The sequence below is a fragment of the Nelumbo lutea genome, chromosome 2 (assembly GCF_056320005.1).
Source record: "Nelumbo lutea isolate HS-2025 chromosome 2, American lotus-T2T, whole genome shotgun sequence".
NCBI classification, from domain to species: domain Eukaryota; kingdom Viridiplantae; phylum Streptophyta; class Magnoliopsida; order Proteales; family Nelumbonaceae; genus Nelumbo; species Nelumbo lutea.
The window spans coordinates 10,991,153-11,062,781 of NC_142685.1; the positions used below are offsets into that span (position 1 = coordinate 10,991,153).

Here is a 71,629-nt window from a genome sequence, read left to right on the forward strand (position 1 = left end):
TAAAATCCAAAAAAAGAGCACCCCCTATGTGTAATAAGCCTAACAAAGTTAGCTCCAACTGAGGTCCACCATAGCCCAGCCCCAGGTTCTGAACCCCCAATCCTAACCCTAATCCTGATCCAGTCCAATCCAAACTCTAAGCCCAATCTAAAATTTAAAATCATGAAATCAAACTAGTAAGACATAAAATTATGAAATGAAAATTATCAATGGAAATTTGTCAGTAGAGTTGGGGCTTCAGAGTTGAGACAAATGGATTATGATAATATGTAGTGGGATTATAATACATATATACAATAGCAAAGAATTGAACTCGGTTGTATCAAATTACCAAAAGGGTCCAATCATAACCCAACCTAAAATGAGCAGATTGGCCAAAGCCAACCTTAATCTTAACACAATTGTCAACCCAATCTGAAGGATTAGGGTTTATTCCAGCTAACCCAGCCCAAGTTGCATCCCAACTATATAATACTCCTGGGAAATAACACAGGAATTTTCTTTCTTGTTTTTTTTTGAAATATAAGTAAAAAACGGTAATTATCCATAATTTTTCTTTATTAAAATGATCATATGTTACTGCTACTATGTTCACATTTGTCATATTTTATTATTTGTTTGGACTTTGGAGAACAAATGTGTAAGAATTTACTAAATTCATGCTCCTGTGTTAGTTTTTGAACTTACGCGTAGAAGAACAAAGAAAAGTTCCCAACCCATACAGCTTAGTTTGGGAAAGAAATCAATCCCCAATGAAACAAGGGTTGGCAAACAACATCAAGGCCTTGTTCATTTTGCAGTAAATGACTTATTTAGGTAAATGCACTTATCTAGGCAAATAATTCTTGAGAAATATTTATCTGGATAAGAACACTTTTTAATATTCTTTTATTCAAGATGTATAATGACTGATTTATCAAAAAAAAAAAAAGCATTATTGAAGGGATAATATTGTCCTATCAAGTATTAGTGATTTTTGGTGCCCATGGATAAATAATTTATCTAAATCCGAGGAAAGTATTACTTCCCCAGCTAAATGAACTGCTCAAGAATTGTTATTTTCTGTGAGACCCACTAATACTGGAAAACAAACACGGATGTAGATTTATTTCTTTTCCAAGAGAACTATCAACTTATCCGCCCCCACTTCTCAGAAAACAAACGAGGTCAAAATAAAATACAGAGGAAAAGGAAAGTCTTGTATATATATATATATATAAACTACATAAGTATACATGACATACATATAAATATGCATACCAAGACCATGCCTTCTCATCTTGCCAAGTTTAAGTCAGATTCTTTGAACATGTGTCGGATTCCAACTCCTGCATCCATATCCATGCAATACTGCTATATGGTTCTCATGGTTTACCAACAATTTCAAATAAAATGTCTAAAATTTATCATTTTACAGGTGATAAGAATAAGATATATAAGATATTTTGAGGAGAGAACAAAAATAGACAACTTTATTGTCAAATAACCAGTCTAAAGGCCATTCAGTCAAAATCTAGGGTCGTTTCCGAGTCTATTATACTCACGGACCCTATAGGCCATAATGTTGTGGTGGGAGCTGGGTTGGGGTGTTTTCTTATTGGTTTCGGGCCATCTGGCCAGGTCTACCTGATTCGTCCCAGATCTGCTCCATTGACAGCCCTTATTGAAAATTCATGTTAGAGATGGATAAAACAAGGTCAAATGCACAAATGGCAAAAACAAGTGTTGCTCAAACTTGCATTAGCCTGTATTTTTAAGAAGACATCCAAGTCCTTTTCCCATCTTACTGAATCAAAGACTTCACGGATGCATCGGATTTGATTCCTTTACTCCGCATCCATGCAATGCCGACTAAAATGGAAGTCAATTAAAGTGCATAAGCATAAACCAGTATTAGTCCAACACTACCGATTGAATAGTAGGATTATCCGGCATTACGGAGTTCAGAATACTCCATGTCCTGACAAGTCAGCTCCAAGGAAGATCATCCTGAAAGTGGGAAAAGAATACAACAGAGATTGTTGCTATTCAGCCTACCTGGAAAAAAAAAAGAAAAAGGAAAAGCACTGAAAAGGGTAAATGTCAAATTGGAAGCCCTTCAAAGAGAAAGACAATATATACTTGTATCAGAAGTAATGCAGTTTTTTTTCTTTTTTCTTTTTTATTTTTTTTTACATTTATATTACATGAGCAACACATGATGTGTTCAAGTACATGACTCGGCATCTTATTACATACTAAAAATACAGTACGAAAGGTTTAACTTGTGTTTAACCAATCAAGGTGGAATGAGCCAAATATGTGAAGCCGACTTTCAGTCGGTCTGTGAACCACGATTCACAAAGGTGAGATGAAAAGGCCGAGTAAGTACTTTACAGCTCTATCATTTCCAACTGAATATGCGTGCCTCTTAACTTGTACTTCCAGAACCAGCTTCCGCAATCCATCATATCCTTCTCTATAGGGTCTAACCTAACTGAGAAACCTGAATTGTGAATTGCAATTACAAAGGAATAATGTGCTTAGCTCATTCAAGCAGGAAATTTTATGGTTAAAATATAACTGAAAATAAAACAGTGGACACGTTTACAATAAAAGATAAAAATTCAAGGCAATGCCTGAGGTAAACGACCAGAAAGATCTCCTACAAGGAAATAAGTAGGTATGTTAATGGTAGCACTACAGTGATAAAGCATTTTTTTAGTTTCGAGTAAAAATACCCTAATGTTTAACATTTTTTTTTTAATTTAACAGTGGAAATATTTCAATGTAGAAATTGTCCAGTATAATAGAATTGATTAAAATGCAACAGTGGTAGTCTCTTTGAAGAATAACTTTCACATGAATTAATCCCAAATACCACCAGCAAAAAACTTATCAAACCTAAAACTAGTCATAACTAAAACCATCTTTTATCATAATTAAATATTTTTTTGTCATTTTGACAGGTTAGTATTCAGAATTGTATCGATTCAAAAAATACATAAAATGAGATATATAGATACATGCACATCCTTCTATACAACAAGGGTTGAACCATATAAGATTTGTGCTGATATAATTTAAAATAATAAATCTTCTAAGTTCTATTTGAAATTCATGCAAAACATCATTGGAGAAGATTTTTGAATAATCAATTCAAATAGTTAAGGTAACCCCATAAGGCTTATATGAGGATAATGATTTGTATAATCAATTCGAGGTCAAAATCTTTTCATACCATAACTAGAAATGAGGGCCACCAGGAGTAGTAAATAAAATGATGAGTTGCCGATGCTTTTAAGAAATATTAAACTTCAAATGCCCCATCTGTTTCACCATATAATAGGTAGAAAATTTCTGCCTCTTTGTACAGCTAAACTTTGTTTTCTGCCCCTTCTATATAGAAATAGATGTAGTCAAATGGGAAAAGGTCAGAAAGAAACAAACAAAAAATTGTGGAATCTTGAAACTTGATTTCGAGATCAGATCCCCTCAGCCAAATGAGACAAGATACATGTGACTAAATAGTCAAAAATTGTCTCAAAACTCTTTCAAAGAGAAAAACTCAGCAAAATAAAGCACATAAAGAATAAAGTATAAGAGATCAACACAGTGGAATATAAGAAAACATATAGAAGTCTACCAAAGCTCAGCAACAGATGGGTGTCAGCTATGTCTTCCTACAGATATCATCAATATAAATCCAAGGCTTTTCCGAGTGTTAAGTCTAACAAAGCTTGCTCTTGTTAAGTAATAAAAAGAGTGATAAAATGTTTGTATGTAATGACAATTAAAATGCTCATAAACCAACATGCATATGTGAAACCAAATATTACTTGAGAGTTGTTGATGGTGAAACTCAAAAGTCATAGATTGCACTAAAACATTATGCCGCATAGTTGAAGGGAAGTTAGATTTAAGCACCTGAATTTCCTGCTGTAATTTGCATTTTGTATCCATTTGGAACTTCAAATACATGATTTCCCTGGAATAGGTAAAATAGATGAAAGAAGTTTTACTAACTTATTACTTTAGGCAAAGATAAAAGGTCATTGATAATGAAGTATTATAAACAATTATTTCCATTTACAAATTATAACTAGATTATAATGAAATGGTGCATTAGAAGATCTGGTTCCTTGTTCTACAGATCCAAGCTGGGATATCTCCTAATCAAATATCAACCTGATTGGATAATTGCAATAATTCAATTTATAAGCATTACATTGTTCCCCAGACTATAAGAGTGTCAGTGACTGGACAGTAAAAATCATTGAATCCAGTGAATCTTTAGGTAAGGTATATTAAGATGTTGGGATTAACTTTTCCATGTTCGTCCTCATCATGTTACCAGATATTCCTTAGGCTGCGTTTGGAAATGATGCAAATATGCAGAGTGTAAAACGGTTTATATAAATTGCAAAATTGGGTTAGTTTTGCACTGACAAATTTACCTTCTTACCAAACAGACTTTTAGCTGTAATGGATGCAAACATGAATTCCAATAAAGCATATGCTTTTTTTATCAAAAGCCCACTTGAATGCAAAATTACTTCTTTTTTATTGATGTACTTTTACATCTTATTATCAATGTAAATATGCATTGGTCTGTCATTTGTCAATGCATAAATGTAATGTTGCCAAACACAGGAAAAAGTGAACCAGAGTGCAAATTTACCCTGAACCAGGATTTGCATTGCATCATTTCCAAATGCAGCCTTATATGCATAGCAGTGCCTCCAATACATGGAACTTATAACTTAGGTACTTGAATGATTAAGATAACCCACTTGAATTTGATATCTTTGATCCAAAGAAATATCCTGTGCATGTTCTGATGATGCCCCCAATACCTCTCATGTTCACAATGTTTCCAGACATTCCATGCAAAAGTGATGGTTCTTTTGGTATGCTTACCTGTAGAACTACATCTTTGGCCTCAAATTCAGCATTGCCATGCAGTATGACCTTTAATGCTTCAAAGCGCTGAACATCAAGCTTCCAGTAAATATTCTCACTGGAGCTCCAGTCAATTCCCCTATTTAATACTTTGACATTCTGTAATTTGCATCTTCCACACCTAATACCAAACATCATATATTCCTTATCTTCAGATAATCAACTCCCAAATGCCATTGTTATTGAAAATGAAAAGTAGAGGGAAGATTCTATTACCTGTGCCCATAAATTAGTATGGGTTCACCAGCTTCATCTATCCTAGTTGAGCCCATAATGTTTTCAGCAACAACAATTAAGCTTCCATCCAGCTGATGAGGAAAAACAATCAAGCTTATATAGAAAAATGTAGAGATTAGGTATGCCTCAACAAAGTCTACTTGACATTAACTACCTGAACATCTCTCCACAAGAATTCAGCAACCTCGATTTGTAACTCAGATCCATCAGAAATGGAACCTCTATAAAACTGAAATTACAGACAGTCAAAGCAAGTCCATGGGTTTCTCCCAGTGGTACGTAAAGTATATGGTTTTGAAAATAATTGTCAGAGAAAATAGGCTAAAGACAAATTACAGAAAGCTGTTCTTAAGGGCATGGGTATGACTAATATAATTGAAAGCAAAATTCTTTAGTGCTCTTGCATTTGACAGATTACTTATATATACATGCACAAACACATACGTACCGAGAAAGATTTTGCATTATCTAATTTTAGAATGAACTGATAAATTGCATGCTTACCTTTTGTCTGGTGACCTCCCAAAGTGGACCCAATGCAGGATGGAGAAGAATGAGAAATGGTGGTCCAGAATGGAAATATTTACCATTATCTTTGATCTGACAAACATTAAGAGGAAAAAACATGTAAGAATCTTACAAGAAAAAAAGAAAAAAAACTAAGAGAAGAATAAATAGACAAGAAATTGATAACAGAGCCAAAGAAAGAAAATTTGGATATAATTTTTACAGCACCATGTTACACATAAACCGGAAGAGGCTAAAAACAACAATGCAGGTCTTATTCCAGTTTCCAGAGACTACACCTCAGGCACTTCTATGTCACAGTGGGAAAGAAGATCAGCTGCATTGCGTATAATATCCAACAGTGAGCCATCTGGGGTCTGCACAACATTTCCAAATTGAAAATGTTAGCATTGGAGGAACACTTACAGGATATGTATCTCTGCATATATATATACACTGGAAATTCTCAGATGTTTGATATTACAAAAAGAGTGAGACATACGGATTTAAAGGGTTTTTGGTCCCAGAGACATGACAAATACCACCTATTATTGAGGGGCAAACCACGAACTGACATGACAGTCAAGAGGATATGGTTAATACCCACTGCAGGGATTAAAGTAGAAGGTGAATGTTTTTCCATCAGAACCTTGGACTAAGGATAATTTCTACAATGATAAGAAATAGCAATTTGGTATATTTTAAACCAAGAGTTTAGAAGCAGGGGTAAGAGTAACAATGGAATTCTGACATCATGGTGTTATTCTAAGGATAATGACTATCTTAGAAATTCGTGGGGGTTAGATTTACCACAAAAAAGAAAGGATATTAAACAAAGACTATGTTACTGAACTGTTGAAGCATATGAAATAAATAGATACCATCTATCTTTGCACATGAGCAGCACTTTTCTTGGAAAATCCATTGTGAAGAACAAAATGATGTCAATCAAATGGATCAAACTGCAAAGATTTCTTTGTTGAAGATGGAGTGTTGGTGCGTCTTTTAGGTCTTCCCTTTCACTTGTGGAAGCAAGAAACTGCTGAAGCCATTGCTTTGATGTGTGGAGGATCACTAGGAGGTGCCTTTTGGGGAGACCTTCGTTCAGCTTCCATTTTATTGAATGGAGTAAAACCTGAGGAGATTCCTCGGAAGATAGAGGTGCTAGTCGAAGGGCATTGCTACTCAGTGTGGCTGGCTTCATCCACTGAATCGATGCTCTGGAAAGAGGCTCTTAGGGAGGGAGATGAGAAGGTTGAAGAAGAAGAGCTGCATGGCAAGAAAGGGTTGGAGGATTCAAACGAGAAAAGCACTTTCACTAAAATGAAAAAACATTTGCTGGAGAAACAAAAGGGTAGCAGGCAGGGGGTGGGATTTTTGCGTGTGGAAGCAGTGAACAGTCTGGAGGGTGGCAGGTCCTTTGCACAGGTTGTAACTGGCACCAAGACTTTTTTGAACAAGGAAAAGGGGCTGGTCTAAGGAAGAACCGAACATAGACCTGTTAAAACCAAACCGGAGCCGGGGTTGGACGAGCGTGACCTTCTTAAAAGTCACGTGAGCTCGCGTGTGTTTAAGAATGGGCCAAAGCAAAAGCCCATGTGGGCTGCTAATGGTATTTTTAAAGGCCCAAACAGGTCAGCGGGCCCGACCAAGCTTGTTAAAAAGGCGCGTGAGCCTCTAATGAAACACGTGACTGGGGTTTCGACTATGATAGACATCAGTTACGGTCTATCATCGTCCCCAGCCGCAAACCAAAGGGGGGAATGCAAGCAGCGCCGAAAACCAGAAAAGAAGAGGGCGTTACAGTGGGTCTCCCGACGAAGTTTGAAGGAGCCTAGCCCCGTGCAAGGTTTCTCAGAGAGGCCGAAGCCAAGTTTCACTAGGGGAAGAACTGAAGAGAAGAAAGAGAAGTTTGAAGGATGGGTGCAGTGCGGTGAAGGCGATGATGAATCGAAGGACCTTTCTGTTGATGGCTCTAGTGTGGGCAGTGTAAACGATGAAGGCAACTGTGCTGGAGGTGATATGGAAGGGTGGAATATTTCAAGATTATTCCTGGGTGAAGACTGCAATCGGCTTATCTCACTCCCAAGACCACAGAGTGCGCAAGGTTTATTAGAAGGGGAAAACTGGGAGACCGGAAGCAGAGCAGGAATACGCCATCTAGAGGTGACCCAGATGTAGGGGTGGAGAACAGGAGAATGATGGAAAGAAGCTTTAATATAGAAGAGATCAAGGAGGCTGTGTTTTCTATGGATAGAACAAAAGCTCCAGGGCCAGATGGGTTTACAATGGCTTTTTATCAGGATTGTTGGGATATCTTGAAAGATGATCTCTTGCTGGTGTTTGAGGAGTTTTTCAGGAGAGGAATTGTCAATCTAGGTGTGAACTCTACATTTATAGTCTTAATTCCAAAAAAGAAATATGCATCCCACCCGAAGGACTTTAGGCCAATAAGCTTGGTTAATAGCTTGTATAAGATCATTGCAAAAGTGTTGTCTTTGAGGCTGAAGAAGGTACTGCCAGATATCATTGCACACTATCAAGGAGCTTTTGTGAGTGGAAGACAAATTACAGACCAGATTTTAATTGCTAATGAGAGTGTGGAGAACTTTAAGAGGGATAAGAAGAAGGGAGTGGTCTATAAGCTGGACTTGGAAAAGGCTTGTGACTTGGTGGACTGGGAGTTCTTGAGGAAAGTTTTAACTAAATTTGGGTTTGGGGCTAGATGGTGTAAGTGGATCATGGGTTGTGTCCGGAATTGTCATTATTCAGTGCTAGTGAATGGGACAGTGGTGGATTTCTTTCCAACCAGTAGGGGTATAAGACAAGGAGACCCCCTTTCTCCTTTCTTGTTCATTTTAATTGTGGAGGTTTTGGGGAAATTGATTCACAGAGCAGATTCTAGGGGGCTCATTAGAGGCTGGAAGGTTGGGAGGGTGGAAGCCCCCCTCACTCACTTACAGTTTGAAGGTTAACCTTGGGAAATTTAAAGTTGGTTGGGAGGTTGGAGGGTTGTCATTATTCTGTTTTGTGAAGGTGGTAATGTGAGGTTTATCAAGAACTTAAAGTCGGTGATACAACTGTTTGAGCAAATGTCCAATTTGAAGGTTAACCTTGGGAAAAGCTATGTAGTGGGGGTGAATTTGGAGGAGGGAGAGATCAGGGAGAGTGCTGAAGTGTTGGGGTGTGAAGTTTCGGGGTGGCCTCTGAACTACTTAGGATTACCATTAGGTGATAATCCCAAGAGAGAGTTTCTACAACCCGGTAATGGAAAGGTTTGAAGAAAGATTGGTATCCTGGAAAAAGAACTATCTCTCTCTTGGTGGGAGAATTACACTAATTAAGGCCACGCTTGCTAACTTACCCGTCTTTTTCATGTCGGTGTTTAAAATCCCAGTGAAGATTGCTAACAGATTAGAGAAGATAATGAGAGATTTCCTGTGGGAGCCGGGAGAAGAGAAGAGGGATCATAGAGTTAGCTGGGAAATAGTGTGTAGGAGTTAGTCGTGTGGTGGTTTGGGGCTTGGGAGTATTAGGAGAAGGAATATGACTCTGCTGAGGAAGTGGTTGTGGAGGTTTCCTATGGAGAAGGAGAAGCTATGGGCTAGAATAGTGGCAAGTATTCATGGGCTGGAGCACAATGGATGGGACGCTGGAATCAGAGCTAAGATCACAAGCAATTCTCCTTGGAAAGCCATTCATGACCTGCTACCAGTTTTCATTCCTAATATCATGTATGACTTGAATTCCGGTAACTCCATAAAATTTTGGGAACAAACCTACGTGGGGAGCGCCCCTCTAAAGGATCAATTTCCGTCTTTGTATGCTCTTTCTGATTTGAAAAATGAGCCGATCTCGTCTTTCACCACCCATAAAATACAGACTTCAACTGTATTTCGAGCCTTCTTGCACTTCTTGATAACGTTGTCTTAGACCCACTAGGGCGGATTCTAGAATTTGGACACCTACCCCCAATGGCATTTTCTCTTGTGCTTCGTTCTTCAAAGTCTTCAGTCAATCCACCAGTCCTACCTTGTCCCCTTTCCCTGTTGGTGAGGTTTGGTGTAGAGCTATACCTCCTAGGGTTGGTAGTTTTTGTTGGGAAGCCTATCTGGAAAGAATCAACACTGGTGATCTACTCCAAAAGAAGAGACCCAATACTTGCCTGTCACCTCAGTGGTGTGTTCTGTGTAAAGCAGATGGGGAGATTGGTTTTCACCTAATGGTATCTTGCCACTTCGCAAGGTCATTGTGGGATTGGGCTTTCTCCTTATTTGGATGCAGCTGGAATCCCCCATCAGACATGCAAGACCTTTTCTCACCTTCCTTTTTCAGGTGGCGGTTAAAAAGGGGAAGGACAATGTGGACTAAGGGCTGCAGTATGTTGAACACTGTGGGAAGAAAGAAACTCCAGGATATTCTCAGAAACTCAGAGAGGAACAGCAGATCTGAGGGCTATCATACATTTTAGGGTGGTACAACGGCTGAAATCTTTGGAAATATTCACAGATTACACTGTGGATGACATGTTGAGGAAGTGGGGTGAAATTGCAAATTGCATGCAGACCAAGTCAATAATGAGTGTGGCTTGGACCCCCCCCCCCCCCTAGTGGATTCTTGAAATTAAACTTTGATGGATGCAGTAGGGGAAACCCGGGAAAATCAGGGATCGGGGGTGTTTTTAGAGATGAAAATGGGGTCATCTCTGCTATGTTCTCAGGCCCAATTGGAGTGGGTGACTCCCTTAGAGCTGAGATATGTGTAGTTATGGAAGGAGCCCGGAAAGCTAAGGAATTGAACATCAAGAAACTTTTAATTGAAGGGGATTCAGAGGTGGTGATAGGGTGGCTGACTAAAGATCAAAATGATTTATGGAAGTATAATAATGAGAAGAGGAAATTCAAATGGCTGGTGCGGGAGATGGAAGTTAAGACATGTTGGATTAAAAGATCAGCTAATTCCCTAGCTAACGGTTTAGCAAAACAAGGGGCAGAAAGGGATTCTTTGTTTTGGGCTAAGCTGTAACATTAGTGTCTTTGTATCTTTGTATTTTCTTTTTTCATTTCTTGAAGTTCTTTGTGACTCTTGGAAGATAAGTGTGTTTGTCTTCCACTAGTAAATTTTCTACTGATGAATTAATGAAAGTGTTATTGATCAACAAAAAAAAAAAAAATGGATGTGCCTTCAGATTAATTTATTCAGAAACTAAGTAGCAGTAGATAAACTGATATATGTGGAGGAACTGATTTGGGAACAAAAGTCACCAACAGAGGGTTAAATGGGAGTCCATTCTTACATCAGCTCAGAAGCAACGTGTATTGGTTTTCTTTTCAGAAGAGAATACATCAAGATCTCATGTCATCTTGAAATTATAATTTCAAGTTAAGCAGAAATAAAAATGACTGCTTTTACATCCAGACCTTTCATTTTAAATATGCCCATACACACACAATATGGTCATGACTACAAATGTCTCAGATTAGTCCATACACCTTACATTAATAATTTTATTTAATGAAATTTGAAATATTCATTCGCATTCATACTTTGTCAGGTTGACAAGCATGAGAATGCAGTTTCAAGTCTGAGAGTGGCTACTTGCAAAAAAATGCCATAAGGTTAGGACCATATCCAGTATACTCCCAAGACCCCAGATGGTTACAATGAACACCACTTACCCTGCTACGATATTCACCATCTGAGGTGAACAAACTCCGGATGACAATCAGTTTCAGTGATCTAAATGGGAATGAAAATGCCACCACATATATATATTATGAAGTATCTAATTCCTTTACACTTCTACAAAGTGGATGTCCAAAAAGATCGAAGGTAGTTCATCACCCTTTCAACTACCTCATGAAGAATCAAAATCACATCAATCTTGCCAATAAATTACATCTCTAGAAGGTATAAAGTTATCAGACAAGATCTATCCTTTGAGAAATATAAAAATTATTATTTGATAACATTTACATTTCAGTATACAGATTCAGTGCCTCAATCTGAATTTTGTTCTATTTCTTCCCAAAACTAGTGCAAAATACTGAGAAGTTCAAAAACCAAACCTGGCGCAATGACTTGTCTGTATTTCTTTTTTTCTTCTTAGCAGATGAAGTAACCCTTTTTCGTTCATTATACACAATAAAGGTGTCCAATGCATCTGTTAAGACATCGCATGAATGATGTGCATTAGCATGGATAAAAAGATGCCATTTTGAGAGGCTAGAAAGAAAAGAAGGAAAAAGATCTCATAAGCTAAACATGTCATACCCTCTACATCTTTATAACACCGAGATGAATATGTGTTTAAAAAGTTATCTGCAATATTTTGCATTGTGCATTCCAATCTTCCACCAGAAACACTGTCACATGGAAAAATAATGAGTCAAATACAAAAAATGAAAAATATTATTCTGGTTCTCCATAACAGATCTCCTTTATCAGGGTGTTGGTATTAATCAAAATGTAATATATTCAGTAATAACTTATGTTATACTTTCTGAGACAGAAGACTTCAGATAAAAGTGGCCTCAATTAGCAGCAGTTGGCATATCATCCTAGTATTGATCACTGAAACATAATAACTAAAAATTTTACATTCCTGGGGAGGAGGGTGCACTATTGTAAACAAGACCAAACCAAAAGGCAAAATAACTAAGGGCTACTACCCAATCATGGTCCCAACTATCCAGAGTCTTGGGAGGGGGGTGTGGCATTTTTTACAAAAATGGCCACTCCCATATCAATCCTTAATGAATATCACACTCCAAAACTTAATAAGATTATACTGTTACATTTGTAAAAAATTATAACTCCATGTAGAAAAGAGATATGATTATCATTCTTCCACAACATGGAAAGATCATTAAAATAATCACAAAGAGCTGATGGAATCTTGGATGCTAAAAGAAAAATTGATAAACCAGAAATTATTCCCAATCTTGGCTTTCAACTCATAACCTATTATTTATGAGCACCATCAAAAACTCAAGATTCAGAAAGAGTGGAAACAAAATGACAATATAAAGATTAAAGGTTTTCTTCTGGGTTTTCAGGAATCTAAAATTTGGGCTGGGAAGCTGGGGTTTATTGCTTTGAGCATTTAAACATTTGACCCACCACTCTTTAATGGTTTTAGAATGTTAAGGATATTGTGTTTAAACTATCCAATAAGGGCCTGTTTGGTTTGCAGTCGGAATCGAAATCGAAATCCTCCAGAATTGGAATTGGAATGGTCTATTCCCTCCACCTGTTTGGCTCAGGCTGGAATCAGAATTGGCTGGAATAGATTCTCATTCCCAAGGGAGGGGAGAGAACGGAAATTCCCTCATATGGGGGAATGCCATTCCACCAGGAATGGGAATCAGATTCCGGTTCTGCCCAACCAAAAGGTTGGAACTGGAATAGACCATTCCGGTTCTGATTCCAGATCCCTATTCACACAAACCAAACAGACCCAAAATATTGTTTAGGATTTTAATTAGGTAATGCAAGCAGGGAAAAAGGAATTAGCATGTCTTTGGGATTTTAGTAGTGAATGATAAGAGGGTACAGAAAATGGGGGTATTGAGGTTTATATGGTGTAACTTGTAAGAGATATGGGATGATAAAAAATTTAACCTAAGCATTAGGGCAAAATGGCTAACTGAATGACTTGTTGCTTTGCCTTTAGTGGATAAGTTTTTTTTGAGGAGGTTGTGAGCTCCTTAATGGCAGAAGCTGAAGTTGGATTGACTACCATACCCATGAATATATTATCCAGTAAAAGACAGACAAATAAGACATTCAGTTCAGCCACTTAAGTGATTATGGAACACCCTTATACAGTAGAAAGCTGAATATGTCAGTATGAAGAACCAGCAGTAGGGTTTAGCTAGGAGTAATGTTCAGCAGCCTAAAGGAACAAAAACATAAAATCCAGAAAGTAGAGCATATTATTATACAGTAAACTTGAGTTAGCCTTAAAAGAAACTAATATAGTGTTGCACCACTTAATGCTCCCACATTATATTCTTGTGATCTCACCAAACCATCTGGCACTTACTGACATGGAAAAATTTGCACCCAGAAGCAAAAGGATGAGGTTATGATCCATGCTTGTTAAATCCTGACGTCTTGGTTACTAGTTACATAACACTTATTGCTCCATCACATATTCTTGTGTTTGCATCCAGACTTTAATGATTTAATTTTACATTTTTTATAAATAGCAGTATTTAATTAAATAAAGCCAAGTTATCCCTAAAAGGGTAGTGGGCCCAGAAGTACAAAGAGAACATGGCTCACACTAATAATTTAATTTTACATAAGCCTTCCTCAGCTGGATAAAACTCAACTTCGAATTTCAAAAATATCAAATTATTAAATTTGGATTGGAATTAGATGACAGTCCCAGGCTCCCAGCTGCCTCACCAACCATGCAGAGTATGCTGCAACAAACATGCATAATTATGGTTTAACATATAGATTCACCTATCAAAAAAACATATAGATTCCTTTTAGCTAGTCCATGTCCTAAAACTTTCAAGTTTCTATTCCATGACCAACCTACCAGCTATACTCTCTCTCTCTCTCTCTCTCTCTCTCTATATATATATATATATATATATATATATGTATATATATATATATATATATGATTTGACATAACAAGGTGAAATTCCTAGGGTGCTCTAAGTGAGTTCCATTAACATCATGAGCTTGGAAACAATTAAGATCATGCAGATAAGATACAGAGAAAAGTTTAGATATCTTCTGTGGTGATTCAAGGATATGTCTAGTGAAGAAAGAGGGGTGAGAAATCTATAAACTATAGAGGAGTCTACAGAGAAGCAAAGGGGATACAACTTGGCAAAGCTTTTAAAATGAAGAGGACATTGAGAAATAAGTTGCAACCAGGTTCAAGTAGCCAAGTCTTTGAGGCTGATTCTCAAGATCAGGGATGGTAAGCATACGAATGTTTATAATAGGGGGTAAGAAACTGATCCACAAAAAATTAGGAGATTACTGATAATGAGAAAATTGGAAGTATTGATTCAGACAAGCTGTTCAGGAAGGAGGTTGTGGCTAATCAAATCTCTAAAGAGGTGAAAGAATTATTGAATTGGAAGATGTTGGAAACAACAGTAACCATAGGAAGAGCAGTATAAGATGGAAAGCAAATTTAGGAGTAGAGGCAAAGAGGAAGGGGCAGATATCAGGCTTGGAATACAGGGCAAGGTTTTTCGATGAAGTAGGAATTGTGGCTGTGGTTGACAATGGTGAAACACTCTTCAGGTTCCTTTTGGATGTATGGAGAATTATGTAAAGCTAGGAGAGACATCTTGGCTATTCTGTCTACTCATTTTTCGATGAAGTAGGAATTTGGCTGTGGTCGACAATGACGAAACACTCTTCAGGTACCTTTTGGATGTATGAAGAATTATGTATAGCTAAGGGAGGCACCCAGGCTATTCCGTCCATTCATTTTCCTTCTCTTCTTCTCTTCTGGTTTATCTTTTCTTATACTCCTCTTTGTATACACCCCATATCTTTAATAGACATATTTTGTTACCAATACAATCAAAAATCAAATGATTTGATTTAGATTCAGTATGTGTGATGTTTATTTTTCACATAGGTTGGACTTTGATGCAGGAGATGAAGAGTCAACAATTGGAATTTTGTGAAAGTTTATGTATTTCTGTATTTTTGGACAGCAGGGGTAATTTTGTCATTTTACAATTTTCTGTGGGGTTCAATGATATGGTCCGATTTGTCTATTTATAGTTTGTTTATGTTTAAAGTTTCAGGGTCATTGAATAAGTAGGATTAGAGTTATTGAGTCTACTTTGGATTAGGATAATGGCAGTTCAGTTTGAGTCTTATTACAATTCTGATGAGTCTAACAGTTTGATTGCTAGGATTTTTATGAAATTTATTGAGTTCTTTTGAGCTTATGCTAATTATGGTGAGTGATTTCCATGCCCTAGAGTGATTCTAGGTACCCTATCAGATTTGCATTAGTTAGCATGCTTACCTAGAGTGGTTCTAGGTAATTTTGTCATTATATCATGGTCAATGTAATTTTCTATCAAATGTAGAATATATTGCCACATGACATAAGATTATCTTGACCAAAGAATAACAGAACTGTAGAGAACACTGATGTGGACCCCATTGATGTGGTCCCCATAGTGTTCCATAGTGTTTGTATGGCAGCAATATTTCTGTTAGATATGACAGTGTTAGTTGGTAGTTATTTCAGCTTTATTATTAGTTATTTCTTATTCTATTTGCCATGTAAGCAATAAGGGCAATTCAGCCCTTTTACATTTATATAAATACTAAGAGCGGGTCGGCAGAAATCATAACCTTCCCTCTCTTTTTCTGAAACTCCCTTCGTGTACTTCTTCTCTTCCTCTCTTCTCTTTTCTTCTCTTCAATTTTCCATCCTTTTTTCTTTTAAATTCAAGATTGGTTGTAGTCTAGATCGACTACTAATGGTAACTATAGCATGAACCATGAACAAAATATAAGAACAAGAAATGTGAAACAGCAATAGAAATTGTACCTATGCTGGATTCCTAGATGATCCACATATGTAATAGGCTTTTTCAGATTTAGCACAATTCCTGGTAGAGAGTCTGCATTTCCACTGGATCCAACCTTTTCTGCAGAAGCTAGATCAACATAAAGAATATTTGTATTGGCGGGAAACTCTTCCTGCAAACTTAACACAATAAACAGGATTGACATTGCAGTAATCTTTTAAAGTAGGCAAGAAAATATTACCTGTTCAAAGAAAGAATTTATAAATGAATACCATAGGTATATTTAAATGAAAGTAATGACTAAAATAGAATAGATGATAATCTTGATGTGCATAAAGTGTAGCGTGAACTAAATTATAGACCTAGGCAATGAAGTAATAGAAACTACCCCATGGAGGAATGGGTTCAATAATTTCACCGAGAGACCAATAATCATTTCAGAAAGACTAAAAAGAAAGTTATCAATTGTTGACCAATGATACTATCAATAATAGATGAGTAGATGAAACATAAAAATCCCATCAACTTTTCACAGATTTGATTGGTCCCCCTGACAATCTAAATCTAAACGCCCCTTGTTAATGGAAGAACTACAGAAACCAAAATTGTTTTTACATCAGAAACCTCTGAAAAAGTTTGTGCACAATATCTTGGACGGTGATACTGAGGTGTTCCATATCAAGAAAACCTAGTAGGTTATAATAAGAAACAAAGACATCATGGTAGCAATAGAGTAAGCCAATGAGTCATGGAACTTCAGATGAGAACCAGATGCAAAAACCCCTCCCTCAAGAAACATATTCTCTAAGTTTTAAGACAGGTTATACACCGAAACTTCTCATAAACAGCATAAGAACAAAACTGCAGCAACATTACTAGGAGATCTCAAAATAAGCACATTATCTGCAGCCTACTTAGTAGTTACAGCCATTCCTACTAATATTCTGATATTTCCATTTTTCTAGAAGGGTTATCATTAAGTCTGGATTTCTCTTTTTTCTTTTTTTTTTAGAAAAAAATATATGAAGTCTGGATAATTAAAAAAAAAAAAAGAAATCCAAATGCCAGGGATATATTCCAAACACCAACGTTGAGACAACAACAATGGCATCTCTGTATTTTTTAAATTCTATTTTAATTCTTTATACTTGAAAAACTTTGCGGTAATTTTATCAGTATTATCATATTTGGTGATTTTATTTTTTCAAAGAAAGAATCAACTCCAACTAGATCTATTATTATTTATAATTAATTACTAAAGATATAATTCCTTTAAAATGATAAAACTGAGATATGTACTGCATAAACTGTTTTTTTTATGGATGCTTATCAAAAATCAACTATTTTTTATGGATAACTGATAATTTTATTAAAAGTTCCAGCACCCTAATGCAAGCTTACCCTATTTACAGAAGTGCCCAGCACCCCTTCATAACTTTACATAACTGTACAGTACAATTGGGCCCAAAACAGTTGATCCCTAGTTGCTTCTTGCATGGATAGTGAATCTACCAAGCAATTTGCTGATATAGTTTAGTTACTCAATGGTAGGTAGCCTCCAACTTCTCTGTCAGAAATTTTATTTCCCTCATTATGTGCCCGTCTTGCCATGGGCCTTGACTGTTGGATCTAATCCGCCCAGTACTAACATTGAATCCCCTTGCACAATTATATTTCAGATGCCTAGATTTCCTCCAACTCTTGATCCTTGCAAAACAGCTAGTAATTCTTCATTCAAGGAGTCACAAATACCAATTGCCCCATAAAATTTTGCAAAATTATTTCACCTTGCATCCCTATATGCTTCTCTTATGCCTGATGATCCACAGTTTCCAATGCTGCACCCATCACAGGCATAAGCTGACTTCTTGTTGGTGGCCTCCAATGCTTTTGAGCTCTAGGTTGTATTTCCATAAGCATCTCTTTCGTTCTTGATTTTTCTTTAAAATCCTATCATTTCTTTCCCCCATAAATCTCATAAAATAGCTGTCCTAGTAGATCTCCATAATGCCTTTACTTTCCCTGTTGGAATTCTATAGAATGAAGGTTCAAACAACTCTGCTACATCAGTTGGAGGATTCTATCTGCAATCAAAAAGAAAGAAAAAACACTCCCAAATGCTAGAGAGAAAACCAATAAGACATTCGTAAATGGTGATTAGGCTCTCCATTAAAGAAACAAACACAGGGATAAAGGCACCATTTTCATCTCCGCTTTTGGAGGTTTCTGTTAAAGTTTGACCTGCCCTAGAATTCTGTCTTGTTCGTTGACTGTAAGTAAAGTAAAGTAAAGTAGGAGAAGAAAGAAGAGAGAAAGATGAGGAAAGAGAGAAAGGCTGGTTCGAATTAGAGAAAGATTCATCTCCCTAGATTCGGCCAAACCTGTTATTATATTATTAACTAAATGGAAAAGACTTAAGTGCCCTTCTTTAAGTAAGAAGCACTCAAACTAACATAACAGTACACATCAACCTTCTCAACAAGTACAAAGACAAAAATACCCCTTCACTAACACCACTAACACTACCCCTCAAGCTAGTGAGTATATATCATATAGTCCTAGCTTGTTACATATGTAGTCCACTCTCCCCCGACTCAAACCTTTTGTAAACAAGTCTGCCCACTGGTTTCCCGTATTAACATATGCAGTTTCTATCACCCCATTCAGCACCTTCTCTCTCACAAAATGACAGTCAACTTCGATGTGCTTGGTTCTTTCATGAAACACTGGATTGGAAGAGATATGAACTGCTACCTGATTGTCACAACAGAGCTTCATTGGAGTACTGATGTCATATCCTATCTCCTGTAGAAGGTTCCTCAGCCACACTAATTCACAAGCAGTATGTGTCATGGCCCTATATTCTGCTTCTGCACTGCTTCTTGCCACAACTGTTTGCTTCTTACTTTTCCACGTTACCATGTTACCCCCCAGAAAGGTGCAATAGCCTATGGTGGATCGTCTGTCAGACATAGAACCTGCCCAATCAGCATCGGTGTATCCTTCTACTACCAGTTTTCCACCACTCCTATACAGCAAACCACGACCAGGAGCTCCTTTCAGATACCTCACAATCCTTAGCACTGCATTCCAATGTAGGACCAAAGGTTTCTGCATGAACTGACTCACCACACTAACCGCAGATGAAATATCTGGCCGAGTAATGGTTAGATAGTTTAGTTTGCCTACAAGCCGTCGATATCTGCTAGGGTCTTCAAATACTTCACCTATATCACTGCTCAGCCTCGTATTTGTTTCCATAGGTGTCTCAGCCGGTTTAGTACCCAACAACCCTGTTTCTTCCAATAAATCGAGCACATATTTCCTCTGACACAAATTAATGCCATGCTTAGATCTTGCTATCTCTATGCCCAAAAAGTATTTCAACTTGCCAAGGTCCTTTGTTTGAAAGTGTTCCTGTAGGAATGCCTTCAATCTATCAATGCCCATTTTGTCATTCCCAGTCACAACGATATCATCTACATACACCACCAATATTATTTTGTCTGCTGAAGAGTCAAAACTGAAGACAGAGTGATCAACTTGGCACTGTTTCATACCAAACTTCTTGACCACCTCACTGAACCTACCAAACCATGCTCGAGGAGACTGTTTAAGTCCATAAATAGCCTTCTTAAGTCTGCATACCTTACCATCCTCCCCCTGAGCAACAAACCCTAGTGGTTGCTCCATGTAGACCTCGAGCAAATCACCATGCAAAAAGGCATTTTTGATATCTAGCTGATGGAGAGGCTAATCATACATAGTTGCAAGAGAGATGACGACACAAACTGACCCTATCTTAGCAACCGGGGAGAATGTCTCTGTATAGTCAATGCTATAGGTTTGGGAGTACCCTTTGGCAACCAGCCGCGCCTTCAGGCGCTCAACACGACCATCTAGCAAGTACTTAACACTATACACCCACTTACAACCAACAGCCTGCTTCCCAGGAGGAAGAGCGGTGAGATCCCAAGTGTGATTATGATGCAGAGCAGAGAGCTCTTCTTCCATAGCACGGCACCACTCTGGAGAGGTAAGGGCTTCCTGGACATCCTTAGAAACAACCACGGAGGATAACAAAGAGATGAACTGGCGATGGGAGGCGGAGAGGTGGGTAAGTGAAACAAAATTGGAAATAGGGTGAAGGGTGCAAGTACGTTTACCTTTCCGGAAGGCAATAAGGAGATCTAGGTCGGAGGCTGGTGTCGGAGCCGGAGCCGGAGCTGGATCTGTCGATAGTGATGAAGCTGGAGGAGCTGCAGCCAGTACACGCGGGCGATGTGTATACACGTGACGGATGGGTGGACGGTCAACCGACGGTGGCATCGGAGGCAAGGACGTAGGCATGACTGGAACCAGAGGAGGTGGATCAGCCACGGAAAGAGGAAGAGGAGGTGGTGATGAGGAGGAAGCAGCAGCACCGGACCCGACGAAGAATGGAGTAGACTCGAAGAATGTAACATCAGCACATACCAAGGAACGACGAGAACTGGGACGATAACACTTGTACCATTTCTGAGTTCGGGAATAGCCAAGGAAGATACATTTCAGGGAATGTGCATCTAACTTGTTAGTCCCGCGACCCAGATTATGAACGAAGCAGACACACCCAAATACCCAAGGAGGAAGCGGAAACGGAGACATGTTGGGGAATAAGACACTAAAAGGAGAACGACCATCAAGGATAGACGTGGGCATCCGATTAATTAAGAAACAAGAGGTGAGCATTGCATCGCTCCAAAAGATTTTGGAAACATTCATGTGGTGCATGAGGGAGCGTGCCGTTTCTACAAGATGACGGTTCTTTCTCTCAGCCACCCCATTTTGTTGCGGAGTGTAAGTACATGAAATTTGGTGTATAATGCCATGTTGGTCCAAGTATTCTTGAAAAGATGAAGACAAGTATTCACGTCCATTATCAGAACGGAAAATTTTGATGTGAACGCCAAATTGATTGCGGATCTCAGCATAAAATTTCTGGAAGATGGCAAATAATTCATTTCTTTCTTTCATTAAATAGAGTCACGTCATTCTTGAACAATCATCAACAAAAATAACAAAATATCGGTATCCATTATATGACATCACTTTATAAGGACCCCAAACATCTAAATGAATTAAAGAAAAAAAAACTCGACACACGATTATCGACCCTAGAACGAAAGGGAACATGATGGTGTTTCCCAAATTGACACGACTCACAATCTAAAACAGAAAGTTGACTCAATGAAAGGACTAGGGACTTCAACACTTTCAACGAAGGATGACCAAATCTACAATGCCACTGGAGAGGGGAAATGGAGGACTGAAGGGCCGTCGACGTTCGTCCACCACCATCAAGATAATACAGTCCACCGGCTTCATGCCCTCCACCAATCTTCATCCTCGTCTTGAGATCCTGAAAAACACACATAGAAGGGTAAAATGTGATGGAGCACTTAAGAGACTTGGTCAGCTTACTAACAGACATAAGACTAAATGGAAACTTAGGTACATATAAAACAGAGGATAGGGATACAGGGTCTAGGTCAACATTACCAACACCACAGATAGATGATGTGAAGCCATTAGCAAGGGTAACAGATTGTGATGTTGAGCAATGAGTGAGAGATGAAAACACACCTGGAGTTCCCATCATGTGATCGGAGGCTCCAGAATCAATAATCCAGGGGTTGGGTGTGGATGCCAAACAAGTCATACCTGAGTGTGCAAAGGAAGCTGTGTTCTGTTGCGACTTGGATTGAACAAACCTCTCATACTCATCCCGAGGAACACTCACCATCTCCTTGCCTGGGCCATCTGAGGGAGTAGAAGGCAACGGGTCAGCTGACCGGTTCTCCTGTCTAGAGCTAAAACTGGTGTCACTAGTCATGGCATGGTTGGCCCACGTTGAGGGAGGACCATGTAAGTCGTAGCAGTAGTTAATGGTATGTCCATCCAATCCACAATGAGTACACTTCCGTGGACCCGATCCACGTCCTCTACCATGAGCTCCCCCTGAATCTCTGCCTCCAGTACGACCACCACCACGGGTATGTGTAGATCCACCACTACCACATCTGCCAGGCTGGGCTCCTCGAGCCCCACTTCTGCCACCTCGACCTCTCGACACTGCAAATGCTGATTTATCGGAGGCATTAGAATCCATAGATCCAATGGAAACCCTCCGAAGACGAGCAAACACCTCCTCTAAAGATGGAAGAGCAGATCCCCCTAGTATCTGAGCTCGTACTGGTTCATACTCAGACTTCAGCCCCACCAGAAACTGTGTCACATCAAGCTGATATTCCTCACACTGGCATAGTACTCCTCAAGGCTCTGACTTCCCTGTTGCAGATTGAAGTATTCCTGATTCAGTTGATATACCCTAGTGGTATTATCCTGACCTGAATACAGTTTCTTAGCATGATCCCACACCTCTTTGGTTGTGTCAAGAAACATGAAATTCACACTGATTTTGGGTTTCATACTGTTCCACAACCATGTAATGATCTATGCATCTTCCTGTTCCCAGTCTTCATACTCTTGAGAATTAGCAGGGGGTTTCTCCTCTCTTATATGCTTCACTTTCTTCTTTGCCTTCAGAAAAACCTCTACAGACTTGGCCCAAGGAACATAATTCTCTCCATTCAGTTTAATGGAGGTCATTTGGACATTCAGGTAGCCAGTAGAGATCATGACACTAGGTTTACTATCATTGTTATCTGCCATTGCCGAACTCCTTATCACTGAATTCTGAGCACTGAATTATGAGCACTACACACAGACACTTCACCGAAATCTGCACACTGATTTCAACAGTAATAAATGTTGAGAACTGCAACACCACAAACCCTACTCACCGAAATCTGCACACTGATTTCAGCAGTATTAAATGCTGAAAACTGCAACACCACAACCCCTACTCACCGAAGTCTACACACTGATTTCAGCGATATCAAATGCTGAAAACCACACTTGCAACACCACAAACCCTAATCCACAGTTATAGGGAGTTTCACCATTAAGTAGACACTATTGCCCTTCGATTCACACACAAACCGGAATAAACCCTAGCATAAACCCTAGCATACTGCAATCTGAAAACCCATCATGCAAACTGTACTACACCTCTCATGTATTCCATAACAGATAAAAAAAAAACTTTACCTCATTGCCTGAAGGCCAACCACACGAAGGGCTGAGACACCACTACACCACACGTACCAGCCCTAACTAGGGCTTAGAAACCACAGCAACTAATCACCAACGACACAATCGGAGGCATAGGAACCTCCTAGGGAAGAGGGCGATCACTCCTTTTCAGCCCTTTTCCCAGTCTCCAACTCATAGCTGAGAAACCCAAGAGAAACCCTAATTCGAATGCGCAAAAGACAAAATTCTAGCAAGTCTGATTTATTGAACCTTGCTCTGAATGATGTCTTGTTCGTTGACTGTAAAGTAAAGTAAAGTAAAGTAGGAGAAGAAAGAAGAAGAGAGAAAGATGAGGAAAGAGAGATCCATCTCCCTAGATTCGGCCAGACCTGTTATTATATTATTAACTAAATGGAAAAGACTTAAGTGCCCTTCTTTAAGTAAGAAGCACTCGAACTAACATAACAGTACACATCAACCTTCTCAACAAGTACAAAGACAGAAATACCCCTTCACTAACACCACTAACAGTTTCCACAAGAGTAAATTTTGAAATAGTAGACCCCCAACAAAAAGCCCTAATCTGCATAAACTATTTGATACTTGTACTATAAAGTTCTCCAACATAAAGTGGCTAGCAAATGTTATACCTATGAGGATAAAATGGACCATCTGTGATGCCAAACTTATCAAACTCAGTATATTCAATACATGATAAACCATATGCCCATTTCCCATCCAGATTCTTCTTCTCAATGAGAACATTAATGCCTTCTGTAGCTCCTGATTTCCGCGTACAAGAAGCAAATCCTAATTTCTGCAATAAATTAATAAAGAATAGATAGCGGATCAGTAATAGGGTGGAATTAATAATGATAATCAATTAATCATTAGTTCACTAAAAAAATCCCAATTATGAAGCCCGAAATGCACCAAAAATAGTTGTGTTTGCCTTGTCAACAAAATTATTATTATGAAATATAAAAAGTCAAAAATAACTGCCAAGAAACATGACCCTCAAGATTAAAATAATAGGAATAATTTATTTCTGAAGCCAATGGTGTCCCTAGTATTACATGAAAGCTGTGTTCCATATCTAGCTCTAATACATCAAAGAAAACCTAATGTCTGAAAAAACAGCTCATTTTGGTAAAAACTGAAGCAGTGGCTTTTGAAAAATTATTGATTTGATTCTGAGGGCTGGCAGCAAGATTTGCCTTCCTTGCTGAAAATGGTTAATTCCCCTTGTTGATATCCATAGACATAAATTTCATGAATTAGTCCATTTACAGACAAAAGTACAGGATAAGTGATTTGAACAATAAATAATTGGATATTATCTTTGCTAGAGGAAAGTAGAAATTTGCAAGCAAAAGAAAACAGCATGGATATCTCAAAGCATATGACACTTAAACACCACCCATGCCAATAATTTGAGATTGGCAACTTAGAATTCTTTATGTAATGGTAAAGTGCCACCACTTCATAGGACTTATCATGTCAGTTAAACACATACAAAAACTTTGAAAGAAAAAAGTCACATGCTTAATGACTCATGCTCAATAGCATCCAACCTTACAACCTGTAATTGTCAACTCAATAAATTAAAGAGTACTCTGAAATTGGGTCCATTTTGCTTTTACATCCATCAATCTAATATCTTCCCAAATCCCACTAAGTCTCCTATTTCAATTAATAAGGTGTAAAGTACCTATATAGGAAAATTAAACTTTAACAAATAAGAAATTTTTGGGCAGCTGAATGCAATGCAGTTTGATCACTCTTCCTTCTTTTTCTCTACCAACATTCTAACACTTCCAGAGTTATAGCTTAACTAATAAAATGGCAACGATAAAAACTGACACACTCCATACAGTTCATTAGAGCAGTGTGCCTTAAGAAGTTTTACCACACAAAAAACATTGATTTCATACAGTTGGGGACCAAGAAATTTTGGAATAAAAAAGCATACCTTTCTATGGCGGAGACCTAGCCCTGCCAATGCTAAAAGAGTCACATCTGTAGCAGCTACAACATTACTGCACAGCCACCCCAAACCAATTAAGGAAGTATGGATATTTCAGCATTGCCAAACAAGAAAATAAAAAAGACGGACATATTAGAGAAGGATTAGTTGAAGTTAACCTGACTTGTCGAACAGTTGCACCTTTTCTTCCATGTCCATAAAACCATTTGAAAACTCCTTTGCTGTGTGCAAGTTTCCATATCACGCCATGGCCTCCAGGTTTGCATACTGGAGTATACGGCCCGGTAATCAACCACTGGCCATCCTCTGCACCAACAGTGGGAACGAGAGGCTGGCAGTAAACAAGCCAATATATTGAGGCATATTCTTAACTATATGAGATATGACAAAGAAAATAAGTTACAGTTTAGAAAGGAGGAAGAGTAAAAGAAATTCTCATATCCACATCAAACCTGCTCAAAAAGTTGAAAACTTGATTGACCTCTTCCAAACCACTTCATCCTTTCACATAGTGAAGTGACAAGCTCATGGTTGTTCTTTGCTGAACTTGTCATGATTGCAACAGGGGTTACGCATTGCTTCCCATAGATTTTGAAATAGAGGAACTCTCTAGCCTGCAATAGTGAAAAAGGTCCATGCATATGATTACTTGAAAGTATAAACTTGTGCATTCGGCATCCACAATGAGCAGTCCCAATTTTTGTAGGCTCATCATCTCATTGAAAGGAAATTGAGTAACAGACTTAAAAAATGGAATGGAGGTCTTGTACCTGAAGATCCCTAATAAGACCTTCCAATAAGGTTCGTCCACAATAAAGAAGCATGGCTGCAGGAAGACATTCTCCAGTATGAGGATCAACTAAACCAAGCCTATCCCCAGAGCCTCCCAAAGGATAAATTTCACCCATTTCTGGCAAACCCTTTAAACAATGAAACAATGAAACAATGAAATATTAGCAGTAGTAGTACTAGCATTGCTAGAAGCATCTTGAGTTTTAACCCTAACTGAAAGCTCCCAGTATTTGCTATCAAGAAATAATCATTATCAAGCTAACCTCAATTCCCCACAAAGCTGCTTGAGATGCATATTCTGTATTTTGAGCAAGATCGAGTCCCTTAGGAACATGAATTTCAAGAAATTGGCATTTCATTGTCTCATCCGAGTGGTGAGACCAATTCAATGCATGCCTTTCAGATGTTGATGGGGAAATAAGCTCTAACACCATTATCTGATATCTGCAATGGATGCATGCAAATATAAATACAAAATGTACAGAAAACCTGCTTCCACAAAAATGAAATAGTTCGGAAGTAGCTATAAAGAATGTTCACCCTCTTGTTTTGGTAAGTAATACATTCCAGTGGGGGGAAAAAGAATTTGAGAAAGTGGATAAAAAGCTATGAAGTTCTTTAGTTTCTTCACTGTAAAATATAAGGTTGCAACTCAAACTTTCCTACTTACCGAAATGTTTAAAAAAAGAATGAAAGAAAAAGTAGTTGTATTCCTCAAAGCAAGATAATCTACCAAATCCTTGTTGAAACTTGAAAGTAGGAGAATAATCTTACAAGCTATCTCATTACAGGAAAGCATTCACCAAGATTCTAGACAGAGGCCCTAGTTAGAACAACAAGCAGGGGAGTTCAGCAGTAGCATGAACAATTTCCATGAAACACCACTAGAACAACTAGCAGGCCCAAGTTAAGAAGAACGATAAAAAAAATTAACCCATATCGATCATTGAAAGAGAAAAGAACAAACCCAATAATTCCCCCAATGCAGTCATAGAACTGTTCTATCTCTCGCAAAGTCCGTAAGAGCTTTTTCAGTGGCGCAAGGACCCTGTTCTTCCCATCTTTAGCGTCCTTCTTCTTAATCACCTTACCAACATTATTGGCATCCAAATTCTCAATCATCTCGACTAACATATACAATGCAATCTTCAACGAGCTTCTGTGGAACTCGTATTTAGTATCAAAGGAGTCAAACTCAGAGTAGAGAACATGCTCTTGCCCGGCGGCAACGAGACACTTGAGCAAAAAGAGATCATAGATATCGAGATTAAGAGAAGAGAATCTCTGCGAGAGATTGGGGAGGAGGAGCAGAGACGAAGCGGAGATTTCAATTCCCTTTTTATGTTTTTTATTTAAAATCAGATAACAGGAGATGCTGATATCATATACTCTCAGACTTTGTGGCAACACGAGAGAGAGAGGGTCGAACGAAGTAGATCCTCATTCTCTCTTCCTTTCACGGTGTCTGGCTCTGATAGAGAGAGAGTGTGCGTTTGTCTTGAAACCTCATCTGTTGGCACGCATATCCGAAACCGGATTGGCTGCCTCTCCCCCTTAACGGGCTTAATCCCCGTTGGATGATGTGGCAGATCCATCAACCATGATCAGATCCTGATTATTCAACAACGCATGCACATATGCGAGCGAAGCCATCGTGACACATGAGGAATAATTACAAAAGATTCCACAACCGTTGGAGAATATTATTTGCTACGTGTTCGCATTTTGGCGGGGAAGAAAAAGCTGTGTTGATACGTGCTTTAAAATAGGTATTCAAGAGATGATAATTTCTAGTCCGGCCCAGCCCAGACTGCAAATTTCCGGGCTAGGGCCTGGCTTTTATGCTCAGGCCCAGGCCCACAACAGGCTTGAAAATTTACACCGGGACAAGAAGTTTTAGTTTATTATTATATGATATATTTATATAAAATATTATAAAAGGATACATATAATTAATCATGTATATGATAGTTTATACTCGTATAAATTATAGCATATATTATATGTCATATAGTTTATAGTATCATACATCAATTATAACCTATTTATGACGTAGGACCAAAGCCCAGCTTGGGCCCAGGAGCCCTTACCATAAGTGCTACGCCTGGCCTGCCCCGGCCCATGATCAACCCTAGCTAGTTTTCGGTTGGAATCTGGATATGACAAGAAATGAGATTTCAGTACCTAGTCAGTCAAATATTTAGAACTAATCGGGAATATGACAACTTGGAAAAGAGAAAAAAAAAATCCAAAGAAGGAGATGATTTACTTATTAGCCCTCTATAAATTTCGGAATTCATGCCTTTGTGAAATTCTGACCAAAAAGATCTAAGGACTTTGAAACAGAGGCCACATATTGAACCTCATAATATTTGTGGACCCGAGCCCCATTAATCAAGGTTGGTGCTTCAAGTATCTAGTAAATGTCCCTGGACCTAGAGGAAATCAACTCAAATCTTTTGACCAAATTAATGCATTTTTTTGGTTACATTTAAGATAATATCCTTATTTTAGAATTTGGTCTCTCTTTACAAAAACACCTAATTTGAACTCACTTTTTAATTCATCCACCCTCTCTTGTTAACTCCCAAATGGGCTCCATTCGCTTTTTGATAAGTTATTTATGTGGGTAACTTTTTTCTTGGGGAACACTTACCCAAATAAGTGCATTTACCCATGTTCTTTTATTTCTCATGTAAATAAGGCAATGACCATTTTAGCTATAAAAATCCATTATTATTTTTGTCCCATTCAAATGTTGACAACTTTCCCCTAGGTGGAAAAGTTATTTACCCACTTAGGAGATGGGTATCACTTATTCGAACAAGTGATACCCAGGAAAATAAACTTTTTCCTATTACACACAAAGCTGAAAAAAGAAGATGGGATTTTTGATCAATGAGAACGAAAATCCCATTGACCAACTTTCCCCCCTCTCAGCCCCCTTAAAGTATTGATTCCCATTCTTTCTCTTTGTCTTTTAGGTTATATTTGGTTTGAATGAAAAGGTGGACAAACCAAACACAGTCATAAATTTTTATTTCTCACAATTTGATTCCACTAATTAACTCTCTATTCCATAATTTTAATGAAATAAAAAAAACAATGTTTTTAACCCAACCTAAAAGTAAATTCTTTGCTTTTTAATTCAGGTGGTAGGTTAGTGAATCAAATGGATATCTCATGATGTCATAATTAAACAATAAAAAACTAAACCAAATGAAAAATTGGTATCAATGAGTATCAAATTATCAATACTTCAAACCATGCATTATAGACAATATATACCACAAACCAGACATGTATAATGGGCCAATAAACCCAATCAAGAGTGGAAAACGTTAGAAATCCCAATGACGTGCTCACTTCTGATTGGGTGTTGTAACGGATTATAAACTCTTGATTGGCCATGCAGCGTAAGTTATATATAGGGGTGCTTAACCGAATTGTGGGCTTATTTTTAAAATCGAATTGGGGTTACCGAAACCGATTGGTTAATTGGTTGACCGGTTCGATTAACCATTAGTTCGGTTTGTTGGTTTTTTATTATTTATAATATATTATAATATATACATACATAAATATATAATAAACACTAGAAATATATATAAAATATTATATTTTAAATAATATATTATGTGATGGAGGAAGATTTGGCTCGACCTCTTGGCCACCCAACACGTAGAAGCAACCGAGGGTGACCTGGCAGGAGCGACAGCTCGGCACGGTAGTGCGCTCAAGGCACGAGCTCCGAGAAGAGGAACCCGCGGTCCGAGCTCCCCAAAAGGAGCCCGAACTCTCCCTTTGGCCCCGAGCCTTATGAGGAGCGCAAAGGGCAACAACTCGAACTGGCCCACCCCAGGGCAGTTCAGGCCACACTTCTATCCGAACTCAAGACTTCACCTCGCACACCACTCTGGCACTTCGTCTCCAGGCCGCCAAACTGAACAACCGTACTTGACACCAAAGGAGTCCGTGTCCTGAGGCAACGCGCCTGACTGACTTAGGATCTGACGCTTGACAGTCGCACTTCAACAGCCACCTGCCACCGCCACCTCTAGTAAAAGAGACGGCTCCAATAAAGAGAGCAATTGCGGTTGTCTACCTCAGCAGAGGTGATGACACCCAAACTGGCAGAAGTGCAGAATAATGATACCCGACCTGACAGGATCTTGGGAGTGAGTGCGCGAAGTGGTTATAAAAGGCCCTCTTCCCCCCAATAATGGAGGTACGTGATAACTTTGTGTCATTTAGTTTTTATCTTGCCTTTGAGAAAATACTAACTTGAGCTTCGGAGCACTCTCACCGAGTTCCTCCCCGGAGACTACTCACTTTCTTCCCCATTTCAAGCACCTTTTGCTCCAGTCAGAGGCAAGATCGTTGACAGCTAGGACCGACCGGATTGCGCTCCATCATTTGGCATCATCTATGGGAACGCTTCTAAAAGCCTCCCTCTAAAACTTTCATAGCACTTTTTTTCCAAAAAACCCCAACACCCATGGCTTCTTCCAACAATGCTGGACGTAGCACGGAGATGAACGCCACCGGGGAACAACTTCAAGTCCCCGTGGTGTGCACCGGACAGTTCACCATCCCCCTTTCAGTGGATGGGATCCCCAGCCTAAATGCACCACGAACAATGGCACCCGTGAATCTTCCCGCCATGAATGCCCCCCTTCCTCCCTCTGTTGGAACCACCTTTACTGAACCAACCATTGTTCCCCCGGCAACTAGCCAGAACTAGCTTGATGACCTGGTGCATGGCATGCGAGCCATCCAAGCCCAAATGCAGCACCTTCAACAACATCAAATCTACCAGTAGCAGATGCTGCATCATGTATCCCAATACCACTACCAGCAGCAGTTCCCCTAACTGCCTCAAAGTCAGCTGCGGCTCCCACCTCGGCACCCCGCCGTTGGGCGAGTCAAGCCCTCCCCTCAAGGCGGGCGCCCCCACTAGGAGGCTTCCCAAGCTCGGAGCCCCTCTAGAAGCCAGGTCTCATCCCTTGGCAAGAAAGAGAGAGCGACTACCCCCGCCTCGCCACCCGCCGAGGAACTAGGAACCCGATCCATCAAGTCAGCATCACCTCGGCACTCTCAGGACGAGCCCCTGCACACCGAAAACCAGTTCAGCGCCTTAGTCACGGACTACCTCTAGCAGTCCAAGCCCATCAAGCTCGGGAACACCAAGGCAAGCAGTGCCAACGCCAGGCCTTCCAAGCAGCAGAGGCACTGCTGGCGAAGCCACTGAACTGCAACCCGCGTCCTACCCGAGCTCCGAGGTGAAGAAGAAGCGAGCTCGGACGAGGTAAAGGCTGCCCCTATCCTCTCAGTCCCTTCCGCCCTATCATCAGAACTCCTTGCAGTTCCTATGCCCAAAGACTTCAAACTCCCCCCACTCGACAAGTATGATGGGTCCTTTGACCCCAGCGACCATGTCGATGCCTTCCAGTCCCACATGCACCTAGCTAGGGCCAGCGAGTCCTGTATGTGCGTAGCCTTCACTACCACCTTTAGACGAGTGGCTCGCACCTGGTACAGGAACCTGGCCCCCGGGTCAATAAGGAGTTGGGCCCAGTTCGTGCAGGTCTTCACCGCGCACTTCGTCACCAACAAGCGGTGCCCCCGATTCGAGGAGAGCCTCCTCGGCATGGTCCAGAAGGATGGGGAGCCCATCTGTAGCTACATCAAGCGGTTTAACGATGCATGCCTACAGATCCTACGCCTGGACCCCGCAGTTCAGCTCACGGCGGTCGAGATGGGGATGACACACAAGGAGTTCAAGTGGCACATAGTGGCCAACCGGCTTGCGACCATTGCTGAGTTCCTTAAGCTCGTGGATAAGTTCATGCGAACGGAGGAGGAGATCAACCGAAGGACTGGGGGCGGGTTTGAGAAAAGAAAGAGAGAAGAACTCCCCAATCAAGGAGACAGCCGGAAAAATCCAGCTCGAGCGCCGAAACCAAGCCAGTCATTCCGAGCTCCCATGGCAAGTCAGACAGACTACACGCCCTTGAACACGAAGCAGGCTGAGATCTTGATGACGATCAAAGACATCCCGTACGTAAAGTGGCCACCTCGCCTAAAAGGGAACCCAAACGAGAGGAACAAAAACTTGTACTGTAGTTTCCATAGAGACCACGGTCATAGAACCAAACATTGTAATAATCTCCATGACGAGATAGAGGAACTCATCCGTCGTGGGTACTTAAGAAATTTTGTACAATAACAACAACAACAACAACAACAACAACAACAACAACAACAACATAATAATAATAATAATAATAATAATAATAATAATAATAATAATAATAATAATAAGAAGAAGAAGAAGAAGAAGAAGAAGAAGAAGAAGACAGGTCGGCAAGGGGAGCACGATAAGGATGCTCTCGAGTCTAGCAGCAGGCCGACCGAACAGTCGCAAAGATAGCCTCCGGAAGATAAGCCAGATCGGGGAACCATCCACGTGATAGTGGGAGGTTCGGTAGTAGCAAGTTGTACTTCGGCAGCAGCCCGGGCATCAGTTCGCGAAGCTGCCCGAGAAGAGTAGAACCCTATGAAGAGGCCGAAGACGGAGGAACCGATTTTCTTCATGGAAGACGATGCGCGAAGGGTTCACTACCTCCACGATGATGCGTTTGTCATAAAACTAAGGATCAACGACTTCGAAGTCAGGCGCGTGCTTGTTGATTCAGGTAGCTCGGCGGACATTCTCTTCAAGTCGGCGTTTGACCAGCTTCAGTTACGGGGAAGCGAGTTGAAGCCCGCAAACACTCCTCTGGTGGGCTTTAGCGGAGAGGAAGTCAAGCCCCTCGAGAAAGTGACAGTACCTGTGGAAGTTGGTACAAGGCCCTGTGCGGTTAAACTCAACCATGATTACCTGGTGGTCACGACCCCCTCCCCATACAATGCCATAATAGGGCGGCCAATCACTCATGTCCTACGGGTAGTGGTCTCCACCTACTACTTGGCAATGAAGTTTCCTACAGACTTCGGTGTGGGAGTAGCGCGGGTCGACCAGCTCGAGTTCCACAAGTGCTATGTTGCCACCCTGAAGGGAAAAACCAAGGAGGCCGATGACCTCAAACTGGAGCAGCCTACGGAGCAAGGCGAAGAAGGAGCTGTGCCCACAGAAGAAACGGTCGTGATCTCAACTTCAACTACGGACCCAGCTCGGACCCTACATATCGGTGCTTCCGTCCAGGAACCTCTACGATCCGAACTGGTAAGTTTCTTACTTCAAAATTTAGATATTTTTGCATGGTCCTCAGTCGATATTCTCGGTATTGACCCCAGCCTTATAACTCAAAAACTTAATACCGATCCTGAAGTTAGGCCCGTTAGATAGAAGAAACGCAACCTAGCCCTTGAGCGATGGAAAGCAGTCGACGAGGAGGTCACGAAGCTTCTCGTAGCCGACTTCGTAAGAGAAGTCCATTACCCGAGCTGGGTAGCCAACCCCGTTCTGGTAAAGAAGGCCAACGGCAAGTGGCGCATGTGCGTCGACTACACCGACCTGAACCGGACCTACCCAAAAGATTGCTTCCCACTGCCTAGAATTGACCACTTGGTAGATGCGACCTTGGGGCATGAGTTGTTGAGCTTCTTAGATGCCTATTCGGGCTACAACCAAGTCAGAATGGATTCGGCCGATGAGGAAAAGACCTCGTTCATCACAGAGTTCGGCCTATACTATTACAAGGTTATGCCCTTCGAATTAAAAAATGCTGGAGCAACCTTTCAAAGGCTTGTGAATAAACAGTTTCAACCCTTAATTGGCACAAAGATAGAGTGCTATTTAGATGACATGGTCTTCAAAACGCAGTTCTCGCACGAATTAATACACGATTTGTGTTCTGTTTTTTAAATCCTGAGACAGTTCAACATGAGACTAAATCCGAACAAATGTATCTTCGGTGTCACCCCGTGCAAGTTCTTAGGGCACATCGTTAACCGGCGCGGCTTTGAGGCCAACCCGGACAAGATTAAGGCAATCATAGACATGAGACCACCCCGGAAATTGAAGGAGGTCCAAAGGTTAAATGGCCGCATAGCCGCCCTAGGCCGCTTTATGTCCAAGTCAGCAGACCGCTGCCTGCCTTTCTTTAAGGCAAATAAAGGCAAAGGGTTCGATTAGACCCCAGACTGCCAGCTCGCATTCGATGAGCTCAAGAAATACCTCGCTAGTGTGCAGGTCTTAACCAGGCCCGAGGAGGGTGATGTCTTAGAACGGTACCTCTCGGCAAGCGACGAGGTGGTCAGTTCGGTACTAATAAAAGAAGTAGATCGGGTCCAACGACTCGTCTATTATGTTAGTAAAATTTTGCAGGGATCAGAAACGAGATACCCGCAGATAGAAAAGTCGGCATACGCACTGATAATTGCAGCTCGAAAACTCCGCCCATATTTCCAAGCTCACACTGTGTCTTGACCGACAAACCTCTGAGGCAAGTCTTACTCAAGCCCGAGGTCTCCGATCGGTTGGTGAAGTGGGCCATCGAGCTCAGCGAGTACGACCTCCAGTATAAGCCTCGAACTGCTATTAAGGCCCAAGCCTTACCAGATTCCATCGCTGAGTGCACATTCAACTCTCAAGTTCCCAGGCCGATTGAGCCCGAGATCCCCAATTCGGGTGAGCCCGAAGTTCCTAAGCCAATAGAGTCCGAACCCCGTGAGGTAGCAGCCAGTGTGGCTCTCCTAGTCAGGCCAAATGCGAACTGGGATGAGGAGCCTTGGATCCTTCACGTAGATGGCTCCTCGAACCAATAGGGCAGCGGGGCTGGATTAGTCCTGCACGGCCCGGGTGGCACAAAATTGGAATACTCGCTACGCTTTGAGTTTGCGGCATCCAATAACGAGGCGGAGTACGAGGCATTGATAGCCGGGCTGGCCCTAGCACAAGAGGTAAGAGCGAAACACATAGTTATCTGCAGCGATTCCCAGCTTGTGGTCAACCATGTTACAGGTGAATATGAAGCACGCGAGCTAACTATGATCGCCTACTTGGAAAAGGTAAAGGAGGCTCTGCTCAACTTCCAGTCACACTTCATCAAGCAAATCCCGAGGTTAGAGAACACTGATGCCTACGCCCTGTCGCGGTTAGCCAGCACCAGTCACAATGCCATGAGAACCGTGTACATAGAGGACTTACCTTGGCCTAGCATTCTCAGGGGGTAGAGGAGGTCGCTCCCATCCTTGAAGTAGAGCCGAGCTGGATCGACCCACTCACGAGCTTCTTGGTAGACGGGACCCTCCTTGCAGATCGCAACACAGCCAGAAGGGTGTAGCGCCTGGCAGCCAAATATGTCATAATTAGACCTATTCATGGGCCAGGTCGCCCGATGGGCCGGCTCGGTCCCCGGACGGGCTTGAACAGGTATATAGGCCCACAGGCTTAACCTCGGGCCAAAAAGCCCGGCCTGCAATAAATTCGAGTCGGGCTCGGGATTTTCCAAAATAGCCCAGCCCAAGCCCGGCCCGGTCCGACCTATAAATAAACATAGAAATCCTAGTTGAATACCCCTCTTTTTTTCACCTCTTTCCCTTCTTTTTCCAACCAAATTCTTCTTCTCCACATCCTCTTTCCCTTCTTTCTATATTTTTTTAATATAAATAAATTTTGAATTTATATATTTTTTTAATGTAAATAAATTCTTATTTATATTGATTATTGAATAGGAAAATTTTCTAATTTTTTTATTAGGTCGGGCTTCGGGCTCGGGCTTTGGGCTTTTTATTAGGGCTGGGCTCGGGCCCAAGTTGTAGGCCCGTTGGTCGGGTTGGGCTCAGGCTCGGGCTTAACATATTTCTATTAATGAATAGTAAAAGTCTGGCCCATGAACAAGTCTAGTCATAATAGACGAACGACTGTACTGACGATCCTACATGCTCCCCTACCTGCGTTGCTTGCGACCTGCCGAAGCCGAGCTCGTACTCCGCAACACTCATGAAGGTCTGTGTGGCGAACACTTGGGGGGCAGGGCCCTTGCCCAGAAGGCACTTCAACAAGGGTACTACTAGCCAACGATGAAAGCAGAGGCTATCGAACTCGTTAGAAAATGCGACAAGTGTTAGAAGCATGCCAATATCTACCATCAGCCTACCGCCAACCTCAAGTATCTCACTAGTCCATGGCCCTTTGCGCAATGGGGCATCAACATCCTGGGGCCATTCCCACCAGCAACAGGTGGGAGGAAGTTCCTAGTGGTAGCGGTAGATTACTTCACAATGTGGGTAGAAGTTGAACCTCTCGCAACAGTCACAACTCGAAATGTACAAAATTTCTTTTGGAAGAACACAGTATGTCACTTCGGGTTACCTCGGGTACTGATCTCCGACAATGGCAAAGCAGTTCGAGGACATCAAATTTCAAGAATGGTGCCAAGATATGGGGATTCGACAGAACTTCACATCGGTCGCGCACCCACAGGCGATCAAGCAGAAGTTATGAGCAGAGCTATCCTCTGTGGGCTGAAAGCGTGACTAGACCGAGCTAAAGGGTTGTGGGCGGACCGCCACAAGAGAGACCCCCTTTAACCTCACCTACGGCACTGAAGCAGTAATCCCGATGGATATCGAAGTACCTACACTGTGACTAGAAGCATACAACGATCAGATAAACGGAGACAAGCTACGTACCAACCTCGATCTACTCGACGAGGTAAGAGACCTCGCATACATCTGGACTGCAGCCTACCAGTAAAGAGTAGCTCGGTACTACAATGCCAGAGTAAAAAAGTGGAACTTTTGCGTCGGTGACCTGGTTCTCCGTAAGATCATGTCACCCGAGCCTGGCGTGGGCAAACTTGGACCTAATTGGGAAGGACTCTACCGAGTAAAGAGAACACTCGGGGGAGCGTACGAGCTCGAAACCCTAGAGGGCAAACAAGTACCCCGAGCGTGGAACATCATCAACTTAAGACGATACTACCTATAAATCGCCAAGCAAAGTAGACTAGGAGACGCTACCAGAGCCTAAGAGCCCGAATGCCGAGATAACAAGGACCTCGGCACCATAAGACTTAGTCACCTCTTCGAAATGGGCAAGCAAAGGCAAGATGCTAGCACCAAGCTCACAAAGGCAAAGCGCTAGTAGCGAGCTGATAAGAACCTCGGCATCTTACCATCGGGGGTCAAGTGTCGACACCAACAACGGCCGCACGAGTATGGTTCTCGAGGTGCACACTTAACCAGAAAACGGCCGCACTAGCAGTCCGACGATATGGTCAGTTCAGCAAAAAGGGAGAAGACAACTCGATGTGCACACTTTGCGGACCGACTGGATTGCGCTAGTCAAAGGCAAGATCGTTGACAGCTAGGACCGACTGGATTGCGCTCCATCATTATGTATTAATAATAATTAATATATTATATATTATAAATATATATAATGCATATTTATTAATTTATAATGTATAAAAAATATAACATATAAATAATATACATAAAATATATAAATATATGTATATTGGTTGGTTCGGTTAACCGTCGGTTTTCTATTTTGGTTAATCGAAACCGATTTAACCGGTTCAATTAACTGAATTTTTTGTTCAATTTCAACCGATTCAATTTTTTTTTTGTTTTTCTTTCTCACCCCTAGCTATATATATGCATATTACGGGCTAAATCACCTAATTACATGGTTTTCAAAACCGAACCGGACCGGATGTTCAGACTAGAAAAACCGGGAACCGGTCCCGTTTTCCCCAAAAATCGGATTTCCCCCTAAAACTGTTGATTTTGGCCAGCAAACCACTGAACCGAGCGATTAACCGTTCGAACAGTTTTGACCATTTTTTTAATTTTTTAATTTTTTAATTTTTAATTTTTCTATCAGAACGGGTCGAGCGTTCGGTTTGAACGGTCTAACGTTTCAACCCAGTAATCGGACCCCTGACTGTTCGGTTTTAAAAACCATGCCCAATTATGAGATAAGGTAGCCAATTGTATACGTGTTGTTTGTAGTACATCCTAAACCGGACTAGGTTAGGACTTATGGTTAAGTGTGGGAGTGTTTAAAAATAATTGCTTATTTCAATAAGATAATCACTTATTTTGGGTTAGGGCTACATCAATAATCACTTATTTGTGTTTGTGAAGCTAAAATTTTGAGCTTATTTAATTTTTAAGTATTTTTTCTAGACTTTCTTGGCCCGCCATGTCATTCTATACTACCTTATCTGAAATAAGCTTCATCAAAATAAACAAATATTTTTAATCACTTATTTTTCAAATAAGCAATAAGAATTACGTAGCCATTATACACGCCTTGTTTGTAGATTACTAATCCATTCACTCTGTAACAGTTGTGTGAAGTGCAAGAAAAAGTGGATCGGAGTAACCGATTCAGATGTTAACATTAAACAGTTAGCAAACAAAAGTTGATAATGTTTTTGCCTTCGATTAAACTTCTAATAAGAATACTATTTAAATTGTGAAACCAGGAGCTTTCAATCTTTTTATAACTCCAACTCCATATCCGAGTCTAACAAGGAACTACCAATCGTACGTAATACAAAAATACAATATCATGGGTGGTAATCCAACACAAACTCTAAAAGCTTACCCTCTTTATATAGATGACCTCAAAAGATTATGATCATATTATTCATCGAATTCGAAACAAGCCAAGGCTTAGTAAAAATTTGGCAAACCAAGAGGCAACAGAGAAACAGCGTTAATCATGGCTTTGAAGAGGACGAGTCCTGCTGCTTTCTCCATCTTCTTGATCTTCTCTACATCCTTTCTCTTTCTGGTTGTTCCTCTCAATGCCGCTCCAAGTAAAATATCAGCCGTTTATGCTTTCGGCGACTCAACCCTTGACCCTGGCAACAACAACCATCTCGGAACACTCTTCCGAGGTGATCATCCTCCCTATGGACGTGACTTCCCCGGTCAGATCGCAACCGGGAGGTTCACTGATGGAAAGCTTATGACTGATTTCACGGTCTCTTCCTTGGGAATCAAGGACCTCTTACCGGCCTACTTGGATCCCCGAGTGTCCAATCTAGACTTGCTCACAGGCGTTAGCTTTGCATCAGCCGGCACCGGGATAGATGACTTGACAGCGACCATCTCCAATGTGGCTCACATGTCGACCCAGTTGCACTACTTCGAGCAATGCTTGGCTCGGATGCAGAGTACCGTCGGGAGGGAGGCTGCCAGTCGCATAGTGGAAGACGCTTTGTTTGCTATCGGTATCGGAACTAATGACATGATATTTAACTTCTACGATCTACCAACGAGGAGGGGTCAGTTCTCGCTGCCGGCATACCACGATTTTCTGCTCCATAACTTGGAGTCTTTCGTTATGGTAAGTGACTCCAACTATATATCTAGTTACTGGGCAGGAATACGTTGAATTATTGATTGATCAACCTGTTCATAATATCCCCCCCAGTGTATGAGAATGGTCCAAATTGATTAATTTGTATTATTGCAGCGGCTTTACAGCATGGGAGCACGAAGGTTCTCAATATCAGGACTGCCGCCGATCGGGTGTCTGCCGGTGCAAGAGACGGCTGGAAGCATCCTGCCAATCCCCGGGGGCCATATGCTGCAAAGGGTTTGTAATGATGCAGAGAATCAAGACTCACAGGCTTACAATGCCAAGCTCCAGGCCCTAGTGTTGAGGTTGCAAGCTACGCTCCCTGGCACCCGGTTCGCGTACGTAGACATCTACAATCCATTGCTGGACATGATCACCAACCCTGGGAAATATGGTGAGTTCTGAGGACACACTACGTACTGTTTTGACGAACGTCGTGACCCCAGTATTATTGATTTTGTTTTCTAACAATTATATATGGTTCAAAATTTTGTAGGGTTTGTGGAAACAAGGCGAGGCTGCTGCGGTACGGGACTGGTGGAGATGGGTGGTATGTGCAACGCTGCTACGCCAGTGTGCCCTGATCCCTCAAAATTCGTGTTCTGGGATGCCGTTCATCCAACTCAAGCCACTTACCAGATCCTCGCCAACATCTTTACAGCCACTGTTATTCCCCATCTTGTCAATTAGATTCTTATATATTAATATGAAGTTAGCGCAGATTAGAAATCAAATTATTCATATAGCCCAGGATTCAGTGTAGGACCATAAATATTTACAGAGATAACTTAGGAGTTAAGGACTCCCTTGCTTTTCTTTTTGTACCTATTGCTCCTTTAATTTCTTAGATTTGTTTAATTAAACCAAATAAAAACTTGAATCATAGTGTGTATGGTTGACATTGTGCTTGATCCCCCATCAAAGCTGGAGGAAAGCGTTCGATCTGTTACGCGACCAAGGAAGCTGGCTAGACAATTCCACCTACCACGCCGCTGCGGGATCCTATGACCCTGTCAGTGTTAGCTAGAGAATGCAACAGCTCTTTGTTAGCTAAAGGGTTAAATATGCATACGGTAGTAATAGTTCGGCAGCTGCAGATTTGGTTTAATTGTGTAGATAAGAAACAGTACTGTAAGCTGGTTAATTGTAACGCATTCCGCATAATTTCTGGGGGAAAAAAGAAAAGAAAAGAACAGTAATTTTGGAAAAAATGTCAAAGAATTCTGCCATGGCTGCTAAGCCTTCTGGAGCATATAGAGCATAAACCCCTAAATGGAGAGCTGACTCAAAGACTCCTTTGTTTATTTATAAAAGCTATGATGATGAAGCAGGAAGACGTCTTCCTTCTTAATGTTAAAACTGAAGAGCTAGTAAGCAAACGTGTAATGGAACCTTCTTCTTTTTGGGAAGCACAGATAGCTAACACAATGTCACAAAGCTCTTTGTCTGCCTCCTTGCCCACAAGCTTCATTTCCCACAACTGTTGTTCTGCCTCAAGTCCTCGACCAGCACAGACATACATGGCGAGAAGCCTCTCATGAACAAGCCCAGAATGTGTAGAATTTCCTTCTTGCAATACCCAATTGGACAAGAGGACTCCATCCTCTAGAAGATCTGACTGATACTCCTCAACAAGCCTCACATTTTCTATATCAAGTTCAGCTACCAAACCGGCTGTCATGAAACCTTTTAATTTGCGTAAAGCTTTTGAGAACTCATTCAGCTCTTTAACCACTGCTGTCATTGCTATAAAGTAGCTGTAAATCTCAGGCTTCAATCCGCATTCCCTGAAGTTAATCACCAATTTAACAGCATCCCGGTAGTTTCCCTCCACCTGAAAGACCATAGAAAAAATAATAAAATACCATTTAACAGAAAACCTGGACAGCTAAACCACAATAATTCATCATTGAAACAACCAAATCAGTAAGGCTTCGAGAATGCAGTGTCACAGGATACATTCCATATATGTATTTATACACCCTAAATATAAGGCTTCAATTCATATGGAGCCACTTTTCACATCTTTTTCATGAGAGACTGCGTAACTTACCATGCATGGCATTTTTTTCCCTTATACTTAAATGGTATATATATCTTAAAAAAAAAAAAAACAAAACAAAACATTTCACATCATGAACCAGGATGAGAAAACCACAAAACAAAACATTTCACATATACCTAGAATATATGTCCATCTTGGGCTGCCAATTCAGCTCCCTGTCAGAATCATGCATAAAACAGCTTCTAACCTACTTTGCTCAAGGGTTCAAATTTTGATTTTGGGCCACATTTTTTTACCTGATCCAAAACCTGACATTTCTGTAGAAACTTCAATTTCTTTTTGAGATCCCATTAGTTTCAATAATTTTTTGAAAGAACCTAACAAAATAATTAGATGTTTTCATTGTTATTTCTTCCTTTTTTTTCTCATTTTGCCTATTCCCTCAGAATTTAAAATCTTATATATCACATCTCTCATCCTCACCAAGATTTACCCTTTTTTAGCTTCTTAATATTAAATTTTAGAGATTTCATATTCCCCTCCAGCCCTGTAACTGGGACAGATGTTAACATTTTGGATCTTCAGATGAAATTTAAATCCTTGACTTCAATGACCCCCCCCCCCCCCCAAGCATCTTCCAACCTTCTTTGTTCAAAGAGAAAATTCAGTCTTCCTCTCCACAAATCTATCTAACAACCAACTAGACTGCCTTTTTGTTTCCAAAATTGAAGAACAAAGGCTGTGTTTGGTTTGAAAGAAAAGGTAGGGAAAAACAGGGAAACCCATACAACCTAAGTATAAGAGAGGAAGAGTTTAGAACCTAGCAACCAAAAAAAAAGCACCAAAACTTGTTCTCTCTCACAAATTAATATTTACTTATATAATTGATACTTGCATTGGTAATCCTTGTTGCTTTTTGTTAGATTACTTGTTTTGAGTATTTAAAATCCGCCAAACAGAACCCAAAGATACCAGTATGTTATCCTTAATGGTACAGTGTTCGATTTAATTCCCTTGTAATAAATTATTCTATTTGAAAATATAATACAAATCCCTAAAACCCTCAATGTATCAAAATGAAGAGAGAAACTTTTCCAGACTAACAAATCTCTCTGATGAATGTTGGAAACTGTAGCCAAAATGATAAGAAATTCTGCACAGCACCCTCATGGTTGTGGTTCAGTCCTAGGGTGCCATCAGGAGAAAAAAAGTAATAAAATTAATGCTTACCATGAAGTGACGGAAGGAAATTAGAACATTATCGCATAAAACCTCACAACAGTCTAAGCAAAACAAACCTCAAGCAATCTCCAAATTTCCAACAAACTCAAAAGAAAATGAGCAGCTAATCGTAACAAAAAGAGAATACTAAAGCCAAACCAATTTCACCACAAGAATCCCCACCTTTACCCTAGGCATGAAAACAAGAACATATACCCCGGTATCTAATTACCTAAACATTAAAAATAGAACTTAGTATTCGAAATTTTATTCTAATTGGCACACAAATAGGAAAACTTATGCAATTATTAATAAACGAATCAACAAAGTGAACAAACAAGAAAAACAATTTTTTTTAAAACAGGAACCTACCATCATCCTCCAAGCAAGATACCCAGTTGGGCCTCCTTTTTGATTCTCTCCGTCGTCCTTGGTACAAGAGATTCCCCGCCTCAGAACCTCTTTCACGAACGAAACCGCTTCCTCCTTCCTCCCTGTCTCCCAATACAAAGAAATGACTTTCTCTATCATACTAAAGCTTGGCTTAAGACCGACACAATCCATTTCCACAAGAAGGTCGACTACATCGCCAACAACATGTTCACCCTCGATGAGCTTCTTAACCCAATCGCACATAATCGAAACCATAAGCTCCATAGTCTCCTTATCGACCCTGTTTTCCTTGCGAAGCCACTCAAACACCTCCAGTGCACACCAGGAATCCCTCCCCTCTTGAGAGAAGTACACCAACACCAATTGAAATTCCCGGGAAGAGAGCCGGTCATTCATATCCTCAAGAACATCGGCAGGTTCTCTTACCATGCGTTCCAATTCTTCAATTGCTTCAAAGAATCCCTCACTCATTTTATCTTCGTCGTTACTCGTCACAAAACGGTCCAATTCAACCGACCCAAACAACCTGAATTCCTCAAGTCTACTCCTTCTGGGAGCAATAAAGGTAGAATTTTTACGGTTGCAGATGCTAATTGAGACCCTAGAAGAAAATGAATTCCAGAAAAAATCACATGAGCTGAAGCGAGAAACAACGGAACGATAACCGGGAAATGAACGAGAAGGATACAAGGGAAAGCCCAATTCCATTAGGGAAGACAACCCATGTGCGGCAGCCGCCATATCTTCTCTTCTGTTTCAAGGTTTCTCTTTTGAGGCCAGAAACATATTACACTTTCAGCTATAAAAGATCATGATGAATTCAACAGAGGACGCCCACGCCACGAAGGATAAAGAAAAAAAAAATCGGGAAAAAGGAGAAGAAGAGAGGAAACCCTCACCGACGGCTTCGAAGGGTCTGATCAAAAACAAATGAAACCTATTTTTCATCAGGTTTCCGTTTGTCCTCTGCGACGGCCGCCCTCGCCACTCACTTTAATCCCGAAGCAAGCAAAGAAGTCGAAATAAAGTCTGAAAGTCTGTACACTAAACGGGGTAAAGTGTGTTCGGTTCTGGTTTTAGGTAGAGCAGAGAATAATAAAGGGAGACGTGTCCCAAGGGAGAGACAACGAATCCATTTTACGACAATATTTTGTATTTTCAATATTAAACGGTATGGATTGAGGATCCACCAGATTGTATTTGTGTCTCTTCTGGTGGCTGGTGCAAATCACTAGACCCCATGATGTTGCTGTTGGATTGGCATCATTTGCATCTCGATTTTGTATGAATATATGCTGCCGGAAAGACATGATACCGAAAGAGCTTCGATCAAGGATAGTATTTAAAATTTTTTGAGGTTGTGATGGTTCATAAGTATAAGATAAAATATAATAAAATAAAGAGAAAATAAGAGATGATACTAAAAATTATTTGACCAATAAAACCCCAATAAATTAACAGGACTGAAGGAAAACTGAACGACCAAATCTAGCAAGAATATGGGCAGTATGATTCCTTGTACAGGGTGTGAAGGGAACAATATGAGAGGGAAACTCAAACAGCAAGGCTCCTGTAATTAACTATCAAAGTGTCGATGCGTATCTCCTTCAAGAATAATGGGCCCTAGGCCCAACCCATGAGTAAGAAGCAAACCAGCAAGAAAACACCACTGAGAGCACGAGCCAAAACAATCTTGCCGTGGTGGTTTCTAATAACAACATCGATACCGGACCCCATTTTTATTACTAAGGTTACATATTTTAATGTCAGGTTGAGAATTTACCCTTATCTTGTGTTGGGCTTGCTAGACCAAAACCGGATCCAATTTGGCCCAAATTGCACAAAGCTACCAATGACCCAAGTTAGCTGGGCCTGGGCTACATGAGCCTATTCTGTGATGAAGAAAGTCTTGACCTTACATGTCTTCGTGTAGCTTTTGATTCTTTTCATGACCTTTGTTCATCTCAATTCACAAGTCGATACCAAACTCAATTTTCGTGGGCCTACTAGTCAACTAGCCCAAGCCCATCTAACTTTCATCCGTGGCTAATAAAATTTGGCTCAATCATAAGCGATAACTTTGTTTTTATTAAAACAAATTTATACATATTGAACAATGCCCTTTCGGTGAACGCGATTATATCACACTATTTTTATTCATGCATTTCCATGGCCCATTCTACTAATTTAATTGGTGGAGTAAGAGCTTTTTTTTTTTTCCAGATTGCAAGGGTATGAGTTGGTAGGGCTATTTAGCGGACCAGAAGGGAGAGGGTGTTACTAGACTTGTTCACGGGCTGGGCTTTGGACTCAGCCCATGAACATTTTACACTATTTTGGACTCAGGCTTTGAGATGTATTTATTCAAATTTTGGCCAAAAGTTAAGTCCATATTTGATTCAATTCTCTTTTTTTTTTATTCTTACCCAAGATGGAATCCTAAAATGGATCAGACCCTTCGAAGCTGTCGGTGAGGGTTTTTGAATTCTTTTTTTCCTAAAAATGAATTCTTTTCACACTGACAAGTGTCCTATATAAAAGTATTTTTGTAAAAGTGTTTTCATAAAAATACTTTGATTAAAGTACTTTCATAAAAGTACTTTTGTAAAAATGCTTTTATAAAAGTACTTTTGTAAAAGTGCTTTTGTTTTATAAAAGTACTTTCATAAAGTGCTTTTACAAAAATGCTTTCATAAAAGTGCCTTTGTAAAAGTTCTTTCACAAAAGTACTTTTGTAAAAGGTCTTTCACAAAAGTGCTTTCATGTAAAAGTACTTTTATTAAAGTGCTTTCATATAGAAGTGCTTTCATAAAAATACTTCCATGGTAGTCCGCTAATAAACATCTATGGCAATAGTTTTTTAGGCAGAGTTTCCTTAAAGAATGAAAATGATTAGCAAGATGGGGCATGATTATTTTTCATGCTGAAGGCTACCTCAATTTTTGTGCTATGAACTGATTTTTCATTTTAAAAGGAATGTGACCCATGGCAAGAATTTTGTAATCAAACATTCTAATGTTATTAATTCTTGCCCAAAATGAGCAAGAATTTAAAGAATGAGGCCCAGAGTAATGAACCAAACATGGCCTAAACCTCAGCCCAGTCCATGAACAGATCTAAATGTTAAACCCAACTTGGATTTGCTATCCACAAAGACATTATCCATATATATCCACAAGACACTACAGCCACAAATCAGGGACATCTCCCTATGAATGTAAACTGAGATATTTCCAATGTGCAGCTATAGTGTCTTGTGGGCAGCTGATCCAAACTCGTTAACACAACATATTCATGTGTTGATATTGAGTCCCTTTTATAATACACAAAATGAAGAGCTCTTGTCCAACTGGTTTTATTTGCTTAATGTTCAGCTTATTCGGGGTAAATGTAAGGGAGTGCAAATTCTGGTATATCTTCTTAAAGTTTGACTTTATCTTGTTAATTTTATTATGAGAAGTAAAACAATGTGACCCCTGCTTTACATGAATAATAATATATGAGAGTGGCTCAAGGTAGGAGGAAGATGGTGCAAAATTTGCATCAGTTTTTTAGATGTAAATTGTACTTCCAATAACTACAAACAAGACAAAAAGGTGCAAATTTTGCATCACATAGGAGTTCAAACCATAGGCTGTGTTTGCTAAGAGTTCATATGCTAAACCAAAGCAAATTTGTACTGTGGTTTAGTTTTTCAGGCATTTGGAAAGAACATGTTTTTCTATTAAAAATGATAGCAAATTTGTATTTTGTTCTTCATATGTTTGCATTGCATTCAAATTAGAGTCAAACTTTGCTCTCAAAGTTGATCAATAAAAAAAGTTAGATTTCAGACTTGGAATTTATGTTTATATCCATCACAACCAAATACTTTTGGTAAGAATATAAAATTTATCTAGTGGATACTTGCCTTAGCTTTTGTGCAGATCACCAAAAATTTAATATCTTGGTAACATTGTTAATTTATATCTTTTCTCTGCTTTCTTACCAAACACAGCCATAGTTATAAGCAAATGAGTGTAAAACTGAACCGAGTTCAAAATTTGTATCCAGTGTAGATTTGCTCTCTCCAAATAAACAAAGCGTGAGATTTTGCAACAAAACTTGTTGACTAATTGCATCCATGGAGATCTCCATGCTTGCCCCACAATGATATATTTGTGTTCAAGGTTGGTCACAAAATACCCAAAACAGCACGAGACGATTAAAACTCAGGGTCTGTGTTCGTTTATAGTTGGAATCAGAATCAGAATGATCTATTTTCATAATCTATTTGGTTCTGATAGGAATCAGAATGGAAATTGAAATTAGCTGGAATGGAATTTCATTCCTAGGAGAGAGGGAGAATGAGAATAAGATTCCAATTCTATCCAACCAAACAGTTAGAATTGAAATGGCCCATTCCAATGCCGGTTCCAAATCCCTATTCCCACAAACCAAATATGTTATCGTTCAGAGTCCCTAGCTAAATCAATATTCAAAGGAAGTTCTTATAAATGGAACAGTAATTAAGCACCTAATTTTGGAAGTTGGATATATATATATATATATATATATATATATATATATATATATATATATATATATATTGCTGATTAAATAGTCTTGAACACACAAATATAATACATTAACCAATAAATCATTAAAAGAATCTTTGTTGATATAGGTCAAATTAAAACAAAGTTGGTCAATGGAGAATAAAGAAGACTTTGCATCTTCTCACTTTCAAGGATCTAAGAATAGCTTGCTATCAACCACATCCAATTTGATCGTCTACTTCCCTTTTGTACTTGGGGTTGAGCCAGGTTCGCTGTTGCAAAATCCCAGACCTGAAATTTTGCCCAGTTGGTTGGAAGGTCAGAATCAACAACTGTTACACTAGCTACTATTAAGTGATCAACCATGCAAGTTGTTTTACATCGCTTTACTGGTAGGAAGAAAAAGAGAATGTTCATGTTTTCTAATTTTCTTGCTGGGCTTAAAATCACAGACAGTAATGTGATTTATAATTCTTACATGGAAGCTGAACATGAATTTGAATCATTTTATTTTAGATTTCAATATCATTTGGACCCACGACCCAATCGTCTACTAAAATGGAGAGAAAGATGGAAATGAATTCATTATTTCTTCAAATCTTGAAATTATCTTATTTATGCTTTTCCGACAAAAACATCAGAGAAATCTCTCCATTTCTGGTAAACGTGTGCTCTCAGTTTACAAGTGGTTTGGAGAAAACCTTTTTCAAATATAGACACATAGTATATGTTTGGCATGGTTTTCAGAACCAGACCGGACCGGACTGGATGGTCGGACCAGAAAAATCAGGCCGGTTCCATTTTTTCCCAAAACCGTGGATTTTGGTCAGAAAAATCACTGAACCGGCCAGTTAACCGTTCAAACCATTCGAACGGTATTGATTGTTTTAAATTTTTTTGTCAAAACGGGTCAACCGTTCGACCCGATAACCGAACCCTTGACCCGTTCGGTCGCCGGGTTTGTTTTAAAAACCATTATGTTTGGCATCAATGCTGAGAAAAAGGTGCTGTTGATGTGTGGGTTGGAAGCACCGTTTTCTGAGAAAACGATGTCTTTTCTGTTTGGAAACGTTGCTGCCAAGTAGGGTGTTTCTTGAAGCAACAACAACACTTTCTGTTTGGCAAAGTTTTAGAACCGCCATTGACCCAGACGGTCGGACCGTTCGGCCTGGGAATCATCCAGCCATACGGTTCCGTTTTACCCCAAACCCGATTTTGGTAAAAAACCGTTGAAAAAGTCAACAACTTGTTGACCCGAGTAATCGAACCATCGACCCGTTCAATGGTTTTTACCATTTTATTTTTAACTTATTTGTCAGAACAGGCCATCCGTACGAACCAGACGGTCGGACTGTTGACCCGGAAACTAGTGGCTAGAACGGTTCTGTTTCCGATTCGTTTTTTAAAACATTATTGTTTGGTACCAGTGCTCCATTTCTGCTTTCAGCATTGTTACCCATTATAGGAATTCCACGTCACTGCCACATCATGCCTTTGTTGGCAGCAACGAGCTGCAATCTGAGAAAATGTCAAATTCAACGTTACTCAAAACCACGCCTTATCGATGATTTTCAAGGTATGACTTAAAGCACCATTTTTTATGGAAAAACAGTTCCAAACAAATAAGCATTTCTTAAAACACCATTTTTTTTTTCAATGTATCACCGTGTTTTGGAACAACGGCATCGATGCCAAACAAACGCATAATATGCAAAAGAAGCGAAGGCGACAGCTTCTGTTAGATTAATTAACTATTAATTGAACTTCTAATTCGAAATCTATGATATCATAAGCTGATTGGAGAAAAATAATAAACATTAATCCATGCTAGCTTGCATATAATAGATGAACACTGGAATTGAAGGAGATGCCTCAAAGTAATTAGCCAGTGGAATTCTTGTTTCTCCATGTGCACAAGTAAATTCATCTGATCTACTTGAAAATATGTTGGGGAAAATGGGTGGCCTGGCCTCTTTGATCATCTAAAGAAAGGTGGACTTATCCGACTTGTAGGGGTTGAAAAACGCACTGCCTGACTTGACTAAATTCAAACTGAGATCAGTTCAGTTGTTGTCATGCATAAAAAGATAAAAAAGACAAAGAAAGGAGGGTGTGATTGAATCATTGAATATTGATGAGTTGGCTGCTGAAATACTCAATTATTGTCATTGACACCCTCGACATTAATATTAGATATTAGATCTGTATTAACGAGGACGAAGATTGCTTTGGTTGTCCATGTGATAAAATATGAATTATTCCAATTAACAAAGTGAACTACTCTTCAGAATATCCATCTAAAGGCAAGATCGACATGGTTTCTAAAAGGCTAATATATATTTAATTGCTGTATGTGTAAAACCTGCATGCATGCCATCTCTCTCCTCTCCTCTAGAACTAGAAAGATCAAGATTCAAGACTTGCCATTAATTGCAAGGTTGCCGAGCCAAGAATTGAAACATAGCATGATATATATTCTAAGTATATAAGTAGTTCTTATTCTCTGAATTGGACGGTTCAAGTGATTTCTTTTTTCTTTTTTGTTAATAGTTTATGTAGAGCTAGGCATTCAGCATTCTCCTTGGTGGGTGTCTCAACCCTCATGGGGGTCCTAACACTAAAAAGTATATAGTGTTTGGGTTGCTGGGTCCTGTGTGGTCCAGACTCCAGAGCCAAGACGCCCTCCCCCTTTCCAATAGGATGTTGGATCCTTTTTTTTTTCTAGTTTTGACCAACCAATAATGTTGTAGCTATATAGCTAGCTAGCGTCAATTATATATATCGACTATGGAGCACGCATGCATGCGGTATATATGATGAATGGTATGTAATATGGCATGGCATATGGCATATGGCATAGGATGAGATGAGGTGATGATGATGATAATGAAACATTTAAAAAGGACAAACATGCTCATTCTCGAATAATGCTTTGATCCGCATTAATAGGTTTCACGTATTCTCATACAATAAATAAAACCAAGGAACTGTTAGCAGTTGACTTATAACAGCTGAGGGCTCTAAACTTTTAAATTAAATATGGAGTGTTGGATATATCTCTCTATCACCCGGCCAATAAAAGAAAATCATTTTCACTTGCTCACATGCACCAGAAGACAATATTATACAACTTTAATCTACAAAAAAAAATAAAATAAAGAGACAGAGAAAGAGAGAGAAGCCCATCTCGCAGAAACTGGACATATTATTAATTATTTAAGTTGATTCAAGTTCAGTGCTGCTTACGCCTGTCGCCTTATAGCATCGGTTTGATACTGATGCTTTGTTTTCGATTTTTAATTGCTTAACCTTTTTTTTCTTCAGTAAAATTTTGTAAAACTTTGGCTTCAGATATTCATATATCTACTTAATTAAAATATGAACATGGGGTAATTAAATCTATTTAGGCTAAAATATTTTAATCTTTTTTTTGGATTTCAGAAATTTAATTATTTCGTCCAAAAATTTTATTAATATATATATATATATATATATATATATATATGAATCCAGCGTTATAAATGTAAAATTATATAACATGTTAATAAGATAAATAAAAATAAAATTTAAAAAATCGAAATGTCTAACTTTTCATTATGGATCAAGCCGTCAAGCGTCTAAAGTGACCAAATTTAAAACCATGTTTAGAGAAGAGAAGATGAGTCAGGATGAGTTGATATGCATAGATCGATGCCCCTTATCTCCTTTACCTTAAAACCACTTGCGTATGGCTGCCATTTTCTATTGGAATTTGGTTTTAGAAGTTATATATACAATGCTTTGTTTCTACTTTTTGCTTCTATTGGATTGCCTTTTACCAGAAATTATTGTACTGTGTTGCATCCCATGGTTTTGATATAAACTGATCCTGCATCTGTGGTGTGCAAACCACTACTAGTTACATTATCGATTGAGTTATGACATCACAACCTAATTAACATATAGAACATTATTCAACACTTGCAGCTGAAGTCATTATTGCCATTCATCCTTACGGCGCCTGTCGTTAATATAAACCATGCATGCATCAGCACAAGAACTTCGATCAATCGGGTGATTGAAATTCGGTCTTCTCTTTTCTTTTTCTTTCGGTTTGATCTTACTTGGTGACTGGTGAGTTAGTAATTTCCACTTTGTTTGCAGTGTAATGCTCAAATCCAGCAGCGGCCTAATACCTAGAGTAGCATTGTCCATTAATGACTCGTGTTATAGATTCTGATCCATCACCCCTCCTTGGTGTAAGTGCCGCAACAGCATGTCAGGAACGTAGGAATTGAAAATTATCTCCGAAAATGGTTCTCTACAGCTTTTCCGATGGTCCAATAATTTATCAAATTGATAAGTTGAACAGATTGTGCATCCTCCCATTCACTCACTGCTATCTCCAGGTCCTACTCGCAGTCTGTCTGTGTCTCCTTGATCTTATAGATTGACTAGCATAAAAAAGTATATCTCAAACAAATGACACTGATATATGATACTATACTTCGTGGGAACAACAAGGCTACTGCTCCCTTTTAATTACGTCACTTACAGCCCAAATTAGAATAAATTGAAATTCAGTATGCATGGGTAAACCGTAAACGTATTATATATAGCAATATAAAAGCACTTGGCAATCTGGATGCCATCCGGCCCAGAACGATGCTTTGATCCAAACCCAATCTTAACCCGTTTAGCTAGACAAATACCAAATACCAAAGAAGGGTGGGGCCGATTACCAGAGATTAACACGACACACTGGCATCTAAACAACCCTGGGATCTCAACCATTAGATCAAGCATTCGTCAGCAATTAGGTTTATCTAATTCCAATATTGTTACAAACTTACAACAACCCACCACCATTATTCTGACCAACAACAATGGCGGGCTAAGTTCTTGGGAAAATACAAAACAAAAGAGAGTATCGTTGCTGAGCTTGATTTTAAAAGCTAGGTCCCTCATGGAAACAACCAGAACATCTGTGTTGTCTCGATGTTCGTCGTTTGTCGCGAGGACAAACAAAAGCAATGATCAGAGGGACCGTCCTATATTTGTAATTTACAATTCTCTACGTGCAGGTTTACCATCCCCATTTATCTTACGTAAGCATCAAATTCAAATGGCAGTGCAAATTAAGGTTTGTATATACTTCTCGGTATTAAATACATCTCGTTATCTAGACGGGCGGTGTAGTAAACTCTAAATGGAAACGTGGCAATCCTCACGTAATTCTAGCAAACTCGGAAAAAAAAGGGTGAAGTCCGTACAGAGCTGCAAAGCAGAAGGGAAGCCAATTCAGAGGGAGGGAAGCAAGCGGATCCAAGGCATGAATAGGCCACATCATCTCTTACGTGTGAGAATAAGGATAAGCAAAGCAAGAGTCTACACCGTGTAGACCCGTCTAGAAATCAGAAAGTACACATGACCATTGCATCAACCCGATCAGAAAACCGTTAAGCTGAGTCATAAGAATCTTTTAGACACTTGGATGGATTAGAAACGCAAAAGAAAATAGAAGAGTTTTTGTTTTATTTTGGTGCAGTCGTCGTAAACAAATCCGTGATCACCGACAGCAAGCATCAAAGCGTCAGCAAACGTGATTCCCAAGTCCTTCACCCAGTCCAGTCCAGTTCATTGGTTTACCTATGCACGTTTTTACTCTCTACGACCCTACCCATTTATACTTCATCATTCATGCCTATGCACATCCATGCCAACATGCATGCATGCATGCACACGTTTTACTAATACATATACATACTGACTACTCTGAGAGAGAGAGAGAGAGAGAGAGAGAGAGAGAGAGAGAGCCTATGTTGAGACTTTTAGGAGTTGGGTCTTCATTCTCCTCATCTGCTCTAGTTGATGTTGTAGTCGTAGAGGAAATTCTCTGCAAGATCGACATCTGATCTTTTAGAATTTAGATGGAATCCACCTAGGTTATTTAGGCACCTAACAACAAGAAGGGAAGAATCAAAACAAGTCCACATCTAATTTTCCTTCTTCCTTTTCTTATTTGGTATCAAACCCTAATTAATAATGTCTCTTCCTTTTTCTCATCGTCTGTAATAAGCTACAAAGCTAGAGCCAGAGAGGGAAGTAGGAACGATGCAAGGAGAGGGATGTGAGAATAATGATGGTTTGAAGGAAAACCCCTCCAACAAGAGCGAGGACGAGGAGGGTGATGATGAGGTTATGCCTAAAACCAGTGCGAGCTCAAGCAACAGCACCGTTGAGGAGAGTGAGAAGAAGCCGAACTCTGGTGAAGGTAAGATGAGACAGTATATAAGGTCCAAGATGCCGAGGCTACGTTGGACGCCGGAGCTCCATCTTTGTTTTGTTCAGGCTGTAGAAAGACTTGGAGGCCAAGATAGTAAGTGCTCATTTATTATTATTATTTTTTCTCTTCACTGTTAGATAATCTCCATAACAATCTTAACGATGATCATCTTCTTATTACTTGGGTGCAGGAGCAACGCCTAAACTAGTTCTTCAACTGATGAACATAAAAGGCCTTAGTATTTCACATGTCAAGAGCCATTTACAGGTAATTTTGGTAGGCCGTGTCTAAATTCGAGGTTCTTCAACTCATCAATTTTACAGCTCGTTTGATCTGTTTTCTTTTCTCGGCTTTGTTGTGTTGTGTGGCAACAGATGTACAGGAGCAAGAAGATGGATGACGCAGGCCAAGGTACAAACAGATTTGTCCAACTTCGTCCTTGAAAAATGAAATTTAGGGTTTTTTTTTTTTTTGTTTTTTTCTAGATCGATTCCCCAGACATCTTTGTAATGTTGTGCCATTGTTGTTGTTCCACCACAGTGCTAAACGACAATGGATACCTTTTGGAGAATTGGAATCACCACATTTATAACAACCCTTGTCGACTTCCCATGCTGCCAAGTCTGAATCCAAGGTTTAGCTCCAATATCAGGTAATGAAGGAATCCATACATTTTTCTGCAAAATCGTCATCAGTCATCATAAAATAGCTATTTAGCAGAGAATAACATGTTAACATATTTTAGATATCCTGATGTTCTTCGGATGACTGGACATGGGAACTGGTTCCCTAGCTCCTACATGGGCGGTGAAGCAATTGCTAGAGGCAGACCTGGATTCTATGGTTCAGTAACTGAAAGGGTATTCGGCGGCAGCGGCTGTAAGACGTCCAACAGTGATTTCTACATGGACAAAGTTAATTTCACTGAACAAACTAGGAGAAGAGCACATGAGTACCCAGACGAATACAAAATTCCATATGATCGTGAATCATATCAGACCCAGACCAGACCAAGTTTAGTGTTAGAGATATTGGGCTGTTTGGACAAAAGTAGCTCCTGGAGTACGAGCGGAGAAGAGAGAAGCGCGATAAAAAGGAAGGCTGCAGATTGTGATGTTGATTTGAATCTTTCGCTGGATCTGCCATCAAGACAACGGAAAAAGTGGGTAAAGGGTTGGGACGAAGAGGAAAAAGTAGATGACAACCTATGTCTTTCTTTGCTTTCTCCATCTGCAGAGAAGGAAAAGAATTCTAGTAGTGTAGACCAAGAACCGGCCACCAAGGATTTCTGGTTGAAGGGAGGTGATAGTAACAAGGAATCAGAAAGGCCAAGTACCCTGGATCTCACTTTATGAATAAAATGCATTCTAGTGAGATCCTGAAGGTACTTGTCCGAGAGATCAATTTGATATATATATATATATATCATTGCTGTGTACGATCCAGAGACAGATGCAATTAATAACCAAAACTTGTTTTTAGTTTTAAATTTTCACTGGAGTGGAGTCTCTGTCCTCCCTATTGGTTCACTTCTGAGTTATTCTCTAGCGTTGCCTAAGATGAATTTGTCTTATATTCTTCTAGCAAGCAAGAGTTTTGATTAACTGGTAATTAAGGAACATAGATTTGCTTTAGCTTAGGCATCCGAACAGTGATATATATATATACAATAGCAAGATCGATCTCCCAGCATGTATTAGTTTTTCAGGGTTCATCGTCCAGAAGCGGGCATATATCGCCTTATTGAATAAACAAAGCTTCAGTAGTCGCGTATGACCTATATATGGAGATACCCCCGTAGGATCGATGCTTCATTTTAGTGTTGGTTAAAATCATTACAACATAACAGGGATTTTAAAAAGTATATATATACACAGTACTAAGCTCTGTTTGATCTTCAATGCTACATTCTCGTAGTCATGCACTGTGTAGCATTGCACAACATGAATCTGAATCCCCCGTTACTAAACTCGCCAGAAGCCAATCTATTATATATGTAGATGCCTTGTATTAATTCCAATAAGGCAACTAATGGAGTATACAAGCATGCATGCACGGCTAAAACATGGGCTACTTAATTTGTTTCCTGTAACTGAAGGAGAAAGAGATAGAATTAATTTTGCGAAATAAAAAGGGTCATGAGTGGTTTATATAGTTACCTATATTTGACAAACACACAAGGAAATTGCTTAATTTCCAAACAAGGGCTTATGCTATAATTTGCTGTTAGTCGTGATTTATTTTAAGTACAAATTAACAGAGTCTAATTGCCAAACCTTGTTAATGGTGGTAGAGGAAGGATACGGTACGTATATAGATTGCGAATTATAGAGGATGCTAATTCTGTGAGCATTTTTATCTTCTAAACAAAACTCTCCCGAACATCTACTGTACTGGTAATAGATGAAATTAAGTGTGTAAGTCATAAAAATTAAATCCAAATACTTATTTAATATTTGTTTGCATAGATATATATAAAGCCGGGAATTAATATTACTAGGTAAGGCACTCTTCAGAATTCAGACTGGTTATTTTGTTAAACGTCATTCACATCTATCTTCTTGGCCAGAGCATCACATGATAAGTTAAAAATTGGGTTTTGATGCGGGGACTGTCTGTCATAACTCACAAGCAGGGGGCAACTCTTTCGGGCTGGGAAAGTGTTTTTCTCTGAGCGCTTTAATTTCTATATGCTAGCGGATAACACGTGCATTGCAGTTGGAGAGAGAGAGAGAGAGAGAGGCTTGAGCATGTCATGTTCAAAGTCTATTTCAAAGCAAACCCCAAGCCTTACATTACATACATTTGGATTGGGTAGGATTCGGAGTTAGAATTTGGAAATGCATTAATTGCTATATACATTTGGATTGGGTAGGATTCGGAGTTAGAATTTGGAAATGCATTAATTGCTATATACATCAGATCAGAGTTTTTTTTTTCTTCTTCATTAGATAATTAAGGGGTGCATGCATGCAGTGGATTCTGAAGCAATACCTCACTAATTAGCTTGGGAATGATTTAAAAAATGTAAAGAGTTCATTCCCATTTACGAAGCTCGATTATTAAAAGACAACCTTCCCAATTCATAATTCATATACATCAAGACTGTAGCTAGCAGGAAAATATGGAAACAAGTTTTTGTTTATGTCCCAGCTAGTCTGCAAATTTCACATGACTTGCAACCCAGGAATTTTCAGATCCCTCAAATTAAAAGATCTCGTTTGGACTTTGGACTTTGGAGGCCTAAAATCTGTTTGGCCGTGTCTGGATTAAAGAAGTAGCGGAAAGTCGATAAATTAAAAATGCGGCTAATTAAAAAAGAAAAAAATCTATTGCTCTCCCCATAGGCTCCTTTTACGGAGTGGAGAATAGCCAAGAGGAACCAACGTACCCTTTATTTATTGACAGCATCCCCATCCAAATACTGCTTTGCTTTTACTGGACAGTTATAGTATTCTTCATTCAACATTGGCAACATATCTCCCAAATCCATTTTCATTTCCGTCTAATCCAAACACTGCGAATGATTAGTAAAAGGGAAGAAAGCATAACGAACATTTCGGAAAAGCAGCCTCTGAACCAAATTAAAGCAACGACTTGTAGACATCCACAAAAGCTCATTGAATCAATTTTCACGTTTCACAACATATATTTATCACAAGGCTTTAACAATGTAAAAAATGTCAGATGTGCTGTATCATTTTATACTGATTCACGTTTTTTGCTTTATGATGCACTTATCATGCACCATGGGTTTTGCTTATTATTAAAAATACAAATTTATTTTCACAGCTCGTTACAAATTCGAGTGGATCAACATCATGTAAGTAGACCTGCTCATCCGCTGGGCCACACCGGGTTTGGGTCGGGATTTACTTTTGGGTAAAATACAAAAACCTCCCCTAAATTTTCTCACAATTTTATAAATCTCCCGAACAGAATCCTCTCTTATAGTTTTGAAAAATATACCTCCGTCATTAGTTTTTCTGGCCAAAAACCCTAACATAATACATTAATTTTCTTAAAATACCACATTTACCCTTAAAGTGGTAATTGAAGCAAACCAATCTCCTAACCCTGTTTTTTCCACTTCTCTGTGTCAATTGAGCTAATCAATCGTAACTCATTTTTTTATCATTTTGCTCTATTTTATTTGTTTTTCATATTTTCTTAATTTTCCATCTCTTTTATTCTTCTTCCATTCTATTTCTTTCATATTTTTTTCTTTTCATTTTCATTTTTTTTTCAGGTGATAGACAAATAGGAACCACAGTCTAGAGACTTCATGGAGATGCCTGTTAAATGGTTCTAAGCAATTCCTTTTACTATTTAAGTAATTTAACAGTCATTTTTCAGAACTATTTAATCTACCCAAAAGGCTTCAACCGTATTGAACTCATCTTTATAATGCGCTCATATGATGCACGTGACAATAATCCAAGTGTTCAAAGAAATTCCTAACATGACCTCAAATCATAAAACAGAAAAAAAAAAAAAAAATCAAAGTTCTATTAAGTATTAAGCGCCAACCTATTTCTCTCAATGTTACCTGGATTATTTTATTAAATTTAACATGAACAAAGTCAAAGACATTGCCTTCTCTCAATCTTGTTGAACTTGATGTAGAAGTATACATCTCATAAAGAGGAGGATGATACTTGGTAGTATTTAAGGGTATTTTAGTAAATTCTTCTTCTAAGTTAACAGGAACTTTAATGGAAGGGAGGTATTTATAGCTTTTTTTCAAAACTATAGGGGAGGATTCTATTAAAATCAAAACATAGGGGAGGTTTATAAGATTGTCAAAAAACTCAGGGGAGGTTTTTATATTTTACCCTTTACTTTTTTATAAACAGAAAATTACTAGGCCCGAGCCCAATCCCAAGCCCAACCCAACCATCGGGCCTAGATCTTCAGTCAGAACCCAGCCTTATATAAGGCCCAAAGCCCTATTTTGATAGGCATTTTATAACATATTAATTATATATTATTAATAATATATTATATATTATACAATATTTTATACATTTGAAATATGTAATACTTTTTTGCTATTAATTTTATTATTATATTATATATTATGTATTATTAACATATATATTATAAGAATAAAATTGATATTTTCAAAAAAAAACTAATGCATTAGACCAATATTTTCTGGATGGGACAATAATGAAAGGGAGGTAATTGCAGGATTTTTCAAAACTATAGGAGAGATTTTTGTTAAAATGAAAAGATTTTTATGATTGTCAGAAACGTCAAGAGAAATTTTTATATTTTATTCTTAAAAATTGGAAAAATACAGACAAACACAATGTAGATTTCTGATTTTCTGTAGAACTATATAAAAAAAAAATCCCACTCTATACACCAATGCCCCCCCCCCCCCCAAATAAATTGGCATCAATACAGATCCCGTCACCCCAAATAGCTAGGCGAGTAGAAAGTTTGAATCTAGTTAGCTGATGATTAGTTATTACTTTGTCGACGTAACAAGGCCTTCGGACACCTTGCATTTTTCTACTTTTCTTTCACACTTCGTAGCACAAATTCGACGTCAATTGAAAAGGGCTCCGTCGCTCGAAGCTCAATTTCTTGAATACGAACTCAATAGCATTTTTTGTGTGTGAATGTGTGTGTCGAACTCAATAGTTTCCTTAACAACCTAAATGGTATGGTTCTTTTTCACGCTACATCTGAAAGGGCCTAAAAAAAAAAATTGAATGTAACCAAATCAATCCAATCAAATATTTAGGGCGGTTCATGATTTGGGTCTAAATTAAAACATGTATCCTGATTTGGGTTGGGCGACGTGTGGATAGTTTACTGGTATAGTGAGTTCCCTAAGGTTATATTTAGTTTGAAGGAAAAAGTAGAGAAAAGAAGAAAAAGGCAAAAAAACCTTTACAAATTTTGTATAGGTTTTCATACCTTTCCTAATTGACCACGCAAGACTCTTCAACGTGTGGATAGTTTATTGGTTCATTGGGTTTAGTTTAGTTAGTCTTTATCCTCCACTCAACAGGCTAAACCCAATAAACCAAGCCCGTTCTTGAAGCTGATCATGGATGAAAGTTTCGGCCTGAGTTCAGCACTTTAGCTTATAAGTTCCATATTACTTTGACAAAGAATAACGGTAATCCAACTGCGGCTAATAAAACTGTAGAATTAAAGATGACATTCTTTTATAGAAGCATAAATCAAGCTACAGATTGATTGACGCGTGAAGTTTTTATCTCATAGATGGGAAATTCTTCCTCTCAATCCCCTTCTCTTGCTTAGTGATCTAGCTCAATTTTGTTTGTGTAATGTTTGGGGCTGAACTGCCCCTGGTCTTATATAGCTCTTCCTGATTTTTAACCAAAAAAAAAATGAAAACTGTAAAATTAACTATCAAGATTGTTTTTTCATATGTCAATATAAGATGGTGTAATTACCAAACCACCCTAGAATGTGAAAAGTCACCAATACCCTTGGCATGGGCACATTGGTGAGAGTGGATTTTCTAATTTGTATGGTTCCTCTTTTGACAAATAAAATGCTCCCTCATTAGCCCATATATAGTACATATCCTGTTCGGGTAGGGTTTTGTCCTACTACCATAAAACAAGTTGTTGTTTTAAAACTAATTATTAATCTGGTTTTAGGTGTCGTACTCCAAATTAAATAAATATGTCTAAAGACCCTTGTAATACAAGTTCCTATTCTCTAATTCTTTTACTAGTGGAATAATTGACCAATTTTGTATATTATAAACAAGCTAGACAGATGCCCTAAAGTTTAGAATATCCCAAAATTACTCAAAGGAGATGGGGACGTATTGGGAGTTGCTAAGAGGTCTCCATATAATACACAAATGAATCAATTTAATATTAACCAATTTGACATCAATACCAAAATACGGAATCTCCATTGCATGCAGATGGCCGCTTTGTCAAACCAAGGAAGAAACACTCAAAACATTTTCAGTGATTCATGGCCGGATATATACAAGAATATCTGCCTTGAAACATTAGTCTTAGATCTGGCTTCCTTTGTTCCTTTCGTGTGCATTCATGTAAATCTTAAGGCTAATAAATCTTACTTCATTACCCTTAGAAAAAAAAAATGTCTTAAATAATTTATTAGTTATTTGTCTTGAAACATTTGAGAAAATTTCGGGTGATTATTTGCCCTTCTATTTGGGTTGTCTTCCTCAATTAAGGGTGTAACTCGGGTTGGTTCAAGTTAATATTTTACATTATTTTGGGCTCGGGCTTCAGATCGGGTCCATTTAAATTCTGACAAAATCTCAATTCTAACTTGCTCAAGGTGCACCCTTATTCTTATTCGTTTTAATTGTTTTATTAAACCGGTCTAACCCATTCTGATCTGGTCCGACTTGATATATAAGACCACATCAAAGTTTATAATAAAATAGTATTAATAATGAGAATATATATGCTAGAGAATTTGAGATGTGTAAGCTATCGATGAATATCCATTCTGGGCTGGGTCCACATTCTAAGCAGGGACGGGTGAGATGTAACAGATGTGGGGGCGCATAGAAATCTAAATTCTGGTAGAAGGAGACAGTTAATATCTTTGACGTTAATATAAAATGGTATATGTTGATTCCCTTCTAAGCGTGCATACGTTTTGATGTGAATGACTACTCAACAAGAAGTTGATACTTAATTTAAATTCTGTACTACTATTCCATCACCACCCAACTCATTTGTTTTTAACTTTTAGCTAGGGAAATGGCCATCTGATCTTCCCACCGGTTTCTCAACCTTTACTTTCTATGTTAATGGTTTTTTAAGCTAGTAGGTCCTTCTCTGCATGCCATGGTCAAGATTTGATGTGTGTTTCATTCGATTTCAAAGATGAAATGTCTCTAATACTTATATGTTATCATTCATGGAAAGATATTCTCAATGCACAACGATAATATGCTCTAAGGTTAGTGTGATTCCAGATTCGGTCCGGTTGCACAGAAACCGATCCCACTGCCCAGTTCAGTCCGGTTTTTTCAAAGCATAATGATCCATATTTTTATTATTATTATTATTATTATTATTATTATTATTATTATTATTATTATTATTATTATTGCAATTACTTTCTTTTATCAACTTAAAAAAAATTAGAAATGCGTTCACCGATGACCTACTTGATGTAGCAGTTGTGATTCTATGAAACTTCGTCATTAGAAGAAGGGGAGTCAAAATGACAAAGCATGACATGGCATGCATGCATGCATGCATCATGCACATGGATGGGCATAAGGTCATCAAATTAATGCATACAAAAAGACAGACATGCTTATTATTCTCAAACGATGGTAGATCCGTATTAATAGGTTCACGTACTCTCATGCAACGAATAAGTAACAAGAAAGAAAATTAAGAAGGAAAAAAAAAAAAAAAAAGTAGAGAAGTACTGTTGTGGGTTGACTTTACAGGTTGGGGGGTTGGGTTGGAAGTGAATCTTGATCTTGTCACACAACCTGGGCTTTTATATTCTTCACAGGCAAGACCAGCCCACCAATATAAAAAAAAGCCCAACTTTATCAACTGGTAGAATTTATTATTATTACTACACTTGGCATTATTATTTTCTTGTTTATTAGTTTTAATCAGAAAACCAGACACAAATTCTCTGCAACTGGTGTTAAATTAGGTGCGTTAAGTCTGGATATAATAAAAAGGTCTCCATTTAATAGACCATTAAATGTGGGTAGGTTCGAAGGTATTAGATTTAGCTGTTCATGTTCTTTTAATTTACTGGGTTTGAGAATAAACAAGAGATGGATCTAAAATATAAAGCTTTCCTTTTCTTGTGGACTGCTACTGGCCTCTTTACTCGGGAAATCCGTGAAAGAAAAGAGTGAAACGCTGTGAAAGTTAGAAAATCTTTGGGGGAGAGTCTTTAATTAATGGGTTGTTATGGCTCACGAATGCATTATAGTCCATACGCGTGGAAGGAATGTTGTCCGTCCTCTGGGGATACCTCTTCATTGGGTCATCAAAAGATCCGTTCAACTGGATGATAATGACCATGGATGAAGATTTTCTTGAGTCTTTGAGTCTTGACCATCCTAATTTTGGTAAATCTAATCAGATGTAAAGGGCAGCCTTGCAATTTCAGCATACTATATATTATTTGATAATTAATGGCTGAAGGGACTGAAGTAGTGATCTGATTTGTCTTTTAGTGAATAAGCCACTAAGAATGAATTGGCTTGGGTGGCCGAGCCTGACCAGCGACCACCAGTGGGATATTGTCAGTTGGATCAAGAGAGGTGGATGCTTTAAATATTTATTTATTTTTATGATTTGAGCAGGCCAACCATGATCAGCATTTGCTATTTGCTATTGGTGATATGTGTTATATATATATATATATATATATATATATGATCCGTAGAGAAGTGGGCCCATTGATTCCTATGATCATCATTCATCCAGTAATTTAATTGACTTTTAAGATGGAAACCATGGCATCCATAGAGCTGAGGGGGGGCGTGGCCAGCTTCTTGTTTGTTGTCTTAAACCCTTATCTCTTTAAAGAGATAAAATGTCAGTATTCATAGGGATTAGACTATTATATACTAAATGTCTGATCAATGTCGGGTTATGAGACCAGTAAGCATGGCTAGAAAAATAGGTGGGCCTTGTTGGACGCCTGAGGCTGAGTCTATTGATGCCCATAACTGCCAAATTTGATTGACAGATTGTTGACATTAACAAATGAGAAAGTGTACGTTAGTATTCACTCTTCACTCTCACCTCTTTGATACCTCAAGCCTAAGCAAGCAAGTGGGGGAGTGATTGTGGATCCCATTAATCAATTTACACCATTATTTAATTTTAAACAGATCTTTATCATCATTCATCGCCTAGGCAATAGGGGTGCCCAATTCAAAAATGGGATGTGCCCCAATCACTGTCTTAAGCAAGACAGCAGAGCTTATATATAGTTAAGAGTATTAAGAAACCAAGTTATACTTCCTGTCATGTACTTGTGGACACTATTACTAGTCATCTCCTCCAACTCCAATCAATACTGATTAAAGTATTTTCTTTTCTTTTTTTCAACTTAGACGTGTTTGTATTGAAAATACCAAGAAAAAAGAATAAAGAATAATTGGTGGATTCCTTTCAAGCCTTCAATAATTTTATACCTCGGATTCTCTTAATAATTTTTTTTTTTAACTTTGAATTTTCGTTTTGATAATTTTGGATCTAAGATACTCTCTCTATAGAGTATAGACTACTAAAGCTCTTTAGTTTCCAACTTTGCAACCCTGAGCCTTGGGTTGATTTCAGAGAGAGAGGCTGCTGATGAGTCATAAATGTTGGGTGGGTGTCTGTGATTTTGTGAGAGTAAGAACTCTACCATTAATAATGATTCACTGGAAACTTGGAAAGTCCAACCTTTTCAGGCATAATTCCAAGTAGTTAGGTTAAAGACTGAGAAAATTGACAGTTTGGCATCTACTTAATATAATGACCAGTGGCCCATCAAACAGTTTATCAGAACCCTTCATTGAAACGACACTTTATTGCTGATGTGGGATCCCTTAGCTTAAAAAGCATATGAAAACGGTTGATCTTATGCATGGGGGTCCACCATTTGAACTCTTAGAAGCCGGGATTAATTACGATTATAACTTGACATACATTAAACACAAAAACATCTGAGAGGACGTCCACGGCCCACCATTGATCATGTGGAGATGGAGCTTGGGAATAGTTACTGACTTCTGAGGATCGAGAAGGGACAAATCCGTGATTTTCCCTGGAAAAGGCAGTAGCACTTCTCTGAGTTTTGGGTCTCAGCAGGCATCAATGCGCCAGCAACGTGATCAATCACTCATTCACTTGCCAGCCAACACATGTTCTCTCTCTCTCTCCACTGCATTTCAACTTTCTCTCCTTCCACGAATCAATCTTTAGTTACACACCCCCAAGCAGTACGTACATCCATTAATCATGCATACAAACACATGTATACAACTAACTATACATAAAAAATATACATATATAATCAAATATTTACTAGAGAGAGAAAGGGAGGGTACTTTTTCGTCTCAAAATCTCAACTTTCAGGGCTAGGGTTTTAATTTCCAAGTCATCATTCAACAATAGCTGGTGGTTCTGAGGCAGCAGGTCCTTTTATGTCCAATTCTCAAGGATTAAGGTTTCAATTCCCATATTCAATGGCTGGTTTTTCTGGGCTATGCCCGTGCTATTCTGTTGGTATCTACTTTTATATGTTAGAAGAAAGAGAATAGCTGGAGAGATCGATCTGGGGACGACTAAATAGGACGATTCCTAGCAAAGAAAAAGAAAGAGAGAGATGAAGGAAACTAGTAATAGCAGTGAAGGTTCCAAGACTAATCTTTCTGACAAGCATGAGGACGAGGAGGAAGACGAAGAGGTAGACTGCGATGACAAGCCTAAAAACGGAGGGAGCTCCAGCAACAGTACAGTTGAGGAGAATGAGAAGAAGGCCGGAACTGGGTCCGTCCGACAGTATGTCCGTTCCAAGATGCCAAGACTCCGCTGGACGCCTGATCTCCATCTTTGCTTTGTTCACGCTGTTGAAAGACTTGGTGGACAAGATCGTAAGTGGCCAGCCACCCTCTTAAGTCTTAACTTCGATCTCCTCCAACGATTAATTACTAAATATACATAAGAATTTCCCCATCCGATATCTCTAATTAATAGCTTTTATTTGGTGCAGGAGCCACGCCTAAGCTAGTACTTAATCTGATGAACATCAAAGGCCTTACCATCGCTCATGTCAAGAGTCATCTACAAGTAATTTTATGATCAAATTTCATAAAACACAAATATATATACTCATTTATTGCCTTAAAATTCATCAATTAAATAACCTTAATTTCCTTTTCTCCTTCGTCAGATGTACAGGAGCAAGAAGATAGATGACGCCGGTCAAGGTAAGAATTTTATACATGTCCAAATCGGTATTCTGGAAAATCTCGAAATTGTAATTTTCGGTTTGGTTCCTGAATTGCATCTTTACGGTGTTCTACAGCCTTGCTGACTATGGAGAGTAATAAATGTTGTTTTTTTTCTTTCTTTATTTGGATTAATTGGACAGTGATAACCGATCAGCAAAGGCATTATGTGGAAGCTGCAGATCGCCACATATACAACCTAAGCCAACTACCCATGCTGCAAGGGTTTAATCAAAGACCTGCATCCAGTTTCAGGTATGGAATTTGACATCCTGAACACCCTTTTAGTACTGTTGTGTTAGTAATATGTAATAAGCTTGACCCCATAATAAATATGTCCATCTTATATTTATCCAGATATGAAGAGGCTTCATGGAATAACCATGGCAATTGGACGAGTAATCCTTATATAGGAGAAGCTACAAATCGACCATCTGGGTTTTACAGTTCAGTGGCCACGAGGAACTTCAGCCTCAACAGCAGCAAGGCACCAAATCGTGATGATTTTCAAATGGGTAGTTCTCCTTTTGGACATTCCATCAAGATGACCCATGAAGCTCGGGGGGAATTCTCATTGTTTAGGCAACATGAATCATGGCAAACTCCAATATTCAGACCAAGTCCAATTACTAAGCCCAACCCCACGACACAGTTCCGAGGAAGCGGGTTGGAGCAAGCGGTTCGTTTGAACAATAGCATTACCCCAGAGACAAACTGGAGGATAGCTGTTGAAGAGAAAAACCCAGGAAAGAGGAAGGCTTCAGATTGTGACCTTGACTTGAATCTCTCTCTAAAGATAGCTTCAAGGCATGATGAGTGCCCCAGAAGTTCAGAAGATGTTGGAGTTGGTAGTAGTTTATCTCTTTCTTTGTTCTCATCACCATCTTCATCCTCAAGGCTTAGCAGGTTGAAAGAAGGAGATGATAGTAGGAATAAGCATGCAAGAACGGCAAGTACTCTGGATCTGACTATATGAATGCTGTGTATTCTTAGTGAGATGTGAAGTACTTGTCAACGAGAATATATTATATAGAGATCACTGGCCTGGACCATACAAGGTAATAGATACCAATATTGTTCCTTTTTTTTTCGTGTAATTTGTTCATCGTTTTTGTATGCATGCATTATCTAGATTTATCAAAATATAAATGGTGAAAATCTAGCAACAGCCGAAGCTCTAAAAGAGTCCTGATGGAACTTAACTATCTTTGTTAGTTTAGCTTTAGTTATATTATTTATTACTACATGCATATTGAAGCAGATTGCTAGTTAATAATTAATGTCTAGCTATTTCTAAGAACTAGTTACAGTGTTAAATACTTGGGTTGTCTGAGAAATATATATATATATATATATATAAAGAAGAGAAAACGCTTGCATAATTAATTAAGACATCATTTACTTCATTCTAGTGTTTTCTTTGCATACCTATTATAAATTGAATCTAAATGACAATTTATGTTTATCATCAACAAACTTGGTGGATTATTGACAAACATTTAAGTAGCAGAAGATATAATTAAAGTGGACAAGAAAGATAGATATGATTAGGCCTGCAGTGACTAGGATTTCATGTCTCAACTCCAAGAAACCTCCTATATATCAACTATAAAAGTTTTAAGAAGAACAATACTTATAATTCATATAAAAGGATTAATTAATACCGAGTACTTATGTTAATTTATCCTTCTTGATTTTATTACCAAGCTTAATTATAGTTGGAATTAATGCTTCTTGATTATTTGGTTCTTTTTTCTAAGCCAGAAAGGCATATTCATACATTAATGCCAATGCTCGGATTACACACCAAGCAAATACAATCGGTAGAAAAGTGAAACAAAGAGGACATGAAACACAGGCCAAGCTGCTGAAACAAAAGAAGACCACAGGAAGAGAGACTCATGAAAGTTTTGGACCTTCTGTTTTGGACTTTAAGCTAGTTTACTACTGATACTTTTGATCATTTTTAATTAATTAGGTTGGTGCAATTAGCAGAACTATTGGAATGGAATCATCATGAGTTATGAGTTATGAGACAACCTTTACATGAAGTCACGAGTTGAAGGAATAGAGCTACACATTTAAAGTCTTAAACAGTTTATTAATTAGAAAACAGTTCATCAGCACGATCTGTTTTTTAGTTAATAAGAACTGTGTCATATAAGAATGGAAACTGAGTTTGGGATGGAGCATCCACTCTCGGAATCATCTAAAAATATACCTAATTTAGAAGTATTTTAAAAATAGAATTATAAAAATTTGAGATAATTTAGAAGTATTATAAAAATGGAATTATGGGATAATAAGATTTTAGGAAATTAAGGAAAAATTAGAGATATTTTAAGAATTAATATTAAACATAAAAATATTTTATTACTTTATCATGGGATTCAAGAAATTATATGCAAACCCTGTCCCGCCCTATCCCCGGTTTGGGAAAAAAATGTTTTCCCCATTCCCCACCCCAATTCAACGCGGGGCAGGGTGGAACCCTGGATTTATAGTGAAATTTGCCATCCCTAATGTCAAATAAGTTCTAGCGCACAACGTCTCGAATCATAGGAAAAACTTATTAATATTGCAGGTTAATTTGCAAGAGAAAATTTTCATCTTGTATGTTTGGTACCATTCATCAGCAATGTGCTGGCACGGCATGAGTTGTCATCTTAAATTTGCTTTATTCAAAAACCGTAGCCAAACGGCATTAAATATCTTTAATGTGGTTTAAAATTCTTGAGTAAACATAACCACTCTCTCATTAAGGCCGATCTAATTCTCGTAAATTTTGAAATCTCAGAAAAAATATAAGTAAAAATAAATATATATTTGAAAGAGAAAAGCTCAATTATAAACAGTAGTGTCCTACCCATTCTATGCTCCCGGCGAAATACCAACTTATCACGGCTACTGGAGTTCGCATCAGCTGTTGCAGGACATGCTGGAGACGGCCCAAACCCGATGGAACTGGGACACCACGCTGCCCGTTTGTTTTAAATCCAGATCACTTTGTGGTTATCTTTGTTTTATTGGGCTTGGTTAAATGCTGCGTTTGGTAGGAATGTAAAAGAATCGAAATAAAATTGTTTTCTCTTTCAGTTTTATAGGCATCTGATAAGAATAAATTTTTATATTGAAAAGGATATTAAATTTTTACATCAATAAAATCAATGTAATATTTGTAAAATTTTATGATTGATGAGGTTTTACATCAATTATAATGTAAAACTCCACTCTATCCAAACACCAATAAATCTAAACCAGAGTGGAGTTTACATTGATTTTCATTTGCACTCTTCCCAAATGCCAACAAAACCTATCTTGTATAAACTTTTACATCATTCTTGATTTACACCGATTCTAAATACAGCCTAAAAGACCGCATTGTCCATAACTATTGATTAAATTTTCAAAACATGTCATTTTCTGCTTTCTTTTTCTTCTTTTTCTTCTTCCTCTCTATCTTTTTATTCTCCTCTGCCCTGCCAAAGCTCGAATGTCTTCTTCTTCTTTCTTTTTTCCTCTCTTCTCTGCCTTGCAAAAGATGGAATGTCTTCTTTTTTCTTCTTTCTCTCTTCTCTGCCCCAAAACACCGCCACTAACAAATTTTAAAGGGATATAAGGTGGAGCAATAATAATGCCAATGAGTTTGATTTTACTTGAACGGATAGATTCCGCAAACACCTGCTCCATGTATTTCTTCTTCCTCCTTGAGCATTCTCCAATGAAAAATGTGAGCCAATGACAGACACCGATGGCGGTGATTTGCGATTAGATGGTAAAATCGCTTGTAGATCTGAACAAGCTCCTAGGTTTCACTTCCTTTCCTCTTCTTCCTGGAACTCCATTATGATTAGGTAAAATTACCTAGAATTAAAATTATAAGCAATCCAATGACATGGGCATTTATTGATGAGGTGTTTATCAGATAAACATTTATTTGAAAAACGTTGCTTTAAATGTTTATTATTTTTGTTGTTTGGTTGGGTGTTTTATGGGTGTTTCAAGTAACACCCCATAAAGTTAGTCTCCACCTCAGCTTAAAGTGTGCCACGTAAGCAGTGTGTTTCAATTCTTGTTCCCCCCAACGCCTCATGCACATAAATCAAAATATTTCTGTTTTTAAGTGTTTATTTGATAAACATTGAAACCAAACAGTGGTTTTATACACAATAAACGCCAACACCTATATGGGATTGATGTGGATATGTTTTTCCAAAAAACACCTATGGAACCAAATATAGCCTTTTAGCTGATAGAACGGATTGGATGGGGCTGTAGAAATGCCAAAACCAACCTAACTACTTGAAGAACTTAATTTGCTGATCATTTCAATAGTGTTTGACTTTTTTCTCTATTTATTTATGTAGTTATGTGCATCAAGAATGGGAAAATCTTGGTTTCTCGTTCATCTCATATCATCATTTTTTGGGGGGGTTTCTTGTTCATCTGAAATCGAAATTGAACAGCTTTGGTTTACAAACCACTGAGTTTCCCTCTCATGACTTGGCCGTTACAGTAGCTCAGGAAGTCGGTTGGTTCTGGGTTTTAGGTTTTGGTTTTTTTGTCACAGAATCAGGGGTAATAATGGTATTATGAAAGTATTTGGAGTAAGATATTAAAGACTCTAAATGGTGCACTAACAGTGATATTTTTTATGTTATGTGGGGCCGGCCAACAAAGCATGTATAAGTTGTTTTTGAAAATTCAGGGCAATATATGCAAATATGTATAGCATAGATACATACAAAATATAAAGTTTTGCACTCTACATATTTGCATTTGTACTCATTTTCTGAACTCAACCTAATACAATTATGAAAATACAAAGCCTTGTATTTTGTATGTATTTGCAGTATACATATTAATAGTTATACTCTTTCCAAACTGAGCCTTTGCTTCAAAATAATTGCCTCCCACTTTGTTTCTCATGCATGGTTGATTTGCCTCGATCCTATATCCTGATATCATCAATATACAGTCTTCATTTTGAATTAATACATACGTTGCAGATTCTTTTTGAACCTTATACATACAAGTTCCATCAAGTGTAAAGTGAAAACTGAATAATGTGACTGATTTCCAACATGTTGTGAGTTGAACCAGGCATAGGCATACATAGGAGATTAGATATAGCTGTTAACTGATTTCACTACCCCGGGCCCATATAGAAAACTGGTATAATATTATCAAATATATCTTAACTTCGATTTGTAGAGTAGAGTTCCATAGGGCCCATAGAATCCTAATTAAGAGCAACTTTTCCAAACAAGAGTCACTGCTCACTTTTTGAAAGTCCATTTGACAAGCTACTTAACCAGTTCTGAATGTGATAATTAAGATAAAGCATAGTCATGTTCAAAAAGAGTCTTTAGGAGTCAACCTCCTCATTTTGCATGTGTATTCCTCCTATATAAATAGCATAGACTGGTGTGTAGAAAAAGAAAAAGTGTAGGAGACCCGCAATAATTGACCCCTCCTTTTTGTTTGATTCTATAAGTTGGAATAATAGCAATTGTCAGTTAGTTTGGCTAGCACCAATAAGGACAAAACCTAAATGTCTAACACCTCTAATATTTATTTTAGATAAAAACAGAGACATATTTAATTAGGTGTCATGTTGAATGGAGTTATCTTTCTCCTTCTCTTGCCAAAGTTTTCGCTTTCTGACTTCTGAGGTGCAGCTCCCCTTTGACCCTTCAATTTCTAAACTACCTTTGACCAAAGTTAATTAGGAGCTATTGTAATTCTAAGGGCCACCGGCTGTCGGCCA

The 71,629-nt window shown here is 38.8% G+C and overlaps 4 protein-coding genes and 1 pseudogene across 7 annotated transcripts; 3 read left to right on the forward strand and 2 right to left on the reverse strand.

Annotated features, from left to right (window-relative positions):
* Window positions 1-2,121: 2,121 nt before the first annotated feature.
* On the reverse strand, window positions 2,122-27,551 carry UGP3 (UDP-glucose pyrophosphorylase 3). The gene is made up of 17 exons (XM_088973924.1): window positions 27,104-27,551; window positions 26,400-26,580; window positions 26,115-26,264; window positions 25,797-25,958; window positions 25,503-25,675; window positions 25,330-25,396; window positions 24,008-24,174; window positions 16,241-16,399; window positions 11,959-12,050; window positions 11,754-11,848; window positions 5,985-6,062; window positions 5,683-5,778; window positions 5,333-5,407; window positions 5,158-5,249; window positions 4,900-5,062; window positions 3,907-3,967; window positions 2,122-2,485 (listed from the first exon to the last, which is right to left on the reverse strand). Exons 1-17 carry the CDS (start codon window positions 27,268-27,270, stop codon window positions 2,373-2,375), a joined length of 2,091 nt encoding a protein of 696 aa, XP_088830050.1. The 5' UTR covers window positions 27,271-27,551; the 3' UTR covers window positions 2,122-2,372.
* Window positions 27,552-38,821: 11,270 nt separating this feature from the next.
* On the forward strand, window positions 38,822-40,167 carry LOC148868534 (SGNH hydrolase-type esterase superfamily protein). Its single transcript, XM_088968754.1, has 3 exons — window positions 38,822-39,451; window positions 39,581-39,860; window positions 39,963-40,167. Exons 1-3 carry the CDS (start codon window positions 38,822-38,824, stop codon window positions 40,154-40,156), a joined length of 1,104 nt encoding a protein of 367 aa, XP_088824880.1. The 3' UTR covers window positions 40,157-40,167.
* A 584-nt stretch (window positions 40,168-40,751) lies between these two features.
* On the reverse strand, window positions 40,752-44,493 carry LOC148868535 (pentatricopeptide repeat-containing protein At2g30100, chloroplastic pseudogene; annotated as a pseudogene). The gene is made up of 2 exons (XR_016107026.1): window positions 43,065-44,493; window positions 40,752-41,300 (listed from the first exon to the last, which is right to left on the reverse strand). The product of XR_016107026.1 is annotated as a pentatricopeptide repeat-containing protein At2g30100, chloroplastic pseudogene (transcript).
* An 8,836-nt stretch (window positions 44,494-53,329) lies between these two features.
* Window positions 53,330-55,461, forward strand: LOC148868536 (uncharacterized). The gene is made up of 5 exons (XM_088972648.1): window positions 53,330-53,981; window positions 54,079-54,155; window positions 54,263-54,299; window positions 54,429-54,540; window positions 54,634-55,461. The coding sequence occupies exons 1-5, from the start codon at window positions 53,717-53,719 to the stop codon at window positions 55,241-55,243; spliced, it is 1,101 nt and encodes a 366-aa protein (XP_088828774.1). The 5' UTR covers window positions 53,330-53,716; the 3' UTR covers window positions 55,244-55,461.
* Window positions 55,462-64,996: 9,535 nt separating this feature from the next.
* LOC148868537 (uncharacterized) lies at window positions 64,997-67,927 on the forward strand. 3 transcript variants are annotated; one of them, XR_016107814.1, is made up of 6 exons: window positions 65,005-65,502; window positions 65,622-65,698; window positions 65,802-65,838; window positions 66,003-66,114; window positions 66,217-66,917; window positions 67,624-67,927. XR_016107814.1 is itself a non-coding variant. In XM_088972429.1 (5 exons), exons 1-5 carry the CDS (start codon window positions 65,235-65,237, stop codon window positions 66,833-66,835), a joined length of 1,113 nt encoding a protein of 370 aa, XP_088828555.1. In that variant the 5' UTR covers window positions 64,997-65,234; the 3' UTR covers window positions 66,836-66,945. The 3 variants fall into 3 exon arrangements, 1 of the variants encoding a protein (XP_088828555.1); XR_016107815.1 differs by having other exon boundaries at window positions 65,097-65,502; window positions 67,620-67,690; XM_088972429.1 differs by lacking the exon at window positions 67,624-67,927 and having other exon boundaries at window positions 64,997-65,502; window positions 66,217-66,945.
* Window positions 67,928-71,629: the final 3,702 nt, after the last annotated feature.

What these genes read in the sequence shown, in the direction of transcription:
- LOC148868537 (XM_088972429.1), top strand. Translation starts at nt 65,235, where the DNA reads ATGAAGGAAACTAGTAATAGCAGTGAAGGTTCCAAGACTAATCTTTCT. An exon ending in AAGACTTGGTGGACAAGATC is followed by an intron (nt 65,503 to 65,621) that starts GTAAGTGGCCAG and finishes TATTTGGTGCAG; the next exon opens with GAGCCACGCCTAAGCTAGTA. An exon ending in ATGTCAAGAGTCATCTACAA is followed by an intron (nt 65,699 to 65,801) that starts GTAATTTTATGA and finishes CTCCTTCGTCAG; the next exon opens with ATGTACAGGAGCAAGAAGAT.
- LOC148868534 (XM_088968754.1), top strand. Translation starts at nt 38,822, where the DNA reads ATGGCTTTGAAGAGGACGAGTCCTGCTGCTTTCTCCATCTTCTTGATC. An exon ending in ACTTGGAGTCTTTCGTTATG is followed by an intron (nt 39,452 to 39,580) that starts GTAAGTGACTCC and finishes GTATTATTGCAG; the next exon opens with CGGCTTTACAGCATGGGAGC. An exon ending in CACCAACCCTGGGAAATATG is followed by an intron (nt 39,861 to 39,962) that starts GTGAGTTCTGAG and finishes AAAATTTTGTAG; the next exon opens with GGTTTGTGGAAACAAGGCGA.
- LOC148868536 (XM_088972648.1), top strand. Translation starts at nt 53,717, where the DNA reads ATGCAAGGAGAGGGATGTGAGAATAATGATGGTTTGAAGGAAAACCCC. An exon ending in GATGGATGACGCAGGCCAAG is followed by an intron (nt 54,300 to 54,428) that starts GTACAAACAGAT and finishes GTTCCACCACAG; the next exon opens with TGCTAAACGACAATGGATAC. An exon ending in AGGTTTAGCTCCAATATCAG is followed by an intron (nt 54,541 to 54,633) that starts GTAATGAAGGAA and finishes AACATATTTTAG; the next exon opens with ATATCCTGATGTTCTTCGGA.
- UGP3 (XM_088973924.1), bottom strand. Translation starts at nt 27,270, where the DNA reads ATGTTAGTCGAGATGATTGAGAATTTGGATGCCAATAATGTTGGTAAG. An exon ending in TAGGTCTCCGCCATAGAAAG is followed by an intron (nt 24,175 to 25,329) that starts GTATGCTTTTTT and finishes AATTTATTGCAG; the next exon opens with AAATTAGGATTTGCTTCTTG. An exon ending in GGGAGGTCACCAGACAAAAG is followed by an intron (nt 5,408 to 5,682) that starts GTAAGCATGCAA and finishes CTGTAATTTCAG; the next exon opens with TTTTATAGAGGTTCCATTTC.